Here is a 72,089-nt window from a genome sequence, read left to right on the forward strand (position 1 = left end):
AATATCTAGTACAACAACAAAATCATAAACATAAATTATCTAGCATATGAAGTTTCAACTATTCAATGTTATTTTAATTGGATAAATATTTGCCTTATCCGACACATATTGGTGCTGCGTCGGACGTATATCCGTGTTCGACACATATTCGATGTATCGGTGAAACATAGTAAGTACATGAATGATATATATCATACCAAAAAGAAAAAAAATAAAAGGTAAGTGCTTCTTAATTAGTAAAGAAAAAAACAAGAATATAGATTTAAAAGGAAGCAAGAATGTGACCTCTCTTAACTCTCTTCTATTTTTTCAAAACTTTCCACAATTACACATAAAATTTATTGTATGAATCAACTCTCAAATATTTATTGTATGGATGAACTCTCAAATATTTATTTAAAAATTTAAACCAAACATTAATATGCTACATGATAAAAAACTCACAATGAATAAAGGCATGACCAATTAATTACGAATTATTACTCATATTTAGATTTCATTTGAGAAATTTTTTTTTACTGTTTTTTAAAGAGAAATTTAAAAAATTTTAACTAAAATATTGATTTAAGAAGTAATAAAAAAATCTTAATATGCTAAACCTTAAAAATATAATAAAAATTTAGAACAACTCTATATGTGATGATTCTATTATGAACCAAGGGTACCGTTCGGAATAATTGCTTCACAGATCCCATCAACATTGAATAGAGGATGAGGCTCCAGTTCATTTCTTCATTGTCCCATGCCATGCTCCACATGCACAGTTTGATTGCTTAGGCAAAGGTCAAACGGTCATGGATTCTTGTAATTAACTGCCCCATCATAAGGGCATTTTGAAATTTTGATGGATTTCTTAAGACAAATGGGATCAGTTAAAGCTCTTATAGTCTGAAGGTTCCTTTTGAAGTCTTCCCTTCCCTCTTCAACAGTCTCATAGCTAGCGTGTTACTTTCATTTCGCATTTTTTTTCTTCCTTTGAAAGAGAAGAAATATGCAGCAACCAGAAAAGACAGAGTTTTGGCAGGGAAAGATCATCTCTTCCTCCTCTTAGAAGTTTCCAGCGGCAAAAAAACTTCAGCTTTGGCTCCAAATTTATGCGCGCAATTAGGGATTTTTCAGAGGATAGTTTGAGGGAAGAGTAGGAATCATGAGCTTGAAGAGTAGAGGAATAGGAGGAGGAGGGGCTTCACCGAGGAGTATGGTTTCCAAAAAATGGACCTTTCTTCTTTGCCTTGGAAGCCTCTGCGCTGTGCTGCTCTTCACAAATAGGTATCTTTTTACCCCTTTTTGCGGGCGCTGCTTGTTTGGTTACTGGTTTGCATAAATCTGGATTTTTTTTGCTTCCTTTGGTGCTTTAGGGAATTTTTAGAGTCCTTGCGAATGTAAATATATAAGACAGCTATTTCTTTTATATCAAACTTTGAAATGCATTTGATTTAGTTTTACAGCTGATTCTATTTCTCGGCCGGAATTAAGAATTTTCACTGTAAATTTTTGCTCTCAATGCGCTGTTTTTGAATGTGAAAGGTCTATTAGGTTTTTACATTGTACAAGCTCTTTGTTGATGGATTTTTTCTTGAATGAAGTGGCACGAAATTTTCTAGTAATCTGTTGAAGAAGATATTAACTGTAGCTCCATAAGTCAATCTTGAGGATTTGTTTTGATGTTTGAGGGATATCAAGTGGTAAAGAAGCCAAATCCATGAAAATTACACTCTTAAAATCATCATCAATCCTCAATCTGTGTTCTTCTTGGTCATTCGTTCTCCTCAGTTTTCTTTATCCTATCAAATCTTTAGTGTTATGCTCTTGCATGTTTATTAGGCTTGCTCCAATGTCATCTATGAACTTCGCTGATTCTGGGAAGATTTGATTGATATGTTGGTTCCCAAGCAAGGCTTTAACCCACACTTTTTCCATGTGATTTGCAGATTTTTAATATTTAACAGATCTGTATTTGGTTAAACATGGCGATCTAGTTGAGCTGTGTTAATGGTTAGTTGAAAAAAAAAAGAGAGAAATCTATTCAGCTTTACAGCTATCGTACATGTTTTATGAATTTCTGCTCTTGAACAGCCTTAGGAAGCAGCTTGTGTGACATCTGTTTATTTTGTATGCGTAAATGATTGAAATAATCTATGTTTGTGTTGTTTTGATTGATATTATCCTTTTCTTGGCTATATCCTGCTGTATTGATACTGCTTCTGAAACTTCTTACAGAATGTGGACAATGCCTGAACCAAAAGACATCATCAGGCGAACTGGAACAGAAGAGATTAAGATGAATCTAGTTTCCAACGATTGTAATATTAAGTCTGTAAGTATGTTGATCCATGCAATTGTTAATCAGTTTAAGGTTTTGTTAGCATTAAGAGACTCTGTTATCATTGCTTTGTTCTAATCACCAGAAACTTTGTGATCTTCTTATTGTTATCAATATCTTCTTCTATAAGCATATTTAGAATAGACGATCAAACTTTTTTTTTTTTCCTGTTTATAAGGGCAACTTAATTTATCCTTTTAATGTGGGGTGAGTTACGATGGTTGCGTGAGAGTAAAACAGGAGAGAAGGGGGCAAGGCGGCATATCTTTGATCCGGCCAAGAGAGATAAATTATGTAAAGACCCCACCCACGTCCGTAGTATCTTTGATCTGGGATGAACAAAGGCAAGTGCCTACCTAACACCCTCTACATGGGAGGCGGGATGCTGCCAAAATTTTAATGACAAAAGTCCCCCTCATTAGTAGTAGTAGTACTTGATGTTGAACATGTGTGCCTCATAAAATCTCAAGAAATAATTGTTAACCTAACTTTGGAAAAAAATCTGGATATTGCGAAAGTGAAACATAAGGTTGAAGACAAATGACGCGAGCCAAAACTTGGCTCATGTATTTTGAACCTAACGTAAAACTCTAAACTAGAAACCAGACATGATTTCTCTCCAATAACAAATTCCACAAGCACCAGTCAAATCCCTAATCTACAACCTTACACAAATTAAAGAAAGCCTCAACTAGATTTTTACCGCTCCATGTTGCATATAAGATATTCTAAACAAGAAGAGATTTCAAACCATGCTACTTGAGGGCAATCGTCTAGTGAAAGCATGACTGACAACTTGGAATAGGATTTTGAAATGGGCGGGCAATCACTCGGAAAGTATCAAATTTTTAAAAAGAAAATAACATACTTTTGCAGAATTGACAACTTTGAGAAAGACCTATCACCTTTCACACTTAAAGCATTTTGTACAAGAGCACCTTCGAATACCATGCTTATCTATTATCTACCCTTCTATATCACATGAGTTTTTTACTAATCACACTCTGAGCTACTTCTGCATGTGCTCTGATCTTTACATCAAACTCTTAAATATGAGATCATAGAATGATTCGTGGATTCGCTAAAAGTGCTTAAACACCCCTATGATAGCTGTGTTGACAAGAGAGATTTTAATCAGAGAGAGCTATTTAATTTTCAAAATTGCTCTCAAAATTCTAAAGTCATTCATTCAAATCCTACTAGGAGTTAAAATGCTTAAAATGAATTCCATCATAAAAAAAATAAAACTAAAATCAATCCACACTCCGCAACTGTTTGGCAAGAATGATGAAATTAAGAATAACTTCTGCTCATAAAGAGAAAATGTCTTATCGAATGCATTACTACAATTCATTCTCAATTAATTTCTTGTCAACAGGGACATGACACGTTCCCCCTTTGACTAGGTGATTTTGCCGCAAAATTGCACCACTATATTAAGGTTACGACGAAAACTCATATGTTCCCTAATGTTTAAAAGCTCATTGAGCAATGAATTATATGGTGCACTCTATAAGATACAAAACTCTTTGTTAGCTAAGGTTGATTTAAATTCCCCACCGTAGACAAGCATACACTCCAGGTTTACAAGATATTTTTGGATGAAGATACACCCAAGCTATTGATAAGATTCTTTTTATTAGGTTGAGTTGATTACCTCCTCTGACTAAGTTGATTAGGGATCATGACAGCTTAGGACAACGAAACTATGGGATCTTGATCGGGCCTATCATCATTCTCTCATCACCCGCTTTAATTATATAGTGATAGATTTCAAGTCATAAACTTCAATATTCAAAACCAAATTCAAACTTTAAAATTGCTATTATTATACACTTGGTAATTATTGCGGCCTATTTAAACGACTAGCCTTAATCAAAAGTTCTCTTTCTTTTTTGAGAGAGGTAATTAATTGTAGGGGCATGTGTCTATGAGAAACCAGAAATCATATCATAAAATGAGGGCAAAATTTCTGGGTAGTGTCTTGTCTTAAACCTAAATTTTCTTATGAAAGTTTACCCCGGAACCTAAATCCGTTAAAGATCTCCCCATTAATAAATAAGTGTAGAGAGGCCAGGTGCGAATTTTCGGAGCCCACATACCCCCGCGAATGTTCTGGTCTGTAATAGTTGAGATAAGGCTTATGATAATGATGATACTTACAATCTATTGACATGTGTTTTGCTTTATTTCTCAGATGCTAAAATTCGAATTCCTTTTTCTTATCAGATTAAGAAACAAGAGTCCAATGACATGATAGGTGAAGTTTCAAAAACCCACCATGCCATACAGTATGATCAGCTTCTTACATATGTTCAGACTCATTGAGATTACCTTGAATTTTATCATTCAAGAAGTTACTGCTCCCAAGATAATTATTTACAAATTTTTTCACTATATGCAACTTGATTGCAAGCAGAACTCTGGATAAAACAATTTCAAATTTAGAAATGGAATTAGCTGCTGCAAAAGCTGCACATGAATCAATTCTTAATGGTTCTCCAGCCTCAGAAGCTGCAAAACCTACTGAATCTTTGAAGAAAAGAAAATACTTGATGGTTGTTGGAATAAATACAGCATTTAGCAGTCGTAAGCGAAGAGATTCAGTTCGCGCTACATGGATGCCACAAGGTATATCCCTTAGGTTCTGTGAAGATTTCCACTTCCCATTTCACTCAAAAAAAGGTTTATTCTATCATTCTCAAACTCTTTTATCTTAAATTTGATTATTAATTTGTTTTGCCTTTTTTTTTAACAAAATAGGTGAAAAAAGAAAGAAGCTAGAGGAAGAAAAAGGCATTGTCATTCGATTTGTTATTGGTCACAGGTGTGCATCAGCTGGCTTAAGTTTTCCTTTATTTTATATGTCAATGAATATCATTTCCTCCAATCTACAGCTTCATGGAGAGAAATATTGTTTACTAATGAGTTTAAGAAATCATAGATGTGATAGTAGGTTTGTCTATTGAGCTTTTTCTTATTCATGGTTATTAATTGCTTGTTTTAAGTTTTTTTTTTTTTTTTCTGAAATACAATAGTGCCACCTCGGGTGGAATTCTTGATAAAGCTATTGAAGCAGAGGATATGAAGCATGGGGATTTCATGAGGCTGGTAAATTCCATTCTTTTTGCTTTTCATATCATAATTACTAAGAAGGAATCTTGTATATGACATTAAAATAGGCATAATGTGTTTGATTTTTTATGTTTATAAATTTCTATAATGCTTGGACAGTAGGTGGCAATTGGTTCTTTAGGATCATGTTGAAGGGTACCTTAAATTATCAGCCAAGACTAAAGCATACTTTGTTACCGCCGTCTCTATGTGGGATGCTGAATTTTATGTAAAGGTTGATGATGACATACATGTAAATATAGGTAAGCCTAGTTCATGTTGTGCACCTAATATAATTAGTATTGTTCATACAGCAACATCTATTGAGGATCTACAAGCTATTATAATCCTATATTGGATATTCGAAAAACATATGGGTATTGAAATATTAAAGTGGTTGGATGATAGGAAGGAGATGCACTTTTCATAGAAATCAACAGATAAAACATGAAAAATTGGGAAGAATAATGCCCCAAAATAATTTTTATTGAAAGAACTTAAAAAAAATACAAGATACAATTGGATCTTCAATTGGAGAGGAAGATCCGGCTCTCCCAAATCCCTAATCGCCAGCTAGAGCACAAATAATACAAGAATAAACTAAATTTAGCAAATTCCAAAACATAATCTTGAAATCACCCTATTATTAGCCTTAAATAGGCTTTCATAATTCCCTCCTAGCGGTGTCAATATTTGATATGACCCCAAAACCCGACTCGAACCCGACTCAAAAATTTTGGGTTAGGGTCAACATAACCCGAAACGGGTCGGGTTCGGGTTCAACATTTCGACCGGTTTCAAAAATCGGGTCGGGTTCGGGTTAACCCTTTGACCCAAAATTGACCCGAAAACCCGATTTTGATCCGGAAACTTGAGATTGACCCGATTTTTGACCCGAAAAAGAGGAGATAGACCCATTTTTGACCCGAAAAAGAGGAGATAGATCCGTTTTTGACTCGAAAACTAGCTATTTTTTGTTGGAAACGGGTCATTCGGGTTGTGTCGGGTTGACTCGGACCCGAAGCGGGTCGGGTTCGGGTCAGGAAAAGTGACCCGTTTTCAAAAACGAGTCAGGTTTGGGTTGACCCGAATAGTGCCGGGTTAGTTTCGGGTTTGACCCGAACCCGAAATTGACACCCCTATTCCCTCCCGAAACTGAGAGGGAATAATTCCCCCTCAGTTTTGAATTCAAATTACATTTATTTCTCTAATTAATTCTCTCCAATTGTAATTAAAAATTTCCTAATTAATTTTTTTTTTTTTTTTTCAACTAACCATTAACACAGCTCAACTAGATCGCCATGTTTAACCAAATACAGATCTGTTAAATATTAAAAATCTGCAAATCACATGGAAAAAGGTGCGGGTTAAAGCCTTGCCTGGGAACCAACATATCAATCAAATCTTCCCAGAATCAGTGAAGTTCATAGATGACATTGGAGCAAGCCTAATATACATGCAAGAGCATAAAACTAAAGAATTGATAGGATAAAGAAAACTGAGGAGAACGAACGACCAGGAAGAACACAGGTTGAGGATTGATGATGATTTTAAGACTGTAATTTTCATGTATTTGGCTTCTTTACCACTTAATACCCCTCAAACATCAAAACAAATCCTCAAGATTGGCTTATGGAGCTACAGTTAATATCTTCTTTAAGAGATTCCTAGAAAAATCCCTACGACTTCATTCAAGAAAAAATCCATCAACAAAGAGTTAGTATTTTCAAAGACAGCGCATTGAGAGCAAACATTTACAGTGAAAATTCTTAATTCCGGCCGAGAAATAGAATCAGCTGTAAAACTAAATCAAATGCATTTCAATCTCATATATCTTTATGGCTCAAGAGGACACAGCCTTCGGTGCCCATGCACATGGCTGGTCTGGCCATATGGTGCTTTGGGGAGTAGTTGCCAAGCAAAGCATCTATTTATTCCAAGATATAAATAGATAACAAAATGAAAAAATAAATAAATTAAATTATTTTTTTTAAAAAAATATATTTTAAGTCCTTATTATATTTCATCCTCTCATTTTGCTAAAATTTCATGACCTTATAAACTAATTAATTTAAAAAAAATCTTATTTTATGTAAAATTATGATAATTTATTTTAAAAGTAAAAGAGAGAGCGAGAAGAGCATAGTAGAAGAAAGAGATAATTTTACAATACGAGGAACCATCCGTTGTAGAATTACAGAATAGCAGCAGATAAAACTATTGATTTTAACCGCTGCAAAAGATAAATATTTAGTAGCGGTTCCCAAATTGTTGAGAGACTCCTTAATAGGGTTAATTATTTTGTGCAAACGTCGAACGTCGTTCGGAGGCCAATCAAAATGCTCCATGTCACTCCTATGCTCAATATTGTGGCTCACTATTGCTCAGTACCGCGGCTCGGTACCACTTACGTGACTCGTTCTGATTAGTCTCCGGACGACATTCTGTGTCTGCCCGTCCGCATAAAATAATTTCTCTCTTTCTAGCCAATGTTAAATACAACGAGTTTATTGCAATTCTTAAACCGCTACAATTGATTTTTAGTAGCTGAAAAAATGCGTTGCTAAAGTAAAATTCATTTTTCTTTTGAAATAGCTTTCTTATTGCTTTCTAAAACAATTTTTTTAGAACAAAAATTTTTAGTTTAAGAAGCAGTAAGAAAGCACCCCCAATTCCCAAACGAAGCATCAGTCTTTGTTTTGAATAATTTTCTTATTGCTTTCTAAAACAGCTTTCAAATATAAATTTATTTTAAAAGTAGTAAAACATCAATGGTCAAAAACTATCTCAAAAAAAGCCTTCCTTGTATTAAGTTCATAAAGAGCTGTTGAAAGGGGATTTGTTACTTTGTTTTTCTCGGAATCATTAATGGGTTCTAAGTATAGAGATCATTTAATATCTATTTTTGATGGACGGTGGAAATTTTCCAAAGCCATTTCTATATACTAACTGTTCATCTTTATTTTGCTGCTGAGTAATTAGAACTGAGAAGGACTTCACGTGAAGAAGAAGAAGAAGAAGAAGAAGACAGGCAAAAGCACTTGGCAGGAATTCTGAATGTTCCATTGCTCTTTTACTTCCAAGGTGCAGATTCGCGTTGCAGTTATCATTATACAGTAATTTAATTTGTTTTATATGAACTTATTTTTTAATCACTTTTTTTATTAACTTATATGTTTAGAGGGATTTAATTTCAGAATATTTATTAATTTTGATGAATATATTGGATTAAATAATTAAAATTTTATAATTGGACCTCAACATTTAATACAATAAAATTTGGAGGTCATGAGTCCCAATCATCTCCAATCACTTCAATTGAATACAATACAAATTAGTTAATCATTTCTATTTTATGTAAGAATTAAATATCTAGTATAACAACATAAATATAAACATAATTGTCTAGCACATGAAGTTTCAGCTATTCAATAGAATGAATGATAGTTTTAGCTTATTCTGCAGTTTGTCTTTGAACTTCTACTGAACATAAGCCCTCGATGCACGCTCGTGATATTAGAAACGAAGAATCCCTAACGCCACGTCTTGTGGGTTCGGAAATGAGAGAACCTCGCTCGTAGCCGCCGAAGTAAATACAAAATAAGCTTCATTTTTTTAGAATTTTTTTTTAATTTTTCAATGGGACACGCATAACCGATACGCATGTCCTTTCAAAATTAAATATTATTTTAATTGGATAAATATTTGCCTTATCCGACACATATTGGTGCTGCGTCGGACGTATATCCGTGTCCGACACATATTCGATGTATCGGTGCAACATAGTAAGTACATGAATGATATATATCATACCAAAAAGAAAAAAAAAAATAAAAGGTAAGTGCTTCTTAATTAGTAAAGAAAAAAACAAGAATATAGATATAAAAGGAAGCAAGAATGTGACCTCTCTTAACTCTCTTCTATTTTTTCAAAACTTTCCACAATTACACATAAAATTTATTGTATGGATCAACTCTCAAATATTTATTGTATGGATGAACTCTCAAATATTTATTTAAAAATTTAAACCAAACATTAATATGCTACATGATAAAAAAACTCACGATGAATAGAGGCATGACCAATTGATTAAGAATTATTACTCATATTTAAATTTCATTTGAGAATTTTTTTTTACTATTTTTTAAAGAGAAATTTAAAAAATTTTAACTAAAATATTGATTTAAGAAGTAATAAAAAAATCTTAATATGCTTGTTGCGGACTAGAAAATACGCGGCGATAGAGATTTAATTCTGCGTCTTAACGTTGTACGTATAACTAGCTCACACACAGAGAACACAAGATTTTTTACGTGGAAAACCCTTAAAAAGGGAAAAAACCACGAGGCCTCGCCCAGTTGAAAATGATTCCACTAGACTTTGAGTTGGTTACAAAGGACTGAATCACCTCCAAGGGTGATCAGGTTACAATCAGTTACTTAAGTAAGACGTCAGGTCTTTGGGAGGACGTAGGGACTGAATGTCGGGTCCTGAGTAAGACGTCGGGTCTTCGGCAGGACGTAGGGACTGAGTGTCGGGCCTTGAACAGGACGTAGGGACCGAGTGTCGGGCCTTGAACAGGACGTCGAGTCTTCGGCAGGACGTCGGGTCTTCAGTAGGACGTAGGGACTGGACGTCAGGCCTTAAGGTGGTGGTCTGGCGAGGTTCTGCGGTGGTCCGAAAATTGGAGACCGTTTGGTAACTCAAATTGCGGTTTGAACCTTCCGACAGCGCTTTGAACTCTTGATTCGGACTTATTTGGGCTCGGATTGGGTCGATCTTGGTGTTGTTGGGTTCGTATTTCCGAGACGCTCAGTTTGACTGTAAGCTCGTTGAAATCGGAGTTCGGATGCTCTCGGATTTAATTTTTGAAGTCTCCAACTAGTTTTTGCCTCGAGATTCGTGCCTGATCAAGCTAATTTTATGATGACTTATCAATGCTAAACCTTAAAAATATAATAAAAATTTAGAACAACTCTATATGTGATGATTCTATTATGAACCAAGGGTACAGTTCGGAATAATTGCTTCACAGATCCCATCAACATTGAATAGAGGATGAGGCTCCAGTTCATTTCTGCATTGTCCCATGCCACATGCACAGTTTGATTGCTTAGGCAAAGGTCAAACGGTCATGGATTCTTGTAATTAACTGCCCCATCATAAGGGCATTTTGAAAATTTGATGGATTTCTTAAGACAAATGGTATCAGTTAAAGCTCTTATAGTCTGAAGGTTCCTTTTGAAGTCTTCCCTTCCCTCTTCAACAGTCTCATAGCTGGCGTGTTACTTTCATTTCGCATTTTTTTCTTCCTTTCAAAGAGAAGAAATATGCAGCAACCAGAAAAGACAGAGTTTTGGCAGGGAAAGATCGTCTCTTCCTCCTCTTAGAAGTTTCCAGCGGCAAAAAACTTTAGCTTTGGTTCCAAATTTATGCGCGCAATTAGGGATTTTTCTGAGGATAGTTTGAGAGAAGAGTAAGAATCATGAGCTTGAAGAGTAGAGGAATAGGAGGAGAGGCTTCACCGAGGAGTATGGTTTCCAAAAAATGGACCTTTCTTCTTTGCCTTGGAAGCTTCTGCGCTGGGCTGCTCTTCACAAATAGGTATCTTTTTACCCCTATTTGCGGGCGCTGCTTGGTTGATTACTGGTTTGCATAAATTTGGGATGAAGTTTTGAATCTGGATTTTTTTTTTTGCTTGCTTTGGTGCTTTAGGGAATTTTTAGAGTCCTTGCGAATGTAAAGATATAAGACAGCTATTTCTTTTATATCAAACTTTGAAATGCATTTGATTTATTTTTACAGCTGATTCTATTTCTCGGCCGGAATTAAGAATTTTCACTGTAACTTTTTGCTCTCAATGCGCTGTTTTTGAAAATACTAACTCTTTGTTGATGGATTTTTTCTTGAATGAAGTCGCAGGGATTTTTCTAGGAATCTGTTGAAGAAGATATTAACTGTAGCTCCATAAGCCAATCTTGAGGATTTGTTTTGATGTTTGAGGGATTTAAAGTGGTAAAGAAGCAAAATACATGATAATTACACTCTTAAATCATCATCAATCCTCAATCTGTGTTCTTCTTCTTGGTCGTTCGTTCTCCTCAGTTTTCTTTATCCTATCAAATCCTTAGTTTTATGCTCTTGCATGTTTGTAAGGCTTGCTCCAATGTCATCTATGAACTTCGCTGATTCTGGGAAGATTTGATTGATTTGTTGGTTCCCAGGCAAGGCTTTAACCCGTACCTTTTTCTATGTGGTTTGCAGATTTTTAATATTTAACAGATCTGTAGTTGGTTAAACATGGCGATCTAGTTGAGCTGTGTTTATGGTTAGTTGAAAAAAAAAGAGAAATCTATTCAGCTTTACAGGTATCTTACAATTTTGATGAATTTCTGCTCTTGAGCAGTTTTAGGAAGCAGCTTGTATGACATCTGTTTATTTTGTACGCGTAAATGAAAATGATTGAAATAATCTATGTTTGTGTTGTTTTGATTGATGTTATGCTTTTCTTGGCTATATCCTGCTGTATTGATACTGTTGCTGAATCTTCTTACAGAATGTGGACAATGCCTGAACCAAAAGACATCATCAGGCGAACTGGAACAGAAGAGATTAAGATGAATCTAGTTTCCAGCGATTGTAATATTAAGTCTGTAAGTATGGTGATCGATGCAATTGTTAATCAGTTTTAGGTTTTGTTAGCATTAAGAGACTGTTATCATTGCTTTGTTCAAATCACCAGAAACTTTGTGATCTTCTTATTGTTATCAATATCATCTTCTATAGGCATATTTAGAATAGATGATCAAACTTTTTTTTTCCTGTTTATAAGGGCGACTTAATTTCACCTTTTAATGTTGGGGTGAGTTATGATGAGAGTAAAACATGAGAGAAGGAGATAGGGGCAAGGCGGCGTATCTTTGATCCGGCCAGGAGAGATAAATTATGTAAAAACCCCACCCACGTCCGTAGTATCTTTGATCAGGCTGGGATGAACAAAGACAAGTGCCTACCTAACACCCTCTACACGGGAGGCAGGATGCTGCCGAAATTTTAATGACAAAAGTCCCCCTCATTATTAATTTCAAACAAATTTTTGTCATTTTAAATGATTTTTAAATTTTTTGTCATTTCAATTGATATAATAATAATAATAATAATAATAATAATAATAATAATAATAATAATAATAATAATAATAGTAGTAGTAGTAGCAGTAGCAGCAGTAGTAATAATAATAATAAATAAATAAGGCAAAAAAAAGCTATTCTTAATATTGAACATGCGTGCCTCATAAAATCTCAAGAAATAATTGTTAACCTAACTTTGGAAAAAGATCTGGATATTGTGAAAGTGAAACATAAGGCTGAAGAAAAATGACGCGAGCCAAAACTTGGCTCATGTATTTTGAACGTAACGTAAAACTCTAAACTAGAAACCAGACATGATTTCTCTCCAATAACAAATTCCACAAACACCAGTCAAATCCCTAACTCTACGACCTTTAAAGAAGCCTCAACTAGAATTTTACCGCTCCATGTTGCATATAAGAGATTCTAAACAAGAAGAGATTTCAAACCATGCTACTTGAGGGTAATCGTCTAGTGAAAGCATGACTGACAACTTGGAATAGGATTTTGAAATGGGCGGGCAATTACTCGGAAAGTATCAAAATTTTAAAAAGAAAATAACATACTTTTGCAGAATTGACAACTTTGAGAAAGACCTATCACCTTTCACACTTAATCATTTTGTACAAGAGCACCTTGGAATACCATGCTTAGCTATTATCTACCCTTCTATATCACATGAGTTTTGTACTAATCACACTCTGAACTACTTCCACATGTGCTTTGATCTTTACACCAAACTCTTAAATATGAGATCATAGAATGATTCGTGGATTCGCTAAAAGTGCTTAAACACCCCTATGATAGCTGTGTTGACAAGAGAGATTTTAATCAGAGAGAGCTATTTAATTTTCAAAATTGCTCTCAAAATTCTAAAGTCATTCATTCAAAACCTAAATTCAAATCCTACTAGGAGTTAAAATGCTTAAAATGAATTCCATCATCAAAAAAATAAAACTAAAATCAATCCACACTCCGCAACTGTTTGGCAAGAATGATGAATTTATGTATAACTTCTGCTCATAAAGAGCAAATGTCTTATCGAATGCACTACTACAATTCATTCTCATAAACATCTACCCCAAGTTTACAAGATATTTTTGGATGAAGCAAACCAAGCCTGCTGATATGGTTCCTTCTATTAGTTTGAGTCGATTACCTCCTATGACTAAGTTGACTACGGATTATGACAGTCCAAGACAACAAAACTATGGGATCTTGATCGGGCCTGTCATCATTCCCTCATCACCTGCTTTAAGTATATAGTGATAGATTTCAGTCATAAACTCCAAAATTCAAACTTTAAAATTGCCGTTATTATATGCTAGGTAATAAGACTAGTCTTAATCAAAAGTTCTCTCTCATTATCGAGGGGTAATTATCGTAGGGGCTTGTTTCTATGTGAAACTAGAACTCAGATCATAAAATTCTCATAAAAGGAGGGCGAAATTTATGGGTAGTGTCTTGTCTAAAACATAATTTGTTTTCTAAAAGTTTATTATGGAACCTAAATCTATTAAAGCTCTCCTCGTTACTAAAGAAGCGCAGAGAGGCCAAGTGCGATTTTTTGTAGCCCACATGCCACCGCGAATATTCCGGTCCGTAACAGTTGAGATAATTCTTATGATAATGATGATACTTAAAATCTATTGACATGTGTTTTACTTTCTCAGATAATAAAATTCAAATTTCTTTTGTCTTATCAGATTAAGAAACAAGAGTCCAATGACATCATAGGTGAAGTTTCAAAAACCCACCATGCCATACAGTATGTTCAGCTTCTTACATATGTTCGAACTCATTGAGTTTACCTTGAATTTTATCAATCAAGAAGTTACAGCTCCCAAGGTAGTTATTTTAAATTTTTTTTACTATATGCGACTTTATTGCAAGCAGGACTCTGGATAAAACAATTTCAAATTTAGAAATGGAATTAGCTGCTGCAAAAGCTGCACAAGAATCAATTCTTCATGGTTCTCCAGCCTCAGAAACAGCAAAACCTACTGAATCTTTGAAGAAAAGAAAATATTTGATGGTTGTTGGAATAAATACAGCATTTAGCAGTCGTAAGCGAAGAGATTCAGTTCGCGCTACATGGATGCCACAAGGTATGTCCCTTAGGTTCTGTGAAGATTTCTATTTCCCATTTCACTCAAAAAAATGGTTTATTCTATCATTCTCAAACTCTTTTATCTTAAATTTGATTATGAATTTGTTTTGCCTTTTTTTGGAACAAAATAGGTGAAAAAAGAAAGAAGCTAGAGGAAGAAAAAGGCATTGTCATTCGATTTGTTATTGGTCACAGGTGTGCATCAGCTGGCTTAAGTTTTCCTTTATTTTATATGTCAATGAATATCATTTCCTCCAATCTACAGCTTCATGGCGAGAAATATTGTTTACTAATGAGTTTAAGAAATCATAGATGTGATAGTAGGTTTGTCTATTGAGCTTTTTCTTATTCATGGTTATTAATTGCTTGTTTTAAGTTTTTTATTTTTTTTTCTGAAATACAATAGTGCCACCTCGGGTGGAATTCTTGATAAAGCTATTGAAGCAGAGGATATGAAGCATGGGGATTTCATGAGGCTGGTAAATTCCATTCTTTTTGCTTTTCATATCATAATTACTAAGAAGGAATCTTGTATATGACATTAAAATAGGCATAATGTGTTTGATTTTTTATGTTTATAAATTTCTATAATGCTTGGACAGTAGGTGGCAATTGGTTGCATTTAAAGCTGTCAACGTGCTCTCATGTAACTTCTAATTTGAAGCACTTCAGTGCAAATACTCTTGTAATCTGGATTGCCAAGGTTGACTTCTCACTAATTAAATATAAAACTGGCAATTCAACAAAATTTCATGGAAATATATGCCTCAACTACTTTTCCAATGTACCTTTATGATTTAAATATCTTCAATTGTTATTGTAGTGTCAGCTAAATTTTAACAATTTCGATTGGTTGTTCTAATTTCGGCATTCTTTCTTCTAAAACTTGGTTGAAATCGCGGAAATTTGTATAATTGATATTTAAGTTTGTTTTGACTAGGCGTCGGCCAAAGCTGATCCCAAGCACCGAAACAAATCAGCTGTGGCCGAAACTATATTTCATGCTTTGAACTTAAATTGTGCAGGCTCATCTGCGAACTGAGCTGTTGCCAACTCCATTTGAACAATTGTACTTAATCTTGTTTTTCTTCTGTGGTCTTTAGGATCATGTTGAAGGGTACCTTGAATTATCAGCCAAGACTAAAGCATACTTTGTTACTGCCGTCTCTATGTGGGATGCTGAATTTTATGTAAAGGTTGATGATGACATACATGTAAATATAGGTAAGCCTAGCTCATGTTGTGCACCTAATATAATTAGTATTGTTCATAAAGAAACATCTATTGAGGATCTACAAGCTATTATAATCCTATATTGGATATTTGAAAAATATATGGGTATTGAAATATTAAAGTGGTTGGATGATAGGAAGGGGATGCACTTTTCATCAAAATCAACAGATAAAACATGAAAAATTGGGAAGAAGAATGCCCCTAAATAATTTTTATTGAAAGAACTTTAAAAAAAATACAAGATACAATTGGATATTCAATTGGAGAGAAAGATCCGGCTCTCCCAAATCCCTAATCTCCGGCTAAAGCCCAAATAATATAAGAATAAACTAAATTCAGCAAATTTCAAAACATAATCCTGAAATCACCCTATTGTTAGCCTTCAATATGCTCTCATAATTCCCTCCCAAATCAGCTTCCTTTTCCTAAATAATTCCCTCTCAATTTTGAATTCAAATTACATTTATTTCTCTAATTAATTCTCTCCAATTGTAATTAAAATTTTCCTAAACAACCCCCCCTTAATTTCACCTCATTTTCCCTAAATAATTCCCTCTTAGATTTGCAATTCAAATTAGATCTCTTGCCCTAAATAATTCACTTCCAATTCTAATTTAAACATTCCTAAACAATTACCCTATGATTAAGAATCTTCCTAAATAGCTATCCCTTGATTAGAAAACTTCTTAATTCCCTCTCAATAAAATTGGCCGGTCCATCAAGACTCTTCTTCCAAAGTGCCACCTTATTCTCAAGGTGGAACGAAGGAAAACTGTTGCTGAAGCACTTGACTAATGGCACTGGACTGAAAAATGGATTGACAATGGGTTGAATAATACCTACCTCCAGCATCTTCCTGATCAATCTCTCGATCTCATCATTTTTAATTTGGGGATAACAATACGGACAAACACTGATATGTGAGACTACTTCCTTCAAGATGATAGTATGCTCATGTTCATGCAGAGGAGGCAACCCTGAACTGGCTGGAACATCTCTTGATACTGTTGTAGGAGTGGTTGAACCATGTACGGTGCTCTATGATGCACGGATACGGACACGGCGACACGGACACGGACACGACACGACACGGACACGGACACGTGACACTGTTTTTTTTTTAAATATAGGACAGGGTACGGCGCAGACACAACAATATATTTTTTTATATAGTGTATATATATTAATGTAATATCATATTAAAAATGACAAACAATAATAAATGAATGACATGATAACTTTTATAGCTTATAATATAAATATTTAGTACACAATGTCTAGTACAACCACAAAAATATAAACAAATAATCACTTACTATAACATCAAACATTTAGGCCTCGTTTGATTAGGCTTTTTTTCTCCGTTTCCGTTTCCGTTTGAATACGCCGAAATCAATTAGTATTTACTGTTTGGAATCAAAGCTTAACAATAATTCCTTTTTAATAAACATGGTTTTTTCGGCGGTTACAAAATTCTTTTCGTATCTGCTTCTTCGGTCACAAAACGGAGTTTCGGTCACAAAATATCTTTTATAATAAAATCTCAAAAGCAGAACTCCTAAACAAACAATTTAAAATTACTTTCAAGTATTAATAAGCACTTTTAAAAATATTAGTCAAACATATCTCATTATTGAAACTCCATTTTATTGAATGACTTTTTCTCAACCTCCTTTTCTAAAACTCCTTTTTATGTAAGCATAAACCGAATCAAACGAAGCCTTAAGCTTCAACTACTAGGATTAGCTTTAGAGGTTTGTTTTTGGCATTTAATATCATCATCATTGAATATCACTGCTTTCAACTCTGATTCAACAAGAAAAAGATTTATAATTGTGCAAAAAGAGAGGAGATGAAAATACCTTCACTGTCAAAGAGAAATAAAAATGAGAATATTCGATGAAGGGTATTAAATGCAGACGTTGATTTGGTGTTGTGGATAGAAAATAAGAAATTTAGTTTAAATCTCGCCAAAATAAGAAATTATATTTTTAAAAAATTATAAAATATTTAAGATACGTGTGTCGGACACGTGTGTCCAATTTGTTTTTAATATTTTTTTAATCGGATATGTTTTCGGCGTGTCCGACATGTTTCGGAGGAGTGTCGGACGAGTGTCGTGTCGGACACGGTGCCGGACACTGCACGCCTCTTTGAGGAGAAGTGTAAAGAGGCGTGCAGTGTCGGTGCATCATAGACGGTGCTTCTATCTTCTCCCCTTCTTCTATTTTCAAATTCTACAGCTCCACGAAAAATCTCATTCATTCACCATTTTCCCTCTTTGAAAGTGGCTCCAAAATCACCTCCATATCATCTGTTAATGTAATTGGTGATGTTGAGCTGGCAGGAACCAGATTCTTCATAGGTGAGGTCATTGAATTCTTGCTCAATTGAGATTGAGAAATTACATAGGATTTGGAATCTTGCTCGGTATAAGCAGAATTTATTAAACAAAAATTTGCATCTGATTTAACTACTCTAACAAATTTGTTCATGCTTTGTTGACAGTTCTGCTTGATAGAAATTGAATGCCATTGATGTTGATAATGCCTTTTGACGTGAAGATCCAATAACTTCTTTATCATTCCTTCTTGATTGGACAAATTTTTTCTCCATTTATTTTCCTAACTAATTCCCTTCCAATTGTTATTAAAACTTTCCTAAACAATCCCCCTTAATTCCTCATCCTTTTCTCTAAATAATTTCCTCTTAAATTTTGAATTTAAATTAGTTCTTTTGCCCTAAATAATTCCCTCCCAATTGTAATTTAAACATTCTTAAATAATCCCCTTTGATTAAGAACCTTCCTGAATAACTCCCTCTTAATTAGGAAACTTCCTAATTCCCTCTCAATCAAATCAGTCGGTCCATCATTGGACTTCACTCGTAGGTTTAAATTTTTAGGTTGAAAATGGGTTTGACCACTAGTTTATCTAGCCCAACTCTAATTCTCTTTTACTTCACACTCCAATTGAGTGGTATCAAAGTTGATGCTTTAGTTGGGACCTAGGGGTTCATGTAGTTTGTGACTTCCATGAGTTTTTTACTGACTTCTAAGATGGTTGAGCAAAATTTAAGAATGGGTGACTCCCTAACTCCATGTAGTTAGTTGGCTCTTGATGCATGATATAGACCTGTCAATATTGGACCCGACCCGAAAACCCGACCTGAACTCGACCCGAAAATTTCGGGTTTGGGTTGACCCGAACTCGAAGCGGGTCGGGTTCGGATCCTGAAAATTGACCCGTTTGAAAAATTGGGTTGGGTTCGGGTTGACCCGAGAATAATCCGAAATGACTCGGAATGCACACAAACCCCTGCCCGGAATGACCCTGCCTGCTTCCCGGCTGCCCCGCCTGCCTGGACGCGTCACATCACGTTGCGTTCTGAGGCCAGGTCGCATCGCATCTCGAGGTAGTCGCGTCCTGTGTTAGTCGCCGCCTCGCCGGCTTCCGCAGCAGTTCTACACCGCGTCCTGCGTCCGGTGTCCGTGTCCGACAATTCCGCGCCGCGTCCGCGTCTGTGTCCGGCAGTTCTGCGACCTTGAAGACTGCTGACTCCACCCAATCTAGTTGCTATTTGTTCGAACTTGATGGCAAGGTTGTTGTGAAAGCATGGGTAATGCTCTGAATAAATAATGTAGTGGGTATTTAGTGGGTTTTAGATAGTTAGAGTTATGAGTCATTATTAAGTGTGTTAATTGATCTTACGAGTCTATAAATACACTCCCTCTTTGAGAGATTAGGGCATCAAGCAAAGATTTTGAAACAAAGATGCTTAAGCTCTCTTCCTCCACTCCAAATATCTGAAGTTGTGGTATCTTACAATTGTCCAATTCCCTTCTTCCCTGGTTCCTTTTTAACTGGAGCTTTAGACAAGCTAAAATTTGCCAAGTTTTATTTTTTTTTTAAATTTTTCAACAAGATGCACCTTTGTCTCCTCTTTGGGCTTTTCCATTGTATGCTCATGTTAGTCTTCTATCATCACTTTATTGCAGCAACTTTGGGAAATACTTTAGCAAGGCTTCGCTCGAAGCCGAGGGTGTATATTGGTTGCATGAAGTCGGGTCCAGTCCTGGCGCAGAAGTAAGTATAATTAAATGATACATATGTTGATATGACAATCAATACTGAGTTCATTTTGATCTTTCATCTGCTAGGGGAGTGAGGTATCATGAACCTGAGCATTGGAAATTCGGGGAAGCAGGTAACAAGTATTTCCGTCATGCCACTGGTCAACTATATGCTATTTCAAAGGATTTGGCAAACTACATATCCATAAACCAGTAAGCCACTTTTTTAGCTTACTTCTGGTTGATTTTTACTAATTTAAGTTCATCTATTTATTTGTCATACTGGATCAAGTCATCCAAGAAACTAGTTTTTTTTTTGTTGTTATTTTTATTTTTTGAATTTGTTTGTTTATCTTCTCATACTAATCTGGAATTCATGGAATTTTGATTCTTATTATTTTAGACATGTTCTACACAAGTATGCAAATGAGGACGTTTCATTAGGTTCTTGGTTTATTGGCTTAGATGTGCAACATATTGATGATCGTAGGCTATGCTGTGGCACCTATCCTGGTTAGTTCAACTTATAGCTTTTGGAAACTTTAGTTTTGGTAAATATTTAGTTTATTGTGGTTGCTTTTAGTTATTATTGCTTTTGATTCAATGAAACTGGAACTGACAGGATAGTTCAATTCATATTAGAAGACATATTCATGTCTTAACATATTTTTCATTGCCAAGATGTTTACCTAATTTTTCACTTTTTTCTCTCATTTCATTCTATTTCTCTCTTCTTTGGCTGAAGTAGTTCTTGTGTTGCACTCAGAATGCAATCCACAACTTTATTGAGGCCATATGCCTTAATGTTTATCATAATTTTGTTAGATGATGATAAAATTCTATGGTAAATTTTGTGAAATTGTTGGCCTTTTTTTGCTGTTACAAGGTGTTTGTATCTTACTGCATTGTACCAGAATTTGTATTTTTTTTTTCATCTGTGGGCTTCAAAAATTTGTGCCCCGACCTCCCCTCTTTCGGGGGAGTTTTAACGAATTAGGTTACATGATAAATTTTCAGAAGGCATATTGGATTTAAAATAATACACTACCTAGAGATTTCGCCCTCATTTTGCGAGGACTTTAAATTTGAGTTCTGATTTTCTATAGGCGCAAGCCCCTATAGTTAATTACCCCTCCCGATAATGAGAGAGAACTTTCTATTAAGGCTAGTCATCAAAACATATACGTAGAGAATACATGTATTTGGTGTATAGTAGCAGCATGAGTTTAGGTATTTGGGAGAAATAATATTTAAAATTAGAAATTTCACTATATTGCACTTAAAGCGGATGGGTAGGGGGGGAGTGATGATGAGCTTGATTAAGATCTCATTGTTTCGTCGTCTTAGGTCATCGTGATCCCTAGTCTACTTTGTCAGAGGAGGTAGTCTACCCAACCCGACATAATGATTCTTGTCGGTAGCCATGAGTTGCTTCATTCAAGGGTAACTTGTAGACCTAAGGTGGATATTTGTCTAATGGGACAAATTTGAATCCACCTTTCCTGACTGAGGGTTTTGTGCCCTATTGAATATATCTTATTGATTCATATCTCAATGATTTAATGTCATTGGGGAGCATACGGGCTTTGACCACAACCATAATATAATGGTGCTATTTGACAGCAAAACCATCCGGTCAGAGGGTCCCGATTATAACTGTTTACATGTGATGTCATTTAGCTATGAAATCGTAGGCGTGGTACAATTTAGCGGCGAAACCACTGGTTAGATGACATTTGTCACGCCCTTACTAGCAAGAGAGATTGAGAATTGATCCTAGAGATTGAGACAAAAGATTGGGTTCAAATCTAAACTTATTTCTTGACCCGTGCGGCATCTTAAGGCGTTATGTATATACTTACAACACGCTCGTCGGGGTCCATGCAAGTATATGCAATGCATTCAGGGGTATTTTTGAATGTGATTATAATGCCAAATGACATTCTTTAATGAAACCTCATGCATCCTACCAATACATACTAGAGGTCATTTGTGGAATGCAACATCAATGTCGAGGTGACATGCCAGAATGAAATTCTCGGCATCCTACAGATGCACGCAGAAGGTTATTTTGAAAAACAATAGTAATGTCTGATGACATGTTTGTGTTATGTAAGTTACGACACGTGCATATACAACATAGTAGCATGTAAATGCAATTCATTCATTACAATTAAATGCATCTCGAGATGTCGGATAATATGTTTAAATAAATTATCATGCATGTTGCATTGCGTGTATGAGAGACATTTTAAAATATATGGTACTAATTAATTATGCAGGCAACTATCATTCGAATGTGCGCAGCGCTCCACTTAGAAGCTAGTAGATTTGTCTGCTTGTACGGGTGTCGCAGATCCCGTGGCGCGTTGTTGCGCTTCAATGGCCCGTGATTTTTACTATTGATTCCCTGTTTTTGCTTACATGATTATCGTATCATTGTCACCTGACATGGTCAGGAGATACTTCATTGTTTTGATGTAGACTTCGTCCTTATCGTAGTAGTGATGACATGAATCGCATTATGCTTCTATTGATAAGTTACAAGCACACCACTTAGTCCGGCAAGCTTCCTTATGATTGCTCTTTCATTCTTAGATTCTGAAACTATACTGCAATTGAAGTTGAGGACATTTGGAGTTTATTTCTTTTTTATTTTCATTGTTGATCAATGATGTTTCTGAACTATGCCCGATCATCAAGCCAAACCTGAACCATTACTTTTAGACGTTGCAATGGTTTCTTAACAATTCTATTATAGAAAAGCAGGCTTAGAATTCTGATTTACTTGTCTTCATTGTGTCTTGGAGTTCATTTAGATGCTCACATTCAACAATTTAAACATTTGGCTGTAATCTTCTGCAGACTGTGAATGGAAAGCACAAGCTGGAAACCTCTGCATAGCCTCGTTCGATTGGAGCTGCAGTGGCATCTGCAAGTCTGCAGAAAGGATTAAAGAGGTCCATCAACGATGCGGCGAAGGAGAAAATGCAATATGGAATGCGGTTTTCTAATGCATTCAAGATTTGTGAGATGTATTTTAGTATTGAACTGAAATAGGATCACAAATTTTAAATGGATTTTGGTAGGAGAGGGCATCTTCTATTATATATAGATATATGTTTTTTCTTTCTTCTTTTTGTGAGATCGCCATTGTAGATGATAGAGAAAGAATGATGAAGATATGAAGGAGAGGGAGAGGCTGCTTGCCTCCCTCCCACATTCTTCACCTATGCTTTGATGAGCAACTTTGTACTTTGTAAAACTTGGTTCAAATCAATATATTGCTGATTTTCAATAATGACTTGTAACTAATACCGGCGCCGAATAGTTGGGATAAGACTGTTTGTTTCACGCTTTCTAGTGAGTAGCATTCAATGTCATTTAGGTTTTGTTTGAGACGGTTTTTTAATGCTTTCGAAAACAGCTTTCTAGTATAAAAATTTCTTGTCCAAAAAATTTTTGAATTAAAAAACTGTTTTAAAAAACAGTCCCAATCAAAACCTTAATCTCTCTTTGTATTAGGAAACAAAGATAACACCCACACACAATCGCACGATCTTCATTCAATTCTAAGAATAAATTGTTCTATTATTTATATGTTCATAATGTTTTAATACACAATAATGAGATAAATATAGAAACTACTTGAACTTAGAATTTTGAAGGAAATAAGATATGAAAGATTATTTTAAACAAGACAAATGCAAAAGATCACTCTCTAAATACAACCAAAGCAATGTGTGGAGAGAGAGAGAGGGGGGATAAGCAAGTTAATTAAGGCTTTGTTTGGGATGATTTTTTTTATTGATTATCGAAGCAACTATTTAGTATAAAAATTTTAATTTTAATACTAAAAAGTTGCTTTAAGAAGCAGTAAAAAAAATCATCCCAAACAAGATCTAAGTGGTGTGAATATCGAAAATCAAACCAATCAAATTATATTTATAATCGAATCAAATTAACTTAAAATATAATTTGATTTATACAATTTAAGTTTCTTTTTTACAGTTTTTACTATTTTTTAAAATAATTTTTAACATAAAAAATTTGATTTTTATACTAAAAAGCTGCTTTAAGAAGAAGCAAGAAAGTAGTCCCAAACAAAACTTTAATTTTGAATAACTTAAATTTTCCTCTTATTTATTTATAATTTATGAATTTCTTAATTTAATTTAATTTTTAATTTGACCAATTTCTTAAAAAAAATAAAATTATAATCAATAATTAAGCTGCTCTTTAAAAAACTGAATTAAGTCAAATCAATTTAATTTTAATTCTATCTTCATTAAATTTATGGCCTTTCACCCACCACACTTTCGGCTTTGTTTAAGAAGACCGCCTCTCTCTCTTTGTCTCTGTCCAACAGTTTCTTTTCCCCTACTTTCCTCATTTTCTTCGTAACCTTTCGAGTATGAAGGATTTGCATCTTAATCTCAGATTTCTTGAGATCTTTCTCAGACTTTCTATACTTCCCCTCACCATTGCCTCAGCATTCACGGTGGTGCAGACAAAGGATTCAACCGATCAATATGGCAAGGTTGAGTTCACCAATATCTCTAGCTTCAAGTAAGAACCTCTCTCTCTCTCTCTCTCTCTCGTGCAGATTCTTGTTCTCAACGAACTGCATCACTGCAACCTATGCTCTCTTTATCTGATGAGCTTTCGTGCAGGTTCTTGTTCTCAATGAACTGCATCTCTGCACCCTATGCTCTAATCTCAGCAACCCTCTTGATGAGCCTAAGAGAAAACAGAACTACATGGAGTTTCTTTCTTCTAGACCAGGTTACATCAAATCCCTAATGTTGTTCCACTAAATCATCTTACTTTGTCTTTTCCAAACAAGTTTGTTAAGATTAATCACTAAAACAGTGGAGAATAGTTCTAAATTGGGAATAAAATGTGTGCTGAGTTACTAAGCTCACCCGCTGTTCTTCCTCCTGACTATTGCTGTCATAAGCAGCACATTCTTAGGTTAAATATGTTTCAACTTCCTAACAATATTTTGTTAATAATTTCTCAGCTGATAGCTTATTTAATGGTGACATCAAGTTCAGCAGCAGCAGAGCTTCTGTATCTGGCTCATGAGGGAGACAGAGAGGTCTCATGGAGTGAGGTCTGCAGCTACTTTGGGAAGTTCTGTAGCAAAGGAGAAACCTCACTGGTTCTCCATTTTCTTGCTCTTCTCTGCTTCATTTGTCTTTCTTTGATCTCGGCTTTAAGGGTTTTCAGAAAGTTTGAACCTCCTTCAGTTTCTGCCAAAGAAGAGGGGAGACAAGGCAGTGATTTGCATTGATGAAGCTGTGATTAGAAGGGAGTGTTGGGCTTTTCTTTGTAAATGCTTATGTTTTACTTCATATGTAAAGAAAATCATATTTGTGGCAATCATATGGAGCTCAACTTTTGCTTTATCTAAGTTTCTTTTAGTCTTTTTCTTTGTTAATCGGTTGGGAAACAGAATTATTGGATATTTTTAAATTAAGATTTTAATATAATTTTGATGATTTCATAATTCATATGAGCTCCAATTAACAACAACATCAAGCTTTTATCTCAATATGTGGGGTTGATTATATAATTTTTTTTTTATTCTGTTCTATTAAACTTTAATTAGAATGGATTCAAAATTTGCTAATAATTCTTATTTTGATTTATTTTAAAAAATCTCAGATTAATTAAAAAGGAGCTTTGTTCAAAATTTATGGATTTTGAGTGAAATTTTCCTTGAATCATTAATATTTAATCATCAATATCTCATTACATTAGATGAATACAATCTTATAATAATATGAATTTTAATTAGATGATTTTTTCCTATTTTCCTATTTTAAACATTAGAGAGAGTCTTTTGGTTACATAAAACGGCGGTCTTCCAATGACTCTGTTAGAAGAGTAGAGGTATTAGATTTGACTTATGTTAAGAAAGGAAGAGACAGACCTAAAAAGACTTAGTTAGAAAATATTATGAATGACATTTCTTTATTAGATTTAAACGAGAATTTGACATTTAATATGACATAATGGAGAAAAAAAATACATCTTGCCGACCCCACGTAGTGGGATAAAGGCGTGATGTTGTTGTTGTTGTTGTTAAATATGTTTTATAATGCCATAACAAATGAATAAAATTATGATAGAAATCTATTGAGAATTTTGAAACCTGATTTTGAAAATAATTATTACATGTGAAGCCAATCACAAAAAACTGTAGTATTTTTTTCTTCTGTATATAATGTGTAAAAATAATCCACAAAATAGAAAAACTTTTTTAAGAACAGGGTATCTATCCACTGCCACCTCTCTAAAGGAAGGGAAATTATTATGTGCCGCGACCAGACGTAGAACACTATCTGAAAACAAACCAGAATGTGCCATATCAGCAATATATAATGATATCGAGCGGTACCAAGCAATACCGAGCCATAGTATTGAGTACAAGGTGACGTTACAAATCCTAATTGATCTCCGAAAGACATTCGATGTCCGCACAGAATAATTTCTCCTAGAGGAGGCATTTGATGGAATAACTAATCTCTTGATGAACCTAGAAGCAAGATAAGCTTTGTACATAATAATATCTTAGTTTTGATGATAGAAACTCTTTATTCATGCAAAATTTGCCAACAAACTATTGCAAATTAGTCAGCTAATATTTCTGGCCCATCAAATTAAGTTTATATAAAGCATGTTTGTAAAACAATAATGGAAGACACTCTATTTAATGCTACTAATTATAACTGACAGCTACATATCATATTCATGCTTCAAAGCTTGCACCTTTGCCTTTGCCTTTGCCTTACGGAGCAGTTCAGTTGCCATAAATGTTCTACTGTCAAATTAAGTGCACCATACAGTTTTTCTTCATATTTTTGAGGAAAAAAAATCTTAACTACTGAATTATGGAGGAAATAAAAATATCAAGATAAGTTCAATAAAAAATGGATACTAAGGAACAACCACTGAAACTGGAAAATTTATTGTTCGACAGTTTAATTTCCATATATATTTTGTACGCATTGATGGCCGAAAAAGAAAGAAAACATAAATAGAAAGCTTAAAAAGCTCCTTTTTTTTGAAGAATCACAAAAAGATGCAAAAAGATATAAATAACAAGGATCATTATGATGATGGGCCCAAGATAAACACGGCACATCTTCGGAGGCATATCAGAGCACGTCACATCACCTTCTTGCTGTGTACCCGCTTTGTATCGGGGGTGGCATGACGCGCTCTAATTCACCTCCAGACATAGAGCTACGTTCAATATCTGCACGGAATAATTTCTCCAAGATTTATGAAATCAAAAGAAAATTAAAAATCAGAAGAAACAATTTAAAGGAAGAATTACAGAAATAAACAGATCCAGAAATTTCAGATTAATGTCAATGGTCATACAAAGCAAATTAGTAGAGGATTGGGGAAGCATGAGATCTGCGAAAGAATGTACACCCTGTTCTTATGTTGGGTCATGGTATTTACAGAGATATAAGTAGATTCCTCCGAGATTTAGAAGGACCCAAATGTGTTCTCTCCACTGTAGGTCATATAAAGAAAACCATCTTCATCTTTGTTCTCCTCATAAATGGCAGACATCATCGCAGCTGGAAAAAAAGATAATTAAACAAGTTAAAATCAAAGCTTGAAAGTTTACATAATGTTACAAAGGTATTTGACATGGAAATTCCACTGTGTTTTTCATTAACACCAAGGAGAAATAATAACGATTGAAACTGATAAAATCTGACAGGATCTTTTTTCATATTTGCTTTCTCCTCTCTCCTACTTATAAGCTGTAGCAACGCATTTTAATGCAAGAATTTTTTTCGGACATTTACTATCTTACCTGTGGGTGGTAAAGTATTCTTGACAAAGATGAATATGGCTTTCTCAGCACTAAGCTTGATTCTCTTTCGAACAACATAGACAAACTGTCCAACGGTTAGATCAGCTGGGACGAGATACCTGAAAAATCAGTTTGCAAAAGTTAATATACCAAATATGAGAAGTTTCTATAACAGTATTTGATGATTTTGAACCACAAACATTAGTCAGAATTCATCCACTAATATCAATTTAAATTCTGCCAGTATGAGAAATTATTCTGTGTGGACGTCGGACGCAGCTCTATGTCTGAATTCTGCGGTACCGAGCAGATCGAGCCGCAGTACAGTAAAAAGATGATGCGGTGCATCTTTATTGATCTCCGAATGGCGTTCGGTGTCGCACAGAATAAATTTTTCCATTCATGACCATACCAATAGTAAATGCATCCCATTGCATTACCCTTTTTCTAATGTTTTATTTTTGAATCATAATCCTAAACTAACAATTGCATGCGCCAGATGTTTTTAACATATTTTTCTTAGAATATGGAAATCAGATGCAAAAAGAAGAAACGTTCAGGCCCGTTGAAGATCATTTTGATGCCCATGTAGTATTACTATAGTTCTTAAAAGGTTATATCAACTCTAGTGCTAAACAAGAGTTGAAGTCATCGTCAAGCCTATTAAGCGGCACAAAAACATAAGAACCCCATTATAAAACTACAATCCAACAGTTTGGAAACTGGTAATTACTGAAGAAGGTAAATGGCATGAAAATGCAACTACTACAAATGCTCAAGGCCCAAGCACCAAAAAAACACCCACAACAAAACCAACATGCCAACACTTCTAAGAGTGATAACAATTGAGCTCGAGTAAGTCAGCCTCAAATCCAGTCTGAAGATTTTGAATTTGGGCTCAAATTGAGTCAACTAAAAAATTATTATTTTTCAGTTCACTTTTGAGTGAGCTAAGTCCATAATCTCTCAAAAAAAGTTTTTAAAATTCCTAATCGAGCCTTTACATATAAAGTACGTAGTCCTTGCATGTTACTTTATATTTTAGATGCAAAACAAATATTAAAAATATACAATATGAATAAATGTGCATGTAATATAGTATAATTGAACCAAAATACAAACCACAACACATACTTACATGTGCATATCAGCATGCATAACCTTAATGAATATCCATACCATAAAAGAAGTACAATAAGCTTAAAGAACTCCAATATTATATGCACCTTATCTTGGAAAAAGTGCAATTATATAAATTATCATTAAACTAAACCAGCTCCGCAGCATACTAAGGATTCTTTTTATTTTAAATACAGATCCAACCAATATGGACATGCAAAAAGTGCCATATGGTAGTATGCCAATAACTAGTTTGCACAAATGAATAAAGCCTGATTGTAACATAATAAATATTGGCGTTTAGCAGAGCAAATTGCAACGGGTTGCCAAAAGAGGTTTCCTAATGGACAGTTTATTTACTATGGAAAAGCAAGAAAAAGTACGAGAGTCAAAACTTTCCTCCAAATTTCTTGTTTTCTACTCCAAAACCTGGTACTGTCTCAAATCAGCACCAATGAAATTTTTTTTCTAGTAAATGACATCTTGTTTTTGAGAACAAAGGCACGCCCTACTTTCAAGAAACGAAGGAATGACCTGAAACTATAGAATATAACATAAAACCTTTTTTTTTTCTTCCTGATATCAAATAAATATGAAAAAATCCCTCCTTTCTTACTTTGTAAAAAACTTCCACTTCTTAAACTTATAGAAAAATATAAAATAAAACTTTTTTTTCTTCATGGGTTCAAGTAAATATGGAATAAAATCCTCCTTTCTTACTAGAAAACTTCCACTTCTTACAGTAAAAGGGAATTTCTACTCTAGCATGTGTAAAAAATGCACAGATGGGATTATTAAAAAATACGAAAGAAGAGCATCAAGGAAATGACTAGAGGAACAATTTAAACCAAAATATCACCACCACCGGTATGAGTCCAACAATATAATAGCATTTAAGATATAAAAACCCAATGCACTCTAGAAAGTCAAGATTCAACGTGCAGCAACAACAACAAAAACAACAACAACATCAAGCCTTTATCTCACTACATGGGGTCGGCTAAATGAATCCATTTTCTCCGTTGTATCCTATTAAGAGTTAAATTCTCATTTAAATCTAATAAAGAAATGTCATTTCTAATATTTTCTAAAGTCTTTTTAGGTCTACCTTTACCTTTTTTAGCATAAGTCAAATCTCATACATCTACTTTCCTAACCAGGTCATCGAAAGGCAGCCATTCTATGTGGCCAAACCATCAAAGGCGAGACTCTCTCTAATCTTATCTTCCACTAGAGCTACTCCAACCTTTTCACATATATGCTCAGCATGCAAACTAAAAAAATTAAGTTTGATATGCAAAATAATCTAATGAATAAAACTCACTTTTTCTTATCAATGTCTGGTATGTCGCTCCTCTCAGCTTTCTCCACGATTACCTATATAGCATGATGATATCCATCAGAACAAGCCCATTGATTATAAAGAAAAAAAAATGAAAATAAAGAGAAACATACAGGAATTCTGTCTGGATATTTCTCCCTAATTCGGGAAGCCTCTGCTTGCCTCCTTTCTACATACCACAACAACAAATGAAAAAAAAAAATCAGCTACTATAAAATCATGGCAATAAAGCAAAAGACTAAGATCATGGGATAACAAACCATAGACCATATGAAATACTAAAGCTTATGTTAATAAATCAGAAATTGATAGCTTCAAAAAATAAATCGGAAGTAATAACTATATTAATGATTGTTGGTTCAGCACAAGCCTGCATGTGTAAAAGCTTCGCATCAGCCAATGTCACTTACGACTAAACTAGCAATGATGATTTTCAACTTCCAATGCTTATCAAGTGTTCAAAACCAGACAGTTCCAAAAGTTCAATGGTTTAAGATTAGATTATTGTTCAAGAAAAAAAAAAGTTCCAGATTCAGCCATGCAATTCATCGTCATAAATAAACTTGACATCATATATAATCTTTAACATATCAAAGTCAAGCATTCCACTGAGTCAATTTAGCTCCTAATTTTTATGTCTTTTATCAAAATTTTAGTAACATATATAGATCTTATTATTTTACTCGCAAGCATATATGAATGAGTGCTTTTATAGACCTTTCATTCGGATTATAGATTGGTCCTTAGCTGGTGCTGGTTCAGTAAATGACAGAAGAGCTTTCAATTCAAGACATGAACCTTCAGGTAGTTGGTTCCTACTCATAAAGGGACAAATAAAACTTCTACATTTGAGTATTTCCCTTGACATTTGAAGAGGAATTTGTTCAAAACTGTGAATGTTAATCCATGTTGTATGATAGTAGATCAAATTGCTGCTATTTAAACCTTAATTTCAGATATTAATAATTGTGAAGCTAAGGCATTCTTTCTGCTTATCATTATTTACATAGCTCATGCCAGTGGCCCAGTGGTACTATATACTGTGATAAACCTTAACTTTTATATCGATGGAAGTGATCACTAACAATGCCCTTGCTACTGGCTTAAACTTGGTCAACAGACCTGATATTCAATTTGAAAACTCCATTGAGATGATCGGTGTACTTCAACAGGCCTGTGGTGGCTATCTTATTGATTCAGAGATACAATGGTAGACAAACATTCAATCTTATAATGTTAATTGATAATCTTATAATGTTAATTGATAGACACGCCTTGTGATTGTCCTATAGATAAATATATTACAGTGCATATTGATTACTTGCCTTACTCATGAACTGTAAAACAACTCCATATACAGTTCCCTAATCTGCATGTGGTTATAAGCACATACACTTATATTAAGTTGAAAATATTAAAATTCAAGCAAGTTCCCATGAGTCAAAGTAATAAATTTCAATTTAAATAATTTAAGATTTATAATAGTTTCAAGACAGGTTTTAAGACTCGATTTCAGATTCCATCTAGCATGACAGATTTAGTTTTGATAATTTCAATCTTCCATTACAATTTTAGTTTTAGTAAATTTTTTTCTTTTATAAATATTTAAATTTAAGTATTAAATAAATATAAACTATTTTTTATAATCTTTATAAATTTATAAAATAGAGATATTTAAAATTTGAGATTATTGCAGTGTGTTTAATATTAGAAATAAATAAATAATAGTTCATATTTGAATATTTAATCATGGTTACATTTTTATTGCTAATTGGAATGGAAGATAAGATTAGAGAGAGTCGTCTTAGATGGTTTGGTCACATAAAATGACGGTCTTCCGATCACCCGATTAGGAAAGTAGATGCATTAAATTTGACTTATGTTAAGAAAGGTAGAGGTATAACTAAAAAGACTTGGTTAGGAAATATTAGATATGAACTTTCTTTATTAGATTTAGATGAGGCAAAATTTTTGATAGGATAAGATTTTAAAATTATATTAGGAATAGGATAAAAAAAATTAAAAATTAAAAAGGATCAGCCGCGTGAACATAATTCGCGTTTTGTAGCAAAACGCAAAGCAGAACTGCGTTTTCTATAGAAAACGCGATCTAGGATCGCATTTTCTATAGAAAACGTGATCCTAGATCGCATTTTCTATAGAAAACGTGATCCTAGATCGCATTTTCTGTACAACTCTATTTCTTCAGCATTTTTGTCCCGTTATTATTAAAAATATTAAGTACAGTAATATTAGATTAATTTTATTTGTAAATATTAAGTATATTAGTAATATAATTAGGTGTAATAAATTTAGAGATATATTATTTATTTTGAGTGTAAGTATTAACTTGTTTATTTTAGAAATAATATAAATATTTGCCTATTATTTTTTTTGTTTAAATGAAAGCTTAAAAAATTAGTTTGTTTGGAAGAATTTGTAGAAATAACTTGTTTTAGTTAATGAGTATTATATCAATTTAAATTTAATCAGATTAATACTATTGATTAATACATTTAATTACTTAAAGAATATAATCAGATTAATAAATTGATTGTTAATTTTTAAATAAATTTAATCAGATTAATAAATTCAATAATATACGTTTTTATAATAAAATTGATTGTTAATTTTAAATTTAAAAGAAAATTTTATTAAAACTGATTGTTAAATTTAAAAGAAAATTTTCACTGTATGTCATCTAGTTGTACGTCACTCAAAATGAGTTGGTCATATATGGAGATGCTAAAAGGAGTACCCAACAAAGAAAGATTTGATGAAGAAAGTCGTAGGATTCATGCTTCTATAGCACGAGCCGGTGATACTCCATTAGAGCGAAAGGCGAATGCAAATGAGATTTTTCGGTGTTGTCTCCACAAATGGTCAGAAGAAGAGGATGATAGGCTCTGGGCTATACATGCTGAGTTGATCGTGGTAAAACTTTTCAGGACACAAAATTTTTAAATGCTGCAGGTTGGAAATCACTTGAAATTAGGTTCAGAGAGGTTAACGGTCATTTTGTTAGTCCTCACTTCTTACAGATGCGATACCACGAGCTGAAACGCCACTGAGATGAGGGTCATTCCCCACCAGATATCGACTGTAGTCACCTTGATCATGAGCATGTCATTTTTTATCGTAGTTGGTGTTCGAGATATGACAAATTTATTAAAAATTTTTATAAAGATCGGATGAAGGAGGTAATACTTGATGGTCAGCTGAGAGAGTTCTTCAAACTTGAGGATTGGCAGGACCTACAGTATGAGTTTGAGTGCAAGATGAAGTGTTGTCCAACACAGTCACAGCTCCAATCACGTATGCATATGCTGCTTAGGAATTAGTACACCTGTGTTTTCCCTCTATCTCTATCTAAAATATTTTTAACTCTCTCTCTCTCTCTATCTAAAATTTCACATTAATACAAAGAAATAGAATTCAACAAATATAAAAAACTAAAAAAATTTCCATCGGGTGGCCATGATCTACACATTGGCATACTACAAAGAAAGTTATTTAGGAAATTTTCATGTAATCCCAGACAGGACATCATGGCCACCATATAGCGATGATCATGGTTTAATACCATTATTGGCACCAGCATTTAGTCGTCGTTCTGGCAGACCTAGAACTAACCGGTATCGTAACAGCATGGATGAAACACGCAGTACAGCAAGCAGAACTTGCTCCTTCTGCCACAACAGGGGATACAACATTGCAACCTGCCCTACAAATCCAAGTCGTAGTAGGAGGAGAGCTTAGGGATATTGAAATGGGATGTGAGATGATGAGAGACATGTAATATCATTCTCTTTGTATCTGTCATATTTTATGTAATTCAATAATTATTATTGTACTGAAGATATATCTGCTCTCTCATAATTTGTCAGTTTTTTTAATCCAGAATTTTCACCACATACTTCATTTTTAGATAATTCATAAATTCACATTGAAATTAAAGTTGAGATAGAAATATAGTAATCAATATCTTCGCTTTATTTCCTTGTAATCCCTTTCTAGCTGTTGTATTTGATGGAGGGGAGAGGTGACAGAGCTAGACCACGACGGTCTAGACGAGCTAGTACTCGTGCACAGCCAAATGTGCCAGACTCAGATGAGCAACTGAGCATAGCTCAATTGGGGGATGCTCATAGAGCTTCAAATATTAATGAGGTATATTAATTTCAACATATCCATACATTAATGCAGTATACTAATCATAAAAAGTATCCAAAATTTTATATATCATGTCAACTATTTAATTTCACAGACTGTGCATCTTGTGGCTTCAACCCACTTGCATATGGCACGTGAGTGGCCTGTCCGTTGCCTGCGATTGATCCATGCACTACAGATTACGAGCTTGGATTCCATTAGGCACCAGCATTTCATTCAGTTGGACCACTCCTTGATAGCTGCTTTGGTTGAGAGGTGGTGTCCAATGATAAACACGTTCCACCTATCGGTCGGGGAGATGACGATGACATTGCAAGACGTCCAGTTGATCTTGGGCATCAGGATTGATGGTGCTCCCATGATTGGTAGTACGATGGTTGGCGAAGGTTTACGTTGGGACACATGGATTGATTGCTGCAATGAGCTATTGGGTTCTCACCCAGACCCAAATGTACCGTACCATGATCCAGACAATCATGATGCTGAGGTTATATTTAGAATGGGCCATTCACAAGCTTACTCGATAGTACCGCTTCGATGGCTAAGATGGACTTTTTATCGGGAATCTTATGCAGACTTACCCCGACATGTCTTCTTCCGACATGTTAGGGCATTATATTATGTATATGCTTGGATGTTACTTATTACCAGATACCTCTGGTTCACACATTCATATGCAATATCTGCCGTTGCTTGAGAACATCGAGATTTTTGGCCAATACTCCCTTGGCTCATCCGTCTTGGCACATCTATATAGAGAGTTAAACCTTGCCACACGACCTTCTTGCATGTACATAGCTGGATGCCTTCCCCTATTGCAGGTCTGGGCTTGGGAGAGGATACATGTCGGTAGGCCGACACTTCGAGTTCCATTCCCTCGAGATATCATCGGGAAGCCCCTAGCATTAAGGTAATTTTCTATTCACATGCCATATTAAACTGTGCAGAACAAATTGAACAATATGAGATACCCTATATGATTGCAGGTGGGCAGAGGAAAGAGTGAGGGAAGTACCAGCTGAAAATATAATGACATACAGAGACGAGTTGGATGGACTTCAGCTTAGCCAGGTAACTTTAACTTAAAGTAAGCACACTAGAGATTTAGATGATTAATAAAAAATTTGATAACTAATAAGAATATATTTCACTCATTACATGCCATTTTCATGCCGTATACTGAAGCTATAATGGGCATGTTGCCTCAAATATGTCATGAAGCCAACGACATATGGACTGCACGTGCCCCTTTGATTAGCTGGAAGCGTGTCGAGTGGCATTTTCCTGACAGGGTGATGCGGCAATTTGGTGGGATCCAATCTTGCACGATTGAGCCTATGGAGAGATCATTCCGTCGTGTTGATGGTAGAGGACGAGCGGAGGTTGATTGGATGCATTACTACAGAGGATACATTGAGTTATGGAATAATAGATGGGCTCTTGGTATAACCATTACGCATCCATTGGGAGACGGTAGAGAAGAGTTATCATCCTATTTACAATGGTACCAATCTTGGGCATCCCTTTACTTACTAAAAGCACCAACAACTGCTCCAGAAACTATATACCCACGATCACCGGGGGAGAGAATAGTGGTACGTAATTGTACGGACTTTAAAATATTGCTTAATATACATGTATGCTACGTATATTAAATTTTACATTTACTTTCAGGTCGATTACTTCTTGCGTAGCAAAGACATTGCAGAGTCATATGCTATGGGCCAGATGGAGAGTGGAGGGTCAATGTATCAAGGATATGCTGACATTCTTGAACTTGCAAGACAAGTAGAGCAATCCGTATATATAGACACCACTGCGCGGCAACCTCGACAAGGACGAAGAACAAGACATATGGAGCAGTCTGCTAGGAGATCAACATCTCATGCTTCTGGATTACAATCAATTCCTGTTGACCCTCCAAGACATTCCATGTATGTAGGATCAGCTGATGCGGGCAGAGATTTTGGAATGACGGGGGCAGGCCCTTCTTTTATACGGGGAGAAGGGAGTTCATCACAAGTAAGAGGAGTAGGACCGTGGAATTTACCTGAATCACAATGGGTCGGTACGACATCTTCATACGGGCCAGCAGCTCCATATGACTTGAATAATCCAATGTGGACGACTCTATTTGGCTTGCCTGGAACTCCATCACAACATGGCATGGCTAGTGAACAAGTACAACCAGACATGGCCAGTACGCAGGAGGAAGAGGAGCTTGAGCAAGAAGAACCACAGCTCCAGAGGAGTAGGAGGGAACCATTAAGATACACCCCAGGCACAGATGCTCTTAGGCACAAGAAGAAGAGATAGTTGAAATTCAGGAGTATTTATTGATGTACTATGTCTGGACTTTATTATGTTCATTTTTCATAAGATGTACTCTCATCTTTATATTGAAATCAATCTTTATATTAAATGTGTGCACTTTAATTTCGCAAAATTTTTAACTCATCTACTTTTATCAACTTAGCTTGTGTTATCAATTCAGAATGCGTTGTCAATAAATATAAATTAAATTAAGCAATCTCCATTACTGATCCTTCTATTTTTAGTACGGGATAACCACATAAACAGGATAACATAACATATTAAAATAAAAGACACTCTTGCTGCTAAATAAAAAGGACGACGGGCATGAAAATACAAAAGATGGCCTCGAATAAGCGACGCTACAGGTGTACTAATTCCTAAGCAGCATATAAATACGTGATTGGAGCTGTGACTGTGTTGGACAACACTTCATCTTGCACTCAAACTCATACTGTAGGTCCTGCCAATCCTCAAGTTTGAAGAACTCTCTCAGCTGACCATCAGGTATTACCTCCTTCATCTGATCTTTATAAATTTTTTTAATAAATTTGTCATATCTCGAACATCAACTACGATAAAAAATAACATGCTCATGATCAAGGTGACTACAGTCGATATCTGGTGGTGAATGACCCTCGTCTCGGTGACGTTTCAGCTCGTGGTATCGCATCTGTAAGAAGTGAGGGCTAACAAAATGACCGTTAACCTCTCTGAACCTAATTTCAAGTGATTTCCAACCTGCAGCATTTAAAAAATTTTGTGTCCTGAAAAGTTTTACCACGATCAACTCAGCATGTATAGCCCAGAGCCTATCATCCTCTTCTTCTGATCATTTGTGGAGACAACACCGAAAAATCTCATTTGCATTCGCCTTTCGCTCTAATAGAGTATCACCGGCTCGTGCTATAGAAGCATGAATCCTACGACTTTCTTTAATAATTCATTTAAATATTTAATAATTCAAAAAAACATTTATTTAATTACAGATAAAAAAATTTTCCTACAATTAAAATTTTCTTTTAAATTTAAAATTAACAATCAATTTTATTATAAAAACGTATATTATTGAATTTATTAATCTGATTAAATTTATTTAAAAATTAACAATCAATTTATTAATCTGATTATATTCTTTAAGTAATTAAATGTATTAATCAATAATATTAATCTGATTAAATTTAAATTGATATAATACTCATTAACTAAAACAAGTTATTTCTACAAATTCTTCCAAACAAGCTAATTTTTTAAGCTTTCATTTAAACAAAAAAAATAATAGGCAAATATTTATATTATTTCTAAAATAAACAAGTTAATACTTACACTCAAAATAAATAATATATCTCTAAATTTATTACACCTAATTATATTACTAATATACTTAATATTTACAAATAAAATTAATCTAATATTACTGTACTTAATATTTTTAATAATAACGGGACAAAAATGCTGAAGAAACAGAGTTGTACAGAAAATACGATCTAGGATCACGTTTTCTATAGAAAATGCGATCCTAGATCGCGTTTTCTATAGAAAACGCAGTTCTGCTTTGCATTTTGCTAAAAAACGCGAATCCTGTTCACGCGGCTGATCCTTTTTAAATTTTTTTTTTTTTGATCCTACTCCTAATATAATTTTAAAATCTGATCCTATCAAAAATTTTCCATTTGACTCTTGACAAGACACAATGGAGAAAAAATGATTCATTTAGCCTACCCCACATAGTGGGATAAAGGTTTGTTGTTGTTGATGTACATTTTTATTGCTAATTCAATTTAATCCATCATTATCAAATAATTATTTTCAACTAATTGTAGTGCTTAGTAGTCTACTAGGCATCTACCATTCTTGCGATTTTTTTCAAAGGTTCCAAGATCGATAGTTACGCACATTGCAAAATAATTTTCCATCATATTGTAATATTGATTCAATCCAGAAAAGCCTGTGTCGGAACCATATTACAAACTGAAATGGCCAAACATTTTGAACTATGGCCAACAAAAAATTGGTCAGTTTTGCCTGATCAGTCAAAAGCCAAAATAAGGGGCAAATCTTCATGTATGTAGGCCTTGAAACCAATTCTAAACTAGAGTTCTGTATCAGTTTTGAGCAACACTTAAAACTATGATTTCAAGCTTGGAAAATGACTATCAACCGCAACAATATGAATACATAACTGCAAAGATCAAAACCTGAGTTTACATCCACCATTTGCTAAACTTATGATTAGGTCATGTATAAAATCCCAACTAAAGTTAATGCGGCATTTTAAATCCCAGTGGCATCTTAACCCTTTAAGATATCAACAATTCTGAAGTGAGCTTAGCCCTACATAGCTGCCATCTAGATATAAGGTAAATCAAGCCACGCAAATAGTAATACTTGATGGCCACATGCAAAGAAGAGCAAGAACAAACCAAACAGCACTTGAATTTTCAGCATTTAAACAACATTTAAATCTAGACGACACAACAATTTAATAAAAACAAACCAACAGCCACTCTCATATAAATTTCCTATTCTAATTCCAACAAATTTTCAGAGTTTTGAGCACTCTAATCTGAACAAAAAAAGTGTCCGAAACTGAGGGGCTGTTCGGCAAAGTAGGATTTAACTATAGTAGGATTTAATAAATCCGGATTTAGTAAATCTGGAATGTTTTAAATCCTAAAAACTGTTTGACAAGATAAAGCTTAAATCATGTTAAATTCTGTGTAACTGTTTGACAACATAATCTAAGATTTAAGACACTTAGCACATTAAAATTTCAAATTTAATTTATATTTTAAGTATGAGTTACTCATTAATTAGAAGTTAATTTAACTACTCAATAGTTTAATTATAATTTAAATAATTTTAATTTACTCAATATAATATTAATTATTTGCGTATTCTATCACTAATTAAATAAGTTGGTAATTATTAATTAATAATGGAATCAGTATTCAATATTTAATTAATTTTATAATTATTTATTATTGTACTCCTTAGGGCTGTCTAAGGCAAGATGGCGGGAGCTCTAGAACGAGTCAGATCGGAAGTCACACAGATAGACAACGTTCTTCCTTCGCCTCCTTCGAGGACGACGGAGCTCGCTCATAGCGACGGTAACAAACTTTCTCTCCTTTCGCGCGCTTCTTCGGCCAAATCCCATAAATCCGCCAAACCAAAGGATTTAGTAAATTCGGAATTCATAGCAACAAAGGGGAAACAAAGGATTAAATTCACTGTCAGATTTAAGATGCCCATTTTTTCTGTATGGCAGAATTTACCCTAAATACTGCTTCAAATTCGCTACCAAACAGCCTCTAAAGATCCAAACTTTAACGATTTCACAAACAGTAAAGAAAACATCATAAAACATTAAAATTAAAACAAACAAAAAAAACAATAATTTCAAGATTTCCATGAGGAACTAACCTAGAGGATGCTCAAGCTTAAAGGAACTTTTCTCCATGGTCGACTTCCTCTTTCCTTCCGTAAGGCGAAGATGGAGCGAAAGAATGAGATCAAACAAGAAAAAAAACGCTCTGAAAGCGAGAGGACGAGCAAGAAAAGGAGAAAAAAAGCAACAAGAAATCGAAAGTATAAAGAGACCAAACCGATCGGTAGACCGTAGATGAACAGAATTAAGCGGAGAAATCTCCTTCACCGTAAAGCAAAAGGATAGTACCGACGACTTCGGAAAAAAAAACTTTTTCTTCTATCGGGATTGAACGTCGCGATTAGGTTAGCTTGATATACAGGATCACGAAATAGCGTGACGCAGAAAATTCTCTTTCCTGCTCTCCAAGAAATCTACAAGAAACACGGAATAATTAAACCAATGTTTATTATCGTGCCACGTCAGTAATTTTGGCGTAATTAATGTTAAAATACGAACCTGGCGTAGATTGACGATGCTACAGAATTTATAAAAAACAACTTCTTTTAAACTGAAATTAATTTACAGAGTAGGTAAAAAAAATACGGAATTTAATTATCAAATTTTAATAGAAATTAAAATTTCATTATCCTAAAAAAAATAAAATTAAATAGAGTTTTGATTATTTGTTAAATTATAAGTGTTTAGTAAATTTTGATAAATTTATTGTTATTTTTAATAAAAAAAATAAATTAAATAGAGTTTTATTTAATAGCACGTTTTTTCACCATTTTATTAAAAAGTAAGTTAAAATTTTATTAATTAAATTAAATTAAAATTTTCACGGGTGAAGAGATGGAATAATGAATAAAATTAGAATTTATTATATCTATATATATATATATATATATAATTTAATTTTAAATTTTGATAGATTAATTGTTATTTAATATATATAAATTAATTTTAAAATATAATAATATTTAATTTTATTTATTATTCCATAAATAACAATTAATCTATCTAAATTTACTAATCACTTATAATTTAACAAATAACAAAAACGTGATTTAAATTTTTATTTTTTTAGAAACTATCTTTTTCTTATTTTTTTTTTTAACCGGTGAATAGAAAACGGAGAATTAAAATTCGGTTTTCAGTTAAATAGAAATTGGATAATGAAGTTCTACTTTCTATTAAAATCGAATAATTAAATTTGATATTTGCTACATTTTAAAATTTTTCATTAACATCTACTTAAGGTAATTTAAATTTAAAGCAAGCTATTTTCACGGAATAGAAATCTAGAAAAAAAATTTACTTAAAAAGATATCTGAATGTGTTCTATGTCATTATAGGTTGAATTTATTGGGATTAATATTTACATTTGATAGTACCAACTTCACTAATCAAAATACAAATCTAATAATTTTAAATATACTACATCATATCAAGATATTATTATTGCTTCGTGCTACAAAATTTACGTTTGGTATTTTATATTTTAACTTTGGACAAATATTTAACGCAAAAAAAAAAAAAAAATTGTGGCAAACCAAAAAACTTTTACGTAGGAAATTTGGAGATCATTTACAAAAAAATAATAATTGTCTTAATGATGTCAATATTTGTAATTTTGGAGGAACTATTTGTTCTAGGATTTTATGGATGGTTCATAAGTGACCTTTGATTCAAGTAGAGAATATGGTGCAAAAAGTTTTGCAAGAGAAGAAATCTATAAGAAGGTTTATAGGGGAGTGTTGTGGAGTAGACTTAGGCTTCATTTGTGACGGCTTTTTTATTGCTTTCTAAAACGGAGTTTTAGTACAAAATTTTTTAATTTTGTACTAAAACTCCGTTTTAGAAAGCAATAAAAAAGCCGTCCCAAACGAAGCCTTAGTTTTCATTTGGGATAGCTTTCTTACTGCTTATTGAATCAATTTTTTAATACAAAAATTAAAAATTTTATATTGAAAAACTGATTTAAGAAGCATTAAAAAACAACTTTTTGCTACTTTATAAAACTACTTAGTGCAAACATTTTTAAATAAAAAAATTTTTATACTAGAAAATAGTTTTAGAAAGCAGCAAAGAAGCTATCCCATGCTTCATTTGGGATAGCTTTCTTAATGTTTTTTAAAACAACTTTTTAGTGCAAAATCTTAATTGAGAAAAATTGATGAGTAATAGTGGTTAATATAATTTAGGGTTAACAAAATAATATATATAATTTAGGGTTTTTGATTTGCCATATTTGTTTACCATATTGCATAGGTTCTTAAGGTTATGATTAATTTTACAACCTTTTAATATCAAAGATTTTTATGCCTTTTAAGTGGTGTAATGATGACCCACATGAAGTAATTAAAAAAGAAAGATATTTTAGTACTAATTAATAAACAATAAAAACACAAAACAAGGAGTTCATACAAATATTGCCTTTGAAGGTAAGTCTACAATTTGAAATTTGACGAGCTATGATACACATCACTTTTGAGCTAATTGCATGATGCCATTAAGGGGCTGTTTGATTGAGAGAATTTTGACGACCGTTTTCATGACTATATTGCAATGATGGTTAACAGTGTAGCTCAAGTTGCTAATTCAATTTAAACAACAACAAGAGCTCCTAAGGAAAGAAAAAAAAATAGCGATCTAGCTTTCCAAAATTTTATAAGAAAGAGATTGATATCATGTATGATAACTTACACAAAAACACAACAATGATTCAATCATTCCTCTCAAAACCTAAGGAGTTAAAGGCTCGATAGATGCGAAATGAATTAAACAAATTATTCGTTTGCATCATAAGAGAGAAACTTGTATGTTATAGCTTTAGCTCTTCATACTGGATTTCATTTTTTTACAATTTCATCTGCTTGATTAATATTTTATAATCAAATATTTTCACCATGAGAGCTCATATGGTTGATGATAGCATATACAAAGAGAACTAATGAAGAAGAAATTTTAAATGCCAAGAATAGTGTTATAGCCTTACTCTGTAGATACCCAACCAAACAATCTCAAAGTATTCAGTATGCACTAATTTATTTTACTCTACATGCATTAAACCAAATTATATATAAAAAAAAAGTTTCTAAAAGTTTTTTTTTTATTGCAAAAGTTTAGAGAATCTAATGTATTATTATTATAACATTTATTGATTGTCAAGGAGATGATTATCCAATAACTTCTCCATTAACTCTAGGAGTAAGAATTTGCCTACCAATAACTCATGTTAGTATGAAGTAATAAACATCAAGAAGTTCAACATATTGGTCCTCAAAGAACAGGATTACATTAGTGATTCAATTGCAGATGCCATCCTTCAGTTTGTACCCCCTATTGATTAATGAACTTAAAGTAGAATCGACAAAAGAAGACTTCAAATTACAAAAACTATGGTTGAAGAATATGCAATGCAAAAGTTTCTATAGAAATACACTAATGCGTAGCTTTTGCACACAGAAAATGATAACAAACAATATTTTCTTAAATGGAACTCAGTTCTCTCGATGGCAATAGCTTTTACTTATTCGAGCAGATGATTGCAATTATACAGCCAGCACCTGAGACTTCTGATCAATTCCATTGAAAACCAGTGTTCCATTCAATGGAACAAATTGCTTTGTAATAAGCTGTGAGGCCAAGAAACCAAACAGTAAAATTTTTTGTGTATTGTACTTAAAAACATGAGAACTGACAGGGATCCATACCTTGATTGCTTCCTGGGAGGCAACGCCCCCTATGAAGGCTGCTACTGGATGGATTTCAGCACCTCCATATCTGCACATTTCATTGATTAGATCCTCAGCTAGAGTGGAACCATGAAGACCGGAGTCGCTCAGTACACCAACTGCAATGGTCTTCAATCTAGATATGTCTTCCTCCATTTCACTGTAAAGTTTCAGCAATGTATTAGCATTCCTTTTGACAAAAATAAAAATAAAAACCAATAATAAATCAAAAGATTAAAGCTTCGTTTGGAACGGCTTTCTTTCTACTTTTTAATTTTAATTTTTGTACTAAAAAACTGTTTTAAGAAGTAATAAGAAAGTCGTCCCAAACGAAGCCTAAATCTCAAAATAGTATCTTGACTAATCATGTGTAGCCAATTTAATCTCAGAGAATCACATTTTTATTTTTTCATTTAGTTTTTCGACCATATAAGTTCGATCTAAAATAATTTCATATAAAATCTATCATACAAAAGTATTCTCAAGTCAATCCCACAAGGCATCAACCATACAAAATTGAACATAAATGTCCCTAAGAGATTATTTAGGATCAATTTTGTATGATTAAATTGGCCACACACCAATAGCCTCAGAACTATTTTAGATTTTAACCCGGAAAAGATTAAATCCCAAAACGGAAAGTAGCATCCATACTTACTTATCAAACAATCCAGGAAATCTGTTGTAATTGGCAGTAAACCGATCAACAGCTCGGAGTAGAATGTAGAAGCTAACAGAAAAGCTGTGACAATCAAAGTAGATACAATAATTCTTTGAGTTACAACTGTGTTTAGCATGTTCCAAAGCTTGCATGTATGATTGGCATGGGATTATCATAGTGTTAAATTTTGGCATTGATTCAACTCATTCAAAGCATGAAACTTAGCAAACATAATTCTAAATCAAGAGAATCAAAAGATCACGCCAATGGTACCTGCTTTAGAAACATATGATGAAACATGACGCTGCTAAAGAGTAAATGCAAAAGCATAAAACATTTATAAGTGTAATCCGCCGCTATTGACATTAAGGCTTCGTTAGGGACAGCTTTCTTACTGCTTCTTAAAGCAGCTTTCTAGTTAAAAAATTTTAATTTTTATACTTAAAAGCTGCTTTAAGAAGCAATAAGAAAGCCGTCCCAAACACAACCTAAGACAAAATGAACAAAATTCTTGGCTTAATGCCTTGATACGGCGGAAAACCTCCTATGCTAGAATGACCAAATTATTATAGAAGGAACCATTTACACCTCATTTTTCATCACAACTTAAGGAAAAAAAATCCCTTAGGCATATCTCAAACTTTGAATGCCACGATGCATGCAATCTTTAATGTTTAAAATAAGACTTATAAGCATATCAAGAGTCAAATCTAAAGCATCACATTCAAACTAACCTATTTATTTGAAAAGAGGATTATGCCTAATTAGTTGTATATGATTTGCACAAAGAATTTGAGATATATACAAATCATCACAAAGTCACCTTAATTATACTCTTTGAGCATTTCTTTTAACATTCATAATATTATTTCCTATAACGCAAGTCAATCTGCTTTCAAAATTTATCATGTAAATCATGCATATAATACGTAAACGATGTTGTGGAATCAGAATACAAATCTAGAGATGAAGGGACAACATTTATGGGTTTTCTATAATTTATTCCTTGAATAATGTCAAATGTTATCATGACTTTGGCCAAGACCTCATATGGTTTAGTTGAAGGTCTAGCTTGGTAAGTATGTGTTGATAAAGACCGCAAATGACATCATCAAACTCAGTGGCAAGCTAACTCTTAATAATCATCTTAACAACTACTTGAAGCGGGGGCCACTAAAATAGTATGAACTCTATAAGAAGAGTCTAGCACAAAGAAAGTTCCATGATGATGAGCCCAACGGAGTGGTCACCCTACAATTGTAAATCAAACAATACCTCCATATTTGGTTGACCCATCGAGAATTTGCTAATAAGTGAGAGGTCAAGGGGCCTAACAAGTGCATAAATCTCCTCATCAAAAAAGACTATGGCAGGCAAGGCTTGAAAGGAAGAAGGGTGTTTATGTTGTAGACTTTTTGAATTCTATTCAAATAAAAGTGAAGATTTGTTGGATGAAGAGTGGAGAGGGCATACAACATTCGACCATGAACAACATTTACAAATGATCACGATAGTTGTGGAGAAGGCACAACCACTGAGAAGCATACGAGGAAGAGCCTCAGAAGAATCAAGGATCACCAAGGAAGGAAGTAGCGGCCACATCATGGGGTCAACCAAAGTCTTTGGAGATAATACTATAAGAGGAGGCAAAGAGATCCGAAGAGACTAATGAAATAGAGATCTCAGAAGATCCCCCATCAATGACTAGAGGAGAGAGAGAAACATGCACAAGATAAAGAGTAAGGACTACCACCTGCACGAAAGTGAAAAAGGATGACACATTACAGGCGCCCTAAAAATTGGAGGGATCAAATGAGGGTGAGACACAAACGCCATGAGGAGGTATTGGCATCAAAGACAACCTACAAACATGGCAAAAAACACTAGGACGAGCACCCGTAGTGAAAAAAGACAGATCCATAGATGTAACCACAGATCATGAAGGACATGCAAGGATGCTCGTGAGGATGCAAGGAGCTAGAGATGCCGCATAGATAGAGGTATAAAATGTTTGCGCAAGAAACTACCGTGCGGGATATTGGTTCGGCTAGATGCATGTCTACGGCACATCGACATTTTCATCTTGGTATATTTGGGCTTGGGATGAGGCAACTCAAGGTCATAATTAGACTCCTTAAACATTATGTGGATTACATCCCTTTTAATGTTGGTAAACTACAGCCATTGCCCGAAATAACAAAACTATGAGATTTTGATTAAGATCATCAACCATCCTCCTCCCAAAAAAAAATCTCCATTAATTCAATTAAGATCTAAAAATTAAATTATAAAAAAACTAAGTCTAAGCAGCCTTTTTAATCTAGGATGCTCTCCCATAAGCACAAGTAATTCATTATGGGAGATTGTGTACATAGGAAGTCTTGACCTTAAATCTAAATAAACTCTAGTCTAAAATCTAAATATCAAGGAATATATAATTAAAATACAATCAATCTACCTTAAGAAAAAATACTTATGTTTTCTCTCATCTTACATGATGAGGAGACTCCAGGGGGGGTTGACTTTTCCTATTGATCAATTTCCTCCAGCAACAATTAACAACATAGAATCAATTAAAAGACTGTTTGTTCTTAGCCACTCCCTCTTACATAGTTTTGCTGCTTAAAAGTAATGTGTCAATTGGCTTCTCAATGATATATGATTCAACATCAAATTCTAAGACAATCATGGTATTATTATTTCTTGTTCTACGAAAAATTTCCTAGATATAAATACTAAAAAAATGACTATTATGAATATGCGTATATAAAATTTCATTAGAACAACTTTTTTTGTTTTACATCATTTAAAACTCAGACCCTCAGATATGAGAGCAATTGTACCCTTGCAAATAAATGCATCAAATGAAAAAGAAACTTTTGACCACAATATGATAGAAGATCAGATGAAAATGCAGTTAAAGTAGCAGACAGCTACCTGAAATCTTCATCTGTCATGTACTTTTGCAATTCTGAAATAGCAGGGGAAATTAGCTCATCCTCAAGTGGTCGGTATCTACACACCTGCAAATTGTAGCCGTTAGGAGGTGACGAAATGCTGACTGAGCAAAAATTTAAACAACTTCTGATGCACCTGCAAATCAGGAAGAAATAAAGAATGATAACCAGTAAACGGTTAACATAGGGCACCTAACCATAGAGGTTAGCAGGAATTGCAAAAAAAAAAGCATCAAGCAAATGAATAGATATCATCTATTCCAAACTTGCCTGATAATTTTTGAAAGAGTGCTCCTGATATTCCCTTGGTTGCAAACAGAGTACAAATTCAATATCAAGCTTCTTCTTTATAAAATATCTTATCAGCTTTAATATGATTTATACAATCAAGTTCCATGGGATTATGCCCAATATTTATGATTGACTTGTTATCATATAGAGCCTCGTAAAACCTTTCCATTCAATATTTAAATCTTTTAGGATAATTTAAACTAATAGCAATTCACATATTCTCACTGCCATAAATTTAAAACTGGCTTTTATACTAGATCTTGCTACCAATATAGTTATTTACATCTCTCAATCACAAGGTTGCCTCCTAAGAATGTAAATATCCTGAAATTGACCTCCTGTCAACCATAATAGAACCCATACAATCTGCATCTTATATATGCTTCAAGGTCAAATCATCCTCTTTTTGAATGAAATTTCATTTCCCAAGGTTACAATCAAGTATTATAGAATTCTAAATCTATCCTAAAGTGTGATTTATTAAAATTGTATATGAATTGATTCACCACAGCAACAACGTAGGCAATGTTAGATCTAGTAAGTGATAAATTGAAGTCTTTCCACTAGTCTCGGATAGGATATGTTTGTTGGGATTAAACAAAGAATGAAACAAACAATAAAACAAAGTGCGGAGAAAGAACACCAGAATTTAATGTGGAAAAATCCAAATACTGGAAAAAACAATAAAGTCACACCACACCAAGAAGTCGACAATGAAAATGAGAGAAATTATATAAATCTTTCACGCTCACGCTCTCTTTTTCACTTCACACTCATGTCCACCACCTTTAGACACAGATACAAGAGAGTTCAACCCTCTAATTAGTTAAATAAGTTAAAAACGAAGAGAAAACTAATTCAACCGACTCGTACCTCCGCGGTGCTAACTCTTCTATCTCAAAATGGGTCCATAGTGCCACAGTGCCGTGAACACAATACCTCCACGCTAAGCTCTTTGTCCTAAAGGGGATTCACAACGCCACGAAGAATTAAAGACAAGAAAACTTTTTTTTTTCCGAGGGGGTTTACTGCCAAACCCCCGAGCATAGATGCGTTGCCCCCCTACAACCTCAACAAGCTTCTCGTCGAGGTCAACCGACATAATTGAGTTCTGAGTTAATATTTTGCCTAAAGTCATCATATTTAATTATTTAACTATCATATTTTCATTGCCTAGTATTTTTTTTAATTTATCTTTTCATTGCCTTGTCACCATACTTTCATGTTTATTATCAATCCATTGTTATGATTTAAATTATTAAATATTTCACATATTTCCTATGATTATTTCTCACATTTGCTATCTCGCTAGGTGTTGGATCAACACTGAGTGGGTTAGAGGAGAGCTAAGAAGGAGAAAGCCATTAGGTATGGGGAGATGGTGGATAGGATTACTATCGAAATGAGAGCCAACAAGTAGGCTAGTGTCAATTGGCTGAACCCCAAAAGGTTTTTGGGAGTATGAAAAAAGTTTCATTCCACATTTTGCAATTTAGAAAGTGTTTGTCTGAAGATCTGATCTTATAGATAGAGGACTCTACCTATAACCTAGGGGTCTTCCTTACGCCTGGAGAGAGCATCACGACCTTTATTTTTCAACTTGAGCTTGTATAAGATCTCTAAATCATATCCCAACAACATGGAAAACCACCACTGATGCTCCTCTATCACCATCCTCTGCTTCAACAGGAACTTTAGACTCATCTGATCGGTCCTGACTATAAAGTGCCGCCCCGACAAGTAAGATCGCCACTTCTAAATTGTTAACACCATCAATTCACTTTCATATACTGATATCATTCTGCACCTAACAGTCAATACTTAGCTGAAATAAGCTATGAGCCTCTGTCCTAGCATGATAATTGATCCAAATGCATAGTCTGATGCATCAATCTCCACTACAAAAAGTTGGCTAAAATCTATTAGTGCTAACACAAGGACTAGTCATAGCTTTCTTCAGCTGCTTAAATATATGAATGGCTGCCTCCCCCCATTTAAAATTTTCCTTCAACTACTCTGTCAACGGCTAGGCTATATAGTTGAATCCCTTCTCAAACTTCCTATAATATCCTGTGAGTCCCAAGAACCCCCTTAGGAAACCCCCTTAACCCTTTTAGGGTTTTAGGCACTGGCCACTCCACCATTGCCTCTATCTTGGTTGGTTCCGTTGACACCTAGCTTGAAATATTATATGTCCCAACTCCCAAGTACTCTACCCTCTGCTGTGCAAAAGTGTGCACTTCTTCAAGTTGGAATATAGTTGGTGCTCCTTCAAAGTTCCCAACACCATTCCCAACTGCTCCAAATGCTTCTCCTCTGACTTGTTATAGATAAGGATGTCATCAAAGAATAACAGAGCAAATCTCCAAAGATAAGGCTTGAACACCTGAAAAGGGTGTTAGTGAGGCCACAAAGGCATCACCAAGAACTCATAATGTCCCTCATGAGTTCTGAAAGCCATCTTGTGGGTGTCCTCTGATCAGATTATGATATAGTGATACCCAAATTTCAAATCGATCTTTGAGAACATCAGCAAACCATGCAACTCATCCAGCAGCTCATCAATGACTAGTATGGGAAACTTGTCTGGTATAGTCTCCTTGTTCAAGGAACGATAATCTACACAAAATTTACAAGTGTCATCCTTCTTCACCAGCAACACAAGACTAGGACTCATATTGGGCTTCATCACCTCGGCTTCAAGCATCTCCTAAATCAACCTCTCAATCTCATCCTTCTGGACTAGTAGGTATCGGTATGGTCGGACACTAATGGGAGAGACTCCTTCCTTCAGAAAAATAGCATGCTCGTGCTCTAGTGGAGGAGGCAATCCTTGGGCAGGTTAGAATATCTCACTGAACTGCTGGAGAAGCGGCTAAACTATTTTTGGAATGTCCTCTATCTCCCAAGTGTCAACTCCCTCCAGGCTCTAAAACTCCACCAAGAATCTCACTCCTTCACCATGTATGGCACACACCATAGTTTTCAAGGAAACCATTATTTGCATAAACTACGGTCTCCCTTAATCACCACCTTTCTCCCCTCCACCTGGATCTCTATAGCTAAGGCCCAAGGTTTAAAATTGTGTAATTAAGCCTCGAGGCGATTTTCGTCTGTGAGGCGAGGCGTAAGCCTCATGGACACAGAATTGCGTAAATGAGAAATTAAGGGTTTTAGTAAGTAAATAATAGCAATATTCTATATTACAATAAAAACATCTAAATGATATATGAAAATAGTGGAAAGTAAGAAAATAGATGCAATAAAATCATGTCCCAAAGTACAAAATGACGTATTCGCCTTTTCTTTGCCTCTAACCATGTTTCTTAAAGCAAAAATCCAAAAACACACAAAAACAATCAAAAAAACATAAACCCTAGATTTTTTTACACTTGAAAAATCTAACCCTAAACAAAAAAAAAAACCTAAAATCAACTGTGGAGTACTCCTAAAGGGCGGCCGAACACTTCAACTTCGCCGGAGAGGGCGGCGCCGGCAGGAGAAGCAGCGGGAAGGGAAGCCGACAGGTGCGAGAGCTCTCTGTTTCGCGAACACAGTGTGCGGGAAGGAAATTTTCGGGAGAACTAGGAGCCGTGCGGGATTAAGGAAGAAAAAGTCTTTATTTTAAGTGGGTGGGTCCATTTCCATGAGGCGTACGCCTCTGAGGCGCGCCTCAGTCCAAGTGAGGCGTACGCCTCTGCCAGGAGAGGAATTGCGTAAGCCTCGAGGCGGTTTTGGGTCAAATTGCGCAGAGGCGCGCCTCTTATTGCGCAATTTTAAACAGAGCTAAGGCCTTCCAGTCTATACCCTGGTTTCCCGCAAGGTTTGTAGCCACTTCATACCCAAAATCAAATATGTATTTTCCAACTCCAGTGGATGAAAATTCTCCCTGATGTGAATCCCCTGCAACTCCAACACCAATCTTTGATAGATACCCCGACTCTTCTCCACCTTCCTTATGCCCATCATCAACCCAAAACATCATGTGTCTACCAGCTTTAGCCCCAGCTTGTCAACCACCAGATTGAATATGAAATTGTGGATAGCCCCACTATCCATCAAAATCTCTACGACTTCCCTCTTATCTATCCCCTCATCTTCATAGTGTGATTCGGGGTGAATCCCACAACATAATTCACTTAAACCTCCGTCACCTCCAAGTGTATGGGCTCCTCTTCCTCTACCATTTCTCTTGCCTCTACTCCGCCGATCTCTTACTCATCACAAACAAAAAGGACCAGCAAGGTGTGATTTTTACACCTATAGCCAGGTGTAAACTTCTCGTCGCATCTAAAACATAACCCCTTAGCCCATTTGTCATGCAGCTCCATATCAGTAAACCATTTAATGTTCCCTCCAGAGCTCCCAAACCTATCTCCTTTGGAGCTTCCCTTTGACTTGCATCCTAAGTGCAAGGAAGGTGATCGTTGTGCGATAAGAATCTCCAAAACTATCCCCTTTACTACTACTCTCAAATGAGTTATTGTTCTCTATCAATTAGGATAACTTCATAGCCTCTTCCAAGTCACAAAGTGATGTAGAACGAAGGGACATTAATTAGAGAGAAGGGGAGAGAGGGGGGCTGGCCATATGGGGAGGGAGAAGAAGTGTCCACATATGATGTATGTGGACCCAAGCAACAAATGTGATTATGGAATTAAATCTGATTTTAATTTCAGATTTGAGATATTTAGGTGGTTTCCTAAAAGAGATTTACTAATTAGGAAAATTAATTTAAATCAAATCCAATTAGAGATTTAATTAGATATAATTTAAGTAACTTTCATAAAATGGGGATTCTTATTTAGGAAACAAATTCAAATTCAAAATTGTTTGGATTTTGAATTAAATTTGTTACCAAATTAAGAAGAGGAAGGGCTTTGAATACAAGATGGGATTTGTGGAAATAATTTAAACTTCCTAAATCATTATTCTAAATTAGGAAAAGGATAATTAAATCAAATCTAATTTAAGATCAAATTAGATTTAATTTAGAAACTTTTCTAAGTTAGCTTAGTTAATTTTAGGAAAGTATTTGAAATTCAAATTTGAAATTCAAATAGATTTAATTCTTTCCCCAAATTAGGTAGGTTAATTTTGGTAGGTATTAATGATGATTGAAATCATCATTAAGAGGAAAATGATGGGGATGGCCGACGGCTAAGAGGATGGGAGGAGATGGGGTGGCCGGTTAGGAAGAGAGAAGGGGAAGGTGGTGGCCGAGAGTTGGAATAAGAGGAGAATAGAGAAGGAGATAGGGAAAGAAGATAAACTGTGAGCCCGGACACATCATGCAGCTCACGGGTGATGCGATGCCCTCACCTAGAGACTTAAACCACGAGCCCGAACACATCCTCCGGCTGGTGGGTATTTCATTGACCTCACATAGGGACTTCCACTCTCCTAAGAACTCCCATAGCTCTCAAGAACAAAATTTAAAAATAATTTTTTTATTAATCCATCATTGTCTAATACAAGAGCATCTAGATATAGGTCTTAAAAAGAAACTAAAAGACAACTTTATCTCTTGGGCTTACATAAGACAATACCCTTTAAGTAAGAGTAAAAACGAAAAATGCATAATTAAATAAAAATTATAAAACTAATAAACTAAGATAAAATGGAGGATCTCAGCCGTCGATCTTCGTCTCTTCCTTTGATTAACGTCCACCATCGGATGCCCGCATCATTCTCCCAGGGTGGAAAAGAGCTCGAATCCATCGAGTCCGCACCCCGGATAACCATGCTCTGATACCAAACTGATGTAAAACGAAGGGACAATAATTAGAGAGAAGGGGAGAGAGGGGGGTCGGTCATATGAGGAGGGAGAAGAAGTGTCCACATGCAATGTATGTTGACCCAAGCAATAAATGTGATTATGAAATTAAATCTGATTTTAATTTTAAATTTGAGAGATTTAGGGGGTTTCCTAAAAGAAATTTACTAATTAGGAAAATTAATTTAAATCATATCCAATTAGAGATTTAATTAGATATAATTCAAGTAACTTTCATAAAATATGGATTCTTATTTAGGAAACAAATCCAAATTCAAAATTGTTTGAATTTTGAATGCAAATTTGTTACCAAATTAAGAAGATGAAGGGCTTTGAATGAAAGATGGGATTTGTGGAAAGAATTTAAACTTCCTAAATCATGATTCTAAATAAGGAAAAATGTAATTAAATCAAATCTAATTTAAGATCAAATTAGAATTAATTTAGAAACTTTCCTAAGTTAGCTTAGTTAATTTTAGGAAAGTATTTGAATTTCAAATAGATTTAATTCTTTCCCCAAATTAGGTAGGCTAATTTTGATAGGTATTAATGATGATTGAAATCATCATTAAGAGTAAAATGATGGGGGTGGCTGGCAGTTAGGAGGATGGGAGGAGATGGGGTGGCCGACTAGGAAGAGAGAAGGGGAAGGTGGTGGCCGAGAGTTGGAATTAGGGGAGAAAAGAGAGGGAAGGAGATAGGGAAAGAAGATAAACCATGAGCCCAGACACATCCTGCAGCTGACGAGTAATGCGATGCCCTCACCTAGGGACTTCAACCATGAGCTCAGATACATCCTGCGGCTGGTGGGTATTTCATTGCCCTCACATAGGGACTTCCACTCTCCTAAGAACTCCCATAGCTCTCAAGAACAAAGTGTAGAAACAATTTTTTTATTAATCCATCATTGTCTAATACAAGAGCAAGGGCCTCTATATATAGGCCTTAAAAGAAACTAAAAAACAACTTTTCCCCTTAGGCTTACATAAGACAAGACTCTTAAATAAGGGTAAAAATGGAAAATGCATAATTAAATAAAAAAATATAATTAATAAACTAAGATAAAATGGAGGGATATCGGTCGTGGATCTTCGTCTCTTCCTTTGATTAATGTCCACCACTTGATGCCTGCATCACGAAGTCTTGCCACCCGCACAACGGCTCTCAACTCTGGTTTGCACCCCTTCATGAAATTGCTCTCTAACACCATCTCCGATAATCTCCCTAAACATCCCGACAAAAACTCAAATCTCTCTCAATACTCCAACATCGTTCCCACCTGTGTCAAAGCAAAGAATTGCTCATAATAGTCTCCCTCATGCTTGGTTTTAAAGCGCTCCAATAAATAGTCCTTGAACTCCTCCCACGAACAAATCGAGTACCTCATCTCTCTCTATTGGTACCATGACAGTGCCTTCCCCTTGAGACAGAGCCACCTCCATAAGCCTCTCCCCTTCCATCAACCCATTCAACCCAAAATATCTCTCCACTCTATAAGTCCACCCATGCACATCCCTTCAAACACCGGCATTTTCAGCTTCGTGACCTTCGGATCTCCCCCGCCCCAATTTTCCCTTCCGCCCCCCATGCCTCCCATGAAGCGAGCATTGGGGTCTCTCCACGGTTCCCTTTTCTCCCTTCTCCTTTCATATCCCGTCTTCCTTCAAATTCAACCCGTCTATTCTCTTCTTATCATTCCTTCCTACCTTCATATTCCCTATCTATCCCCCTTCTTGGTAGAGGCTCAAGGTGGGGTATTCCTTCTTCCTCTTCTAAAATTTTCACCTCTTCATCTTCCCTCGACAAGTTATTTTCTTGATTTTCCCTTGCTTTTGGCGAAGCTGCTTTAGTTTGAAACTCCAACATCCGCTTCATCATCTCATCTATATTCTAAAACCTTCCTTCCATGTCTGAAAAATCTCCATTCAATGATCCTACATCTGTTCACAGCTGCCCTACTTCCCCCATCAAATTTTCTTCCAATACCTCAACTCTTCTCCCAACCATGGATCCCAAAAATTTGCTCTGATACCAATTTGATATGATGTGGGGATCAAATCAGCACTCAAAATAGCCAGTAGAACAAAATCAGCACCAAAAAGCAAGAAAAACAGCCACCAACCAAGTAAAAATAGCAACGGTATATATGAACAACACTAACAAAGCTGAAACAAAAATCTTCGATCAAAATTCAAGAGAAATACAAGATACAATTGATTCATTGTTCGAGAGGTGAATCGGCTCCCCCCCCCCCCCCCCCCCCCCCCCCCACCCCCAGTTCCTAATAGCAACTAGGAATCCCCAATTACCCAAGAAAACTATGCTAGAAAATTATTCACATAATCCCTCCCACATACAAACTTTTCCCCTTAAAATCAGCCCTAATCCTATCATAAATGCACCTCACATTTCCTTCAATAATCCCTTAAACTTTTTCCTCCCATAGGTCTGAAATGAGGTGTTGAGACCCACAAAACAGGAGCCTTTTGGCTCTTGGAATTCCACCAAGCTGCCACCTAGGGGGTGGGGTTCACAGCCGTATCAGGGATGTGGCACATATTGCTCGAGGCAAAACTCTTTGATCACAATTCATTCTAGTTAATATTGTTTAAAATGTTAAAACATGTTATATGCAAATCTTTGAACACAACTTTTATCCATATTACCTTTGATCTACCATTTTCATTCTTCATTATTCACATTTAATTCTAAAATAACATGATTATATCAACTTCCAATTTTTTAACAAATAACAAGAAATAGACAAGTGATCCACCAAGATTAAATGATTTTAAAATCGCTAAAAATATAATGCTTTGTCACAAAATCTACTGCAATCTAGAAGGAACCTTCTAGCTTCCAAAAAATAAGACGTAAGCTTAAGCCAATCTTCAAATAATCTGGTGAAATATGAATAGTTGAGAGATGAATTATGAAAATTGAGGCAGAGTTGAGTTCAATTTACTCATTTAAAATTCAATTATCATAAAGAACCTTATTCCATAGTGGGCTACACATATTCTTCGTTTTGAAACATTAAGATAAATACCAACCTAGACACTGGCGCCTGCCTAGCTCTACATCAAGACTGGTCCAAGACAACACGCCAAATAAATCTGCTGATGCAAAACCTACTCTTAAAAAATAGTTCACTTCAAAAGAACGATTAAATTGTATAGAACATCTAATCAACACAGAAAGTAATAAAACAAAATAAAAAAGAAAATAAATTGTACGCTTGAATCACACCTATGTTCACTAAATGATACTATAGATGGAGAATATATTCTTTGTTCACAAAGGTGATTTATCATAATTACGATGAAAAATATGTTTCAGGACTTACAGTGAGCTTTCTAGTATTTTTGCAGAAGTTCTTAATGAAGGCCCTTGAAATAGTATCAGGATCCCTACCAATTCTCTTCAATATGGTCCTTACACGATGCTCAATAGCAAGACAATCAGACTCAAACTTGGCTTGGTAAATCCTTTGTAGGCTGATGTAATATCTATCATTCACAAGAAAAACGCTTATTGTCGCAGCAGTAATAATTTAATGCAGCAAACAAATAAAACTCAGAGCTCCATATGACCAATTTAGAAACTGACTCCGTTAAGGATGTCATATCAGGTATTGATCCCTCAAGAGGTGGTTCTCCAGCACCTTCATTTTCAATGAATTCCTGAAAACAATTATATATGTCAGAGGAAAAAGAAGCAAAGGCAATGCCTGATTTTCAATTATAAGTCAGGGAAAACAATTGATACTGTCTTCGAGCAAACACATAAGATCAAATATAAATACACAACAAAAACATTAATATATATCTCAAATGACTACAAATACTTAGAAAAAGATACACCGCACCTTCAAAGCAGCGACTAGAATCCAGAAGTCTGGAGATGCTGAATTAACTTCAACAGCGTTATTGTCATTTATGATCTGACGCAGCTGAGAACCTGACATGCAAGAAAAGATATCACCAAGTATTTAGGAATCAATCACTTTACCAAGGGGAGTAACATTCATCTCTTCAAGATGATGAATGGAACTATAAGCCACAAACTAATTATTTGGTCCAGAAAAGTAATGAAGAATAGTCAACAAGAACAAGAGAATGAGAAAACTGAATTAGCATTTGCTGATCACAAGTTTCCCGGGTGTAGATCCACTGCAAATCATCAACTTGTAAAAGCTTAGACATTGTAACATTAAAGCTTCATTTGGGACGGCTTTTTTTCTTGCTTCTTACAACAGCTTTCAAGTACAAAAATTAAAACTTTTGTACTAGAAAGCTGCTTTAAGAAGCAGTAAGAAAGCCGTCCCAAACAAAGCCTGAATTAGCATTTGCTGATCACAAGTTTCCAGGGTATAGATCCACTGCAAATCCTCAACTTGTAAAAGCTTAGACATTGTAACATTAAGAGTGTTATCAGACTACTTAAAGTTTCTAGAGATGATGATTAGCCTTCTCTATTATTTTTTTCAGCCGGCCATCAACCTAATATGTAAAAGGATCAAGGCCGATTACATTTAATTAATTTAGAGAATTTGAACCCTTAAACTCTTCTTTGGAGAGCATAAACAAAAACAACTCAGTTGCTTAATTAGTGTTAGGGTATATTCCTTTATTAATTTCCTTTCAAGCCATGTCGAGTGCTAAGAGTACCAAATCAAGAATAGCCTGCTCAAACAACCCAAGAACCTCAGCTACTTTTGAAGGATCTGTTTGATAAACCCAACCCACATTCCTGATAACAAGCTGTAGTACTGCCGAGTTAAGCAAGGCTTATGAAATGTTTGCAATCATTAAGAACACCAAATTGGACAACAATGTATTGTAGAAGGATGCTATCATTACAAGGTTCATTACATATCTATAGCTATGATTAGTAGCTAAGTTTCAGAAGCGTCCATGCCTGTACTAGTTCCTCTTGCTCCAGGCTAATTTCCCATCATCTTACCAAAGGACATAACAAAGAATGGGCCTGTGCCACATCTGGGATAAACCAAGCTAGAATTATGACCAGGGTTTAATAAAAGCCAAAATGAGAAAACCAGCAGTATGATGCTTTCCATTATCATAACTTAATAAACTGTAACGACCAAAAAAGCTAAATGAAAAACCTTAAACTTCAAAAAGTAAGCCATCTTAAGTATCCAAGTTATAAAAAACTCAATAATTGCACAAATGCATCAAAAGAAGGGAGACCTTTTTCAGAAAATATAAAGGTGCTCACAAATTCTTGTTCATATTGCAGCAATACAAGCAGAATTCAATAGAAATGTAACTAACTAGCTTACTAATTCCGTGAGGTAGGGAAACTTTGTAGGATGATTCAATAGCTTCTTTGTAATTTTCTTCATCCATATTAATCATGTAACCTTTTATTAGATCCTGTTGTGGAGAAAACAAAACAAGGATTGACATGGCATTATAAGAGTTAAAACATGGATAAAAAGAATAAATGATTTTTAATTCTATACCTTAAACTCCTTTTTCTCTTGTCTAGTAGTTGGTAAACATCCACCATGGCCATCAGCCCATTTTTCAGCAACATGAATAAGGATAACTATGTAAGGTATATGCTTGTGTACAACAGGATCTGTCACATTTAGATCCATAGTTTTTGCAAACCTGTAGACAATCTAAAAGATCAAGGAGAACCTAACCAACTAATGAGATTCTGCAAATCAAACTTATGCAAAGCTTATTTAATTAAGCCACAAAAATCTACTTCACATGAGGGATTTTCTTACTCTAATAGTATAATTTAAAGCGCATTTAATGAGACACAATATATATATATATATATATATATATATATATATGCATACATAATTGCCTAATTGGGATAAGCTAATGATAATGATGTTATCAGTTGCTTCAAGGTACTTCCTGCTTACTCTTTTAACTCAGGCCATGGATTGTGCAGTCTCAGATCATCCACAAAATGTTCAGGTTTTGACTCAACAACATCATGCTCCTATGAATAGCAAATATGTGAAATTAGATTCTACTTGCTATCTACTAACTAGATGAACAGTAAAATCTATCACAGAAAGTTTCATTTCTTTGATGTGCATTTCCATACCTTCAAACAAATACGAACTAATCCAGTAAGTCCATACGAGCGTGCAACCAACAACATGACATTAGACTGTCTACAAATCTTATCCAGCTTTAATAATGAAATTTCCAGTAACTGTCAAACCACAGGTTTGAGCTTAAAACTAGCAAATTTGGTTATTAAGTTATTGAAAAAAAAAACAAGACTTCTGAAAAAGTTAAAATCTGATTATTCAAAAAGAACCAGAGATCCAAATATCAGGAGAACATACTAGTTTCTCTACTTGATGCAGATAGGAATAAGAACCACAGTATGATGGAAACTATATTACATTTTTTCTTTAGTTTTTAAACACCAACATGGATGAGAGTGGAACCCATCACCTCACACTTTGTGAAGTTGGGACTTGGGACAATACCACTAGAGCCTGGGGAAAAACCTTTCTTGCTTCCTTCATCTACATGATAATACACCCAGAACACTACATAAGGTTTAAATGAATAAATACAACTCACATTTGGCATGACATAAATTTGCTTGAAACATTTTGCACAAATATGAAAATAAAAAATTGAATGTTCAACTTTAGTTGGCTCTAAAGAGTGAACATCAAAGTGTTCATAGTATAAAGTGTAAGCTTATTGATATGAACTGTAATGCTTAATGATGCTTTAAAGCATGGAAAGCTTAAGTTTTTCTTAAAATTTGATCGTTGAATTCAACTTAAATAAAATATTAAAAAAAAAAAAAAAAAAGCTTGATGCCTGCATCTATCCTCAAATACCCCATCTAAAACTTAAACCTTCATAGCATTTTCATACCATCTTCTCATTTTTCGTTTCTTGTCTATTAACTTACCCCATCTATAGTCTCTTTTCGCATCAACCTTATGCATTGCCACTTTTTTTTTTAACTTTTGGATAATTTACTCTATTCTCTTCCCCATTCACCCAAGTGCAACACCAATTTTTTTATTGGTATCCTCTATTTGAATAGTGAACCACGCTTATAATTTGATAGTTTTAATTCTAATTTAACATCATGTATTCTGCATTTATAACTTAAGTTCGTTTTAAGATTGCCATCTGGTACTTATTATAATAATAATACTTTAGGATAAATACATACTACATAACTTACTCCATGTTAATGTAATCAAGTTTTGAAGTATTAAATCAATAAGATTAACTGAAATGAAAAAAAAAACTTGTATTTGTTAAGTATGAAAGTTTCTTGCTTATAATATTTATTCATTCTATATCATCAGATGTCTGTTAATACTTTCTAAAAATATTAAACAAAAATGATAAATCTTATGCTTTGCGCTTGGAAGGGATCATACACTTTGCTTCACGCTTTTGCTTTTTAAAATATTGATCATGAAATAGTACCAGGCAAGATGGATTACAAAAGAGGTGTAAGGATTGCTAGCATGCAAGGCCATGAAAAATAGGACATGCCGACATGGCGTGCAGCCGTGCTAAAACGAATAAAATCAATTAAAAAAAATAAAAAGAAACGGAAATGTTAAAAAAGAAAATCAAATTCAACATGAAGACAATGGAAGAAACTACACAGCATACCTGGGTCGCTATTACTAGAGTAAACGGAGAAAAGAACGAAGGATTTCTTTCTATCAGAGCTTCAGGAGACTCCTCAACAAATTTAGCTTTAACAGCATCATTCAACTCCTGCAGAAAGGCGCATACACACTTTGCTTTTGACTGCCCGAGGCTTGCTTCATCCACTTAATAATGTAAGAAAGCATCAATAAATGAATTCCAGATATAAATAAGATCACATAATTTAGAAGAAAAACATACACAAGAAATTATTTCCAAGATCATGTTTTTCCACTTTGGTGCCATCAACAACAGTGATACTGCCAACGCCACCAAGAACAAGATTCTTCAATGCCTCCGATCCAGTAGGGCCACAGTTAAGAAGGCATATGCTGGCTTTTTCTAGCGCTGTTTGCCCTTGGTCACCCCAAATCCTGCAATATGCATACCATGTGATACTGGAACAAACAAAACAAGCAACAAGATGTATCAACCATTCTACACTTATTTCGCGGAAGAAAGTTCAGTGTAAATGATGGATTTCCAGGACGCTAAAGAGAGCAGGACTAAACAGAAAGAACCGTCCCAGCGAACGGTAATAAAAAACCTCTTAAGACTCGCAATTCAAAAAGAATCCTTCAAAAACCACGTAATAGTCAAAATTACAGGAAACAAAGCAGAAAAAAGGTCAAGATGAGAATGCCAACAGATTGGGACGAAAGATACAACTTTGCAGATGTAAATGATACCTAAGCTGGCGATCATATTTGGTCTTCGATTCCGCAGCCATAACAGAGACAGGAGAGCTCCTGGTTTGTCTCCACGAGCTGAGACCCTTTCTGGTTTGGGGTTTTGAACAGAGGAAGAGGAAAGGTGCATTGCCTTTCGACCTGGGTCGACCCGTACGGGCCGGGCCAAATTATAGTAAAAGCGGGCCGGGCCAGTTTTGACAATGATGATTGGTGCTAAATGGAAGAAAACAGATCTAGAGGAAGAAATTAGGATGATTTTTAAGAGATCATTGGTGCTAACAACGATGATAGCTAGCAAAAGTGGTTGAACAATAATGGGTGTCAATTTAATTGATGACAAGTGATTGCTCTAGTAATTACATATATTAGGGTTGCAAGCGAATTAAGCGTTTGACGAGTTGCTCGAGGCTCGGCTCAATACGAGCTCATTCTTGATCGTTTAATTAGTTAGTTGAATAAGTTTGAACACTTTCGTAAATACTTGATGCGTTAATAAACAAGCTTAAACAACAATGCATCTTGCTCGATTATGTTTGTGAATAAGATCGTTTAAAGCTCATGAACATGCTCGATGCGAAGCTCAATAAGAAGCTCGTAAACACACTCGATATGAAGCTCGTTAAAGAACCAAATTAATGTTTGATAATTGACATCAAGATCGATTAATTCTGATATTATAATAATATATATTTAATAAATAAATTATTATTATATATTAATTGGTATTAATCGATTAATTCTCATTAATATTATTACTTGTCTTTTAATTACTAATAAAAAATATTTAATTAATTATTAATACCATTTTTTTATTTGAGCCTACGCACGGACTTATGCCGCTTCATGCACAAACAAAGTCTCGCTTCTCGGTTCTTGCTCTTAGTTTCCATAATCCTATTTGCTCTTAGGCCGCTCCAAAACCCTCCTCGTGCTCGAAACCCTTCCTCTTTCCCTACGTCGTTCGTCCCTGAAGTCATTCGTGTCAGATCTCAACAGACATACATATTCGTGACATTTGTCTTCATCATTTTCTCTCCTACCCCGCTTAAATCCTCCAAATCATTTGGCAGCCATCTTGCAATTTTATTCAATATATATATATATTGCATTTGTTTCCTTTTTTTTTTGTGGTTCCTCTCTTCAAATGTAAATATGGCTCATGTCCAACTTCCGATCTTTCTTCTCGACCTTGAAACCCTTGAACACATCTCGCAGTTTGTTTTCTTCTTTTGTTTTTTCTTTCTTTTTTTTTTCCGCTGGTTCCCATGGACTTTCGTCCGATTGTATTGAAATCGGAAAAGGGATTATAAGAGAATGTATTATGATTATGTAATAGTGTTTGGTAATGTGTAGTTGCACTCATTGTAATGTTATTTTGTAATGATATTTGGTTAATAACTAAAAGTAATTTCTTTGAAAGATAAGTCACAAAATAAGCTTCCTTGAGGTGTTTAACCAAGCAACTGAATTAATTTCAGGTTCGCAATGAAAACTTTCATATCCATTTGCTTCTTACCATAAGATTATTTTAATAAGCTTCTATGTTTGTGTAGGTTCTGAGTATCCTACATCTAACTTTTTATGTTCGAGTTTTGGAGAATAAAGAAGATGTTAGACAATACTTGTCTAGGTGGACATTCATACATTAGAGAGATGGCCAGGAAAATGAAACATAAGTTTGACAAGTATAGGGGCGATGGTAATCTATTAATCTTACTAGGCATGATAATGAACCCCAGAAATAAAATGAAGATGATACACTTCTCTTTCAATTTAATGTACACTGAGGATATATTGCAAATGCACATAAATGATGTGCGTAAGAGTTTGCATGAGCTTTATAATGAATATGTTGAAGAATACAAAAACACTAATAATAAGAAGGTATTATCATCTGAGGTGGAATCAAATAGTAACCTCCATATATCTTCTATCACCAAAAAAAAGCTAGTAATGTAAGCTTTGCTTTTATAAGCACTTTAAGGTTTTCTATCCAATGGGCCTATTACTTATTTTGTGTATTGTGTTTTGTAGTGTAAAGAGGAAACAAATATCTCCTTGGTTTGAAGAATGTTCACACATTATTTTTGTGCATCTTTTGGTGATTGTAATACATTATTCCCATAAATTTTCAGACCAAATCCTCTTGAATGGTCAATTTAGGCAACCAGCGGAGTCATACCCCCTTTCTCTGAACCTCACAAATTGAAAAAAGAAAAATCTTTCTATTTTGAGTCCAAGCATTAGATTCAATTTATTTGTTTTGCAAATATGAAGCTTCTTTTTTTATCATATTTCGCAAATTCAGGTAATGTTATTCATATGCTTCTATAGTGGCTGAGTTTGGACTTTGAAGCAGTCTTGCTATTTATGTGTTGATGCTTTTGCTGCTGATAAAGAATAAAATTGGAGTTACACTGCAACACAGTTACCATATAATCAAATGAGTTATCTTATAGGACATCAATGAATTTGAAGAATATTGATAACTTTTTGAAATCTATGTAAGGAAATATGCCTTCTATTCTCTCTCAAAATTATATATTTTTTGTATTATATTAATTTTATTAGAAATTGTTATCTTTTTTCTATTTTGAAATGTACACTCTTTTTTTTTTTTTCTTTATGGATTTATTTTAAATTTATGTTTCATGGTTATCTACATTATATTAATTTTACCAAAGTAAGATTGTTTATGTTTGTTTCTAGAGTTCATTAAGAAGCTCGTTCATTAAAAGTATCATTTATGAGCTTAATAAGTTCGTTCGTTAATAGCTCGATAAGCTTACTTGTTAAGGATCGTTCGTTAAGAGCTTGATTAGGCTCATTTAGTTATTTTTAAAGGACCTGCTCGTTTAGAGCTCGATGAATGCTAAACCAACCGAACATAAGCAAACAATGAACCAAGTTTGAATATGTATGATTTAAGAGAATTGAACTTGAACACAAACAAATAGCTCGAATCGAGCTTGAACAAGCACTTATCAAATGAACATGATCACATAGATACTCTGCTTGGTTTTGTTTGTTTGCAACCCTAACATACATCAACATCAATTGCAAAAAGTGATGGCTACTCAAAGACAACTTTTGAACGATATGATTAGACGATGGTGGTCAAACTACAATGATTATTGGTTGCAATCGTTGATGCCAATTGGCACACAAGCAATAAGATTCTTCAAATATATGTGCACTCTCCAACTTCTTCAAATGACTCAGAATAACTTCCCTTGATCCCTTGATGATTTTAAGTATTTGACATCCTAACAACATCGTAATTGGCTAATATAGAGCTCGTTAAAATTGTTTGATCAAGAAACATATAGACTAATCATTTATTGAAATTAGAGTTCTAATAATTCCAAAATTATTTGTAAAAAATTTTAATTCAAATATATATGTCAAGATGCAAATTTAATGTAACAATTTTTTTTTTATTGATGCACCACCTCTGGAGTAACTAAAAGAATAAAAAGTTATATAAATAAATCAGAAAAAAATTCTATTTATATAAACTTATTTCACAATATATATTCCTTGTTAGGACTTTTATTTTTCATATTAGATATTTAATTGTAATTTTTAAAGCAAATTAACTCATTTGAGTAAAATTAATTCAAATTCAATTTTTCATAAAAATTATGAGCTGATCTTAACTATATAAAAAAATAAATCAGTGATGTCGCAAATGGGCAAAATTCCTATAAAATTTTTCTTTCGAGATTTCTATGAGAAATGTATATACATAATTGATTTGCGTGAAAATAAACGCTTTGCAAAATAATGTATGTTGCGTCAATTTTAATATCTATTTATTAATAAGAAATTTTATCCCCCATTCACTGATTTTCGATGTAGTTGGAAATCACTCAAATCAGAAAAATTTCAAATACACTAAATTTGAATTAGAGACTAAATTACTTTCACTTCAAAATTCTACTATGCAATCCTTCTACTTCAAATCAAATATCAATATTTTTCAAAACCTCTACATTCAAAATATTTTACAACCCTTACACATCAAATCAAACAACCTTTAAATCCAAACCATAGTAAATCACAGTGAAAACTAATGGTAGTAAGAGCTAAATAGAACATTGATTAAGCTAAACAAGCCAATAGAGGAAGTTGTCTTGTATATGCTCTTTCAATAGCTAAACCAAAATAATAAAAATAAGAATCTTTGCATATCTAATCAAAGTCACTGACAAATGATAATAGTATGAAAATCACACTTTGGTTTGGCTCACGACTTGAGAGATGATCATGAAGCATATAATGAGTGATATCACCTAAAAGAAGAAAAGAAAATACGGTTAAGTTGTTCTTATTCACAGTATCAAGTGGAGGCGAAAAACATTGGAAATGACTAACTACACAGAAACACAAAGAAGCTCATTTACAATCAATCCAAAGTCCTAAGCATCATAATTAGGGGTGTCAATTTTTGACATGACCCGAAACATGACCCGAACCGACCCGGAAAAAATCCTGGTTTAGCTCGACCCGGTTAGCAAATGGGTCGGGTTCGGGTTTGAAAATCTGACACGATTTGAGTTACGGGTCGGGTTCAGGTTGACCCGGAAACCCAATAATGAACCGGAAATGACCCGGAAAATCCGTGTCGGGTCGAGTTGACCCGAACCCGAAGCGGGTCGGGTTCGGGTTGACCCGAACAGTGCCGGGTCAGTTCCGGATTCGACCCGAACACGACCTGTGACCCGAAATTGACACCCCTAATCATATTAATAGAAAATGAGCCTCAAATGATTAAATTGTCTCTATTGTAGCTTAGAAATCATTGTTTCTAATCACAAAAAAGGGCCTCTCTATAACTCGATGCAGCTGAACACACTAAGGAATTGGCATTAATGATAAGCCTAAAATATATAATATATGAAAGTGGGCTTTATGTCATCAATAAGTTAACATAGTCAACAAATACTTCAATATTTCTTTGCCTCTCAGAGTCTTCTTGATGCATTTAAGTATGCAAACATAGAGTGATGAATGATACAATTTTAAAGAAAACTTTTCAAAAACTTTATAGAATTTTTCAAACCAAGTATGTGGACTTTACTTTAGCCTACAAATAGACATTATAACTAGGTGTGTGTATTTCTCTCACTATTTTACCTTTGAGGTTTGACCGTATATATAAGGCCTAATATAGTCAAATATAAAGAAAGATGTTATAAACATTCATTAGGAGCATATGCCAACCTCGATTCATGGTCCCTATTATAGTATTATTATAGTTATAATAAAGTTGAGAAGAGACCAGAGATAAAATATCAAAATAATATATTTCATATACTTGAGTAAAACATTTAGCAATAAGTCGAGGAATAGAGTCATTGAGATAAAACTTAAAATACTTATAGAGGAGTGGTAGGGAGTGAAGCAACAGAGAGGAGAGGAACAAATGGTGATATTTTAGAAGTTAGGGCAAAAAAAAAAAAAAGGTTATTCCTACATAAAGTGGCAACGGCTTCTATCAAAACATAAAGCTTTTAGTGAAGAAAAAACTTCTTAATAAAACTTATAAAATATATTAAAGGGTTAGCATGGCCGGCATTTTATAATTATATTAAAGTAACTCAAGAACGGTCGTGAATAAGGATAACAAAATAATGAAACATTAAATAAATGAGAATAGTTCAACTTGTACTAAATGATAGGAACAACATGCAATGATGTTTATCTAATTCACAAGCAAAGTATTTAAATTTGGAAGGAGGGGAGGTGATAATTCTTGAAGTCAAAAAGGCAATGAATGGCTTAAGCAATAGTTTCGTTGATAAGGAGTAATAATCAAAGCAAAGATGGAAGAAGCGCATGTCATTAAGTTGTTAGGAATCAAGATTTAATGTCTCCATTAGAAAGATTTTGTCAATTATCAATCAAATTATAATATTAGGGGTAATAACATTGTTTTAAAAACTGGACCGAACTGGTCCTATGGCCGGTTCGGTCCTCTTGAAAAACGGGGCTAGCATCAAACTAATGAAAACCGGTTTAAAAACAGGGCTAGCATCAAACTTGTAGTTTCTACTTTCTAGTTTCAACAATGTGTGCAAAATGGATATTCTATAAGACTTTTTGTTGGAAAATTTTTATATAAAATATTCAAATAAAAAATAATCATAATAATTTTTGAAGTTCTTAAATATATAATTATTTGTATATTTATAATTATTCAAACAAAAAATATTTATTTATGATTTTTAAAATTCTAAAACTTTTCTCTAAATGTGAAATTAAATGATATTAAGAAAAATATAAAATCTAAAAAAGTATGATTGTATGACTTTATAAATATAGTTTTTTAATGTGAAATTTATATATAATTTATAAATTTAAAATTATACCAACATAAATATTATAAATTAGTAATTATTTATATTAAATATATATGTAAATATAAACCAAATTTTTATTAAATGTAAATTAAAATCGAAGATTGGATATATTTAAATTTAAAATTAAATTAGTTATTATTTATATTTAAATATATAATATAAATATAATCATTATTTATATTTAATTTTAAAAATATGTAATATATTGTATATATATGAATTTTATTTATTTTTAATCTCAAAATTCTTAGACTTTTGAAATTTTTAAGATTAAATTGGTACCATTATTATGTTAATTTTCTTATTTTTTTATAATGTTATTATTTATTACATCAACCGGTTCAACCCCAGTTCGACCGATCAAACTGTGAACCTCTCATTCTTCTGGCTCGTTGTCCGATCTGATTTTCACAACCTTGGGTAATAACTCCTAACTCTCAAACACTTGTATAACAATAACTTGAATTTTTAGGGGTTGTTTGGTTGGCTATAAAGTGAATGCAGTATAAAATAAATACGTTCGATTATTTAGTTGGTTGTAAAATGAATGCAGGGGAACTATTTTTTCTATTTAGTTGCACAGAGTAAAGTAAAATCAATATATATTGAGCTCCATTCTCTCCTCCATTAACAGCCATGATGGCATTATGAGAGTTCACCGTTCACCAAAAAAGCATGCTGAAGGGAGAAAGATAATTATCTTCACTGCGAGCGAGCTCTTTGGTGTCGAACTAGTATCATAACACAATTGGCAAATAATGTTAAGAACACAAGTCATAACAATGATTATAATTGGGACTCCTTGCTCAAACCTATCTACATTCTTGAACAATAATCGGAGGTATTGACTTCTGGATCTAGCACATTGTCACGAAGATATGATGGGAACTTGCCTTCAAGAACAAAAGTGTCCTCCCTATAACAATCTTATAGCCTGATCATTCAACCCATCCAAAGTTTTTTGAATATGGCGATGAGTGCTTTTCTCACTGGCGAACAACCTTCTTTGACTCCAACTCAAAGATTGAACAACGCCTATAAGAGAACTCACAGACAATGTCACATATGCAACAAAGTCACGACTACTTCAAAGTAAAAACTAATATTACTTTCATCCACCTTCACATTAAAGATTATCTCAATTGGGAGCAAACCATTGAATGTATCGAGATCCCTCCAAAAAGATAAGTAATTTATATTGCTTGAAAGCTAAAACGAGGGCATATACTTGATGAATTCAACTAACACCACCCAATCACAACAACAAAAGGAAAAGTGTAATGCGAAGAATTGGCATTGAATGAAATAGCTACGACAATAGCACTTCCTTCTATCTAATAATCTTAGTGCCCGTAATAACCTCAATGAGATTGATCAGCAGTTTGTCATAAGATACATTGGAGGATTAATGGAATCTCAAGAGATGAAGTTCACATGTAAATATAAGATACAAATCAATCAAATCTCCAAGTCAAATGTGTTATAAAAATTACTTAAATAAATAGTCCAATAAATTTAGTAAAGGCACTCTTCAAGCCATCAAATCAAATTACCTTCAATTCCAAATCCCTAAACCAACATAGCATCATAAGATTAAAACACACCAATAAAATGGGGCATAAATAAATAATAGTTGCAACAAATATGGGCCTCCTAAATGCTTTCATTGTTTCCAACGAAGTCTTAAATTTGATGAATGACATAATATGCAACAATTACAACAAATGAAAGGGTAGCATTATGATGACAATCTTATAAATTGCCCACATGTGAATGACAAAATTTGAGGATATTCACAAGAATGAATGAGAGTTTTTGTTTTGTGTTATTGAGGGAATTTTATTAATTCAAAAAGAACCTACAACTACAAGTGTCACATCATTCCCAAAAATTTCATCTCTAATTGTGTGCTTAAAACCTTGCAATTGAAGACTATAGACATCCCCACCCTCTCAAAGTAATGTAGATGTGAAAGGGAATAAAATCCACTATGATTGACACATGCAAGGAAAAATTTTCTATATAAAAACAACAACAACAACATCAAGCCTTTATCCCACTACATGGGGTCGGCTACATGAATCCTTTTTTCTCCATTGTGTCATATTAAAGGTCAAATTCTCATTTAAATCTAATAAAGAAATGTTATTTCTAATATTTTATAACCAAGTCTTTTTAGGTCTGCCTCTACCTTTCTTAACATAAGTCAAATCTAATACATCTACTCTCCTAACCGGGTCATTGGAATGCCGCCGTTTTATGTGACCAAGGAAAAATTTTCTATGAGCAAAATTTATATTTATGAGGTCCTCTATTATGTATTGGATATGGATGTTTACCACCTAATGTTGGGTGGTTCTAGTAATTCTACATGGGAGCATAGAATACTTGTTGCGTCAATGCATATGCATTTGAATGGATGGGAAAGAAAATGCAACTGTTGCCCACACAGATACTATAGATAGATGCCAAAGTGAAAAGAGCAAAATTCACTCCAATTTCTTCACAATTACTAATAGCACACAATAATAAAACAATGGTGTATGTAGTTTTAATTGATGTGCAAAATGGTGCAATCATAGTGGTTCTAAATGTTGTCAAACCTTTATTCAAATAGTTTAATAATATTAAACTCTTGAACTGCCCAAGCACTTACCACAATTGTAACCCATTTAGCAACAACTTGCCTCATTTTGAGGTTCACCTTACCCAATCTACTGCACAACAAGATGAGTCCCAAAGAGCTCAAAATTCTACAAGAGATGAGAATGACCTTCTTAAACAACAACTCATTCAACACAATTTAAGCCCTTGCTTAATATCTTTGATCCTTATTCCAAAGAAAGATAGGAAATGTAAAATGAGTATAGATAGTCATATAATCAACAAAATTACAATCAAATATAAATGTCCATAGCCACACCAAAAGACTTGTTAGACAAACTTAGCAATACAACTACCTTCTCCAAACTAAATTTAGGGAACATATATGAGTAGATACAAATTGGGTTGGGAGACACAAGGAAAATTCATTTAATACACAAAAAGGGCTACGAATAGTGAGGCACCATAAAAAAAGTACTAAAACATTTAGTTGGTCATTTATATATTATTTATTTTAATATTATCTTAGTCTTTAGCATAACCTTGGCAAACCATTTGCACCATCTCAACTTTTTGGTCTTTAGCTTGTGTGATCACAAATTATACCCAAACTTTTCAATCTGAGTTTGTTGTTGATATGGTGCACTTCTTAGGCTTCATCATCAATGCCCATAAATATAAGCTAATCCCAAGAAAGTTATAACTATCCAATCTAAAATACCTCCTACCTTGATTACAAAGGAGTTTCCATGAATTAGCAAACTTATATTATTGCTTGATCTTAAGCTTCAAAGGCAATAAAGTTTTAATTCAATAAGAAGCTATTTATGATGAACATTGATTCTAGCAATTCCAGACTATTCAAGTTGAAATAGATGTGCATCAATCGTGAGCAATAAAGCAACTTTGTCATAAAAATAAATCAATTGAGTTTTTTAATAAAAATTGAATCCAACAAGACAAAAATGGTCTAATTTTGCACAAGAATTATATGCAATTGTTAGATCTCTTAAACAATAAGAACATTATTAATTGCATTAAGAACTTGTCATTTAGTGATTACTGATTAGTAATTATAATCATTAAAAAATTGAGCCACATGCATCTTTGATTGGTGATGTTCCTACTGAAGTTCAATTTTGTCATCAAGCATAAAGTGGAATGATG

At 34.2% G+C, this 72,089-nt stretch overlaps 5 protein-coding genes across 9 annotated transcripts; 3 read left to right on the forward strand and 2 right to left on the reverse strand.

The window, feature by feature from the left end:
• Positions 1-22: 22 nt before the first annotated feature.
• LOC110111526 (probable beta-1,3-galactosyltransferase 3) lies at positions 23-6,137 on the forward strand (the record flags this gene model as incomplete). The annotated part of the gene is given in 7 exon segments (XM_020843440.2): positions 23-1,269; positions 2,221-2,317; positions 4,553-4,614; positions 4,743-4,954; positions 5,087-5,150; positions 5,362-5,434; positions 5,580-6,137. Coding segments are annotated over 7 exon segments (918 nt in total). The 3' UTR covers positions 5,868-6,137.
• A 4,677-nt stretch (positions 6,138-10,814) lies between these two features.
• Positions 10,815-23,283, forward strand: LOC110111525 (probable beta-1,3-galactosyltransferase 2). The gene is made up of 11 exons (XM_020843439.2): positions 10,815-11,041; positions 11,994-12,090; positions 14,274-14,335; positions 14,464-14,675; positions 14,809-14,872; positions 15,084-15,156; positions 15,781-15,901; positions 19,908-19,995; positions 20,070-20,195; positions 20,386-20,495; positions 22,848-23,283. The coding sequence occupies exons 1-11, from the start codon at positions 10,923-10,925 to the stop codon at positions 22,994-22,996; spliced, it is 1,221 nt and encodes a 406-aa protein (XP_020699098.1). The 5' UTR covers positions 10,815-10,922; the 3' UTR covers positions 22,997-23,283.
• A 1,011-nt stretch (positions 23,284-24,294) lies between these two features.
• LOC110111529 (CASP-like protein 2D1) lies at positions 24,295-25,393 on the forward strand. Its single transcript, XM_020843445.2, has 3 exons — positions 24,295-24,551; positions 24,656-24,767; positions 25,006-25,393. The coding sequence occupies exons 1-3, from the start codon at positions 24,397-24,399 to the stop codon at positions 25,276-25,278; spliced, it is 540 nt and encodes a 179-aa protein (XP_020699104.1). The 5' UTR covers positions 24,295-24,396; the 3' UTR covers positions 25,279-25,393.
• A 1,900-nt stretch (positions 25,394-27,293) lies between these two features.
• Positions 27,294-40,583, reverse strand: LOC110111531 (autophagy-related protein 8C). 5 transcript variants are annotated; one of them, XM_028700242.1, is made up of 6 exons: positions 40,452-40,583; positions 40,199-40,308; positions 30,400-30,455; positions 30,269-30,321; positions 27,826-27,944; positions 27,294-27,583 (listed from the first exon to the last, which is right to left on the reverse strand). In XM_028700242.1, exons 2-6 carry the CDS (start codon positions 40,233-40,235, stop codon positions 27,489-27,491), a joined length of 360 nt encoding a protein of 119 aa, XP_028556075.1. In that variant the 5' UTR covers positions 40,236-40,308; positions 40,452-40,583; the 3' UTR covers positions 27,294-27,488. The 5 variants fall into 5 exon arrangements, with proteins under 5 accessions (XP_028556075.1, XP_028556076.1, XP_028556077.1 ...); XM_028700243.1 differs by having other exon boundaries at positions 40,199-40,252; positions 40,381-40,576; XM_028700244.1 differs by having other exon boundaries at positions 40,199-40,252; positions 40,376-40,576.
• Positions 40,584-43,390: 2,807 nt separating this feature from the next.
• On the reverse strand, positions 43,391-62,111 carry LOC110111533 (NEDD8-activating enzyme E1 regulatory subunit AXR1). The gene is made up of 14 exons (XM_020843449.2): positions 61,951-62,111; positions 61,463-61,635; positions 61,223-61,386; positions 59,664-59,774; positions 59,476-59,555; positions 59,056-59,206; positions 58,873-58,966; positions 57,436-57,527; positions 57,177-57,250; positions 56,914-57,076; positions 47,481-47,566; positions 44,541-44,624; positions 43,862-44,042; positions 43,391-43,783 (listed from the first exon to the last, which is right to left on the reverse strand). Exons 1-14 carry the CDS (start codon positions 61,989-61,991, stop codon positions 43,700-43,702), a joined length of 1,578 nt encoding a protein of 525 aa, XP_020699108.1. The 5' UTR covers positions 61,992-62,111; the 3' UTR covers positions 43,391-43,699.
• Positions 62,112-72,089: the final 9,978 nt, after the last annotated feature.

The sequence above is a fragment of the Dendrobium catenatum genome, unplaced genomic scaffold (genome assembly GCF_001605985.2).
Source record: "Dendrobium catenatum unplaced genomic scaffold, ASM160598v2 fragScaff_scaffold_1473, whole genome shotgun sequence".
In the NCBI taxonomy this organism is placed as follows: Eukaryota; Viridiplantae; Streptophyta; class Magnoliopsida; order Asparagales; family Orchidaceae; genus Dendrobium; species Dendrobium catenatum.

Coding starts and splice junctions, on each gene's coding strand:
- LOC110111525 (XM_020843439.2), top strand. CDS start 10,923: ATGAGCTTGAAGAGTAGAGGAATAGGAGGAGAGGCTTCACCGAGGAGT. Junction 12,091..14,273: donor GCGATTGTAATATTAAGTCT/GTAAGTATGGTG, acceptor TTGTCTTATCAG/ATTAAGAAACAAGAGTCCAA. Junction 20,196..20,385: donor AACTACATATCCATAAACCA/GTAAGCCACTTT, acceptor TTATTATTTTAG/ACATGTTCTACACAAGTATG.
- LOC110111531 (XM_028700242.1), bottom strand. CDS start 40,235: ATGGAGAAAAGTTCCTTTAAGCTTGAGCATCCTCTAG. Junction 30,456..40,198: donor TAAGCTTGAGCATCCTCTAG/GTTAGTTCCTCA, acceptor TGTGGTATGTAG/AAAGGAGGCAAGCAGAGGCT. Junction 30,322..30,399: donor AATATCCAGACAGAATTCCT/GTATGTTTCTCT, acceptor CATGCTATATAG/GTAATCGTGGAGAAAGCTGA.
- LOC110111529 (XM_020843445.2), top strand. CDS start 24,397: ATGAAGGATTTGCATCTTAATCTCAGATTTCTTGAGATCTTTCTCAGA. Junction 24,552..24,655: donor ACCAATATCTCTAGCTTCAA/GTAAGAACCTCT, acceptor GCTTTCGTGCAG/GTTCTTGTTCTCAATGAACT. Junction 24,768..25,005: donor GTTTCTTTCTTCTAGACCAG/GTTACATCAAAT, acceptor ATAATTTCTCAG/CTGATAGCTTATTTAATGGT.
- LOC110111533 (XM_020843449.2), bottom strand. CDS start 61,991: ATGGCTGCGGAATCGAAGACCAAATATGATCGCCAGCTTAG. Junction 57,077..57,176: donor GATATGACATCCTTAACGGA/GTCAGTTTCTAA, acceptor TGTGAATGATAG/ATATTACATCAGCCTACAAA. Junction 44,043..44,540: donor TTTCCTGGATTGTTTGATAA/GTAAGTATGGAT, acceptor GAAACTTTACAG/TGAAATGGAGGAAGACATAT.